This window comes from Urtica dioica, chromosome 7 (assembly GCF_054948205.1).
Source record: "Urtica dioica subsp. dioica isolate 48M chromosome 7, U.dioica_male_clone48M_v1_H2, whole genome shotgun sequence".
In the NCBI taxonomy this organism is placed as follows: Eukaryota; Viridiplantae; Streptophyta; class Magnoliopsida; order Rosales; family Urticaceae; genus Urtica; species Urtica dioica.
Genome location: NC_142762.1, coordinates 40,897,325 through 40,962,506, shown reverse-complemented (window position 1 = coordinate 40,962,506; position 65,182 = coordinate 40,897,325). Strand labels below are relative to the sequence as shown.

Genomic DNA, 65,182 nt, shown 5'->3' with positions numbered 1-65,182 from the left:
ATATTATATAGTTCTATAAAATATAGGTATTGTATATACAAAATCAATATATTCCCGAATTCAAAACTCGCTCGAATCAACTTAGAAACGATCGATCGTCTCAAAAAGAACGATTAAAGAATATTATATAGTTCTATAAAATATAGTGGTATTTGCATCTTATGTCACAAATTGGCAATCCAATTGCAAATAAGTCACACGCAAAAAATTTAGAAAATTTTAGAGGAAGATTAAGTGATTTTTAATGAGGTATTGTAAAAATTCAGAAGACATGGAGTAACTAATAAAAAGTTTAAATGATGAAAGAGAGTAATTTGAAATTTGCACATGTGACACGAATGTAAATTCGTGACACGAATGTAATTTTGACAACTTTGTTACACAAATGCAAAAACCCGACGAATTTGTGACATTGACGCTAATTTCCCTAAAATATAGGTATTGTATATACAAAATCAATATATTCCCGAATTCAAAACTCGCTCGAATCAACTTAGAAACGAACGATCGTCTCAAAACAGTGGAGTCCGTCGAACTCCGGCGCCGATCTGATCTTTATGTCTCTCGATTCCCTATTACCGTCGTTTCCCTGCTTTTCCGTCGCCTTTTCCTTACCCACCGAAGGATTCGCTGTCAGAGAAAACAAGGAATTTGGAACATTCATCGTCTTCCCAAAGCAAAACTCAGCACAGAGAGCGTCGAAGCTGCTGAACATCGAATTCATTGTGATGGTTTGAGAGAAACAGAAAGCTTTAGAGATACTTTATGTGGTCTGCTCTGTTGGGGATGATTTGAGAAGAATTAAATAGGGTTTTGGTTTGGTTTATATAGGAGACAGAGTTTGTGTGAAGAGTAGGAAAAGGAAAAGAGAATTGGGAAGTGAAACTACGCTGACTTGGAATCTTAGCGCGTACACGGTACGCGTTGCCTAACTTGACTTGAAGCGAAAGTATAACGTAAGTCAATAAATAGAGTTGGTCAGCTTGATGAAAAATGTCATTTCTCCATAATATATGACATTTTTGGTTTCAGTGTCTGCACGGAAGAGGAATTAGGGAAAGAATAAAATTAAAATGAAAAGAAAGAAAGGGTAGTTTTGTAAGAAAATATTTATCTCACCTCATTTAAGTAGTAAGCCCGTAGATTTTTTTTGTTGATTTTTGATAAATGACTCACCTATGATAAAATAATTTAGATTACGATTTTTTTTTTTTAAATAATGCCGTCACAGTTTCTAGGCGGCATTTGTGAAAAATTAGATGTTTATATTTCTTTAGATTCAAGAACTAGATTGTCCTCAATTTAAGCTTTTAAGACTCAAAATTGTGAAGATCTATGAAAATAAGGACTTCAAAGATACAAGCATCTCACTTGCGATAAGTTTTAAATAATAAATTGCTTTAATGTTTTTTTTTTTTCATTTTCTGAATGGTTACAATTAATTTAATATATCATGCTAAATAATTGATGAATATTTTTACAATTGATTTTAAATTTAAGTCTTCATTTTTTTTTATTGATTTTTAGGTTTTGAAAAGTTTAGAATATTTATAATATATATTATGTTTTGAAATTATTACTGAATAAATTCAATCAAAATAATTTTTAAAAAAATTAACTACAAAGAAAGAGAGAAATTTAAGAAATCTATAAGCACATCTCTTACAAATTTCAATTTCTAAATAGGCAACGCTTTATTAATTATAATTAATTGATCGCTAATTTTCGTCTTTCCGAGAGAGAATTATTTAGGCAAACTTGTTAATTAATTGTGTGTTAGTAGAATTAGTGGCTAATTAACTAAACGATAGTTATCATGCAAACCTAAGATTTCAGATTTTTATATGACTATATATAACTATAGAACCAAAATGAAATTCAAAGGCAAGTAACAAAACATACAATAACAAGATTTAAAAAATTAATAAAACAAGGAATTATTTAAACCAACCACGGTACATGGAATGGAAAGTAGAAGTAGAAGCTATACAACTTATATTATATATATATAAATCACATTATAGAACAAGCATGAGCATTGTCGTCGCTGAAAAGCACGGCGACTTGGTCATCGACAAGCGTGGAGTAGGGCCGGAGATCATCGTAGAGGGTAGAATCGGAAATGTGATCAGAAGTGAGATAGTTGTAGGACATAGCCGGAGCATCAAAGGCCGTGAATATTGTTGATGACGTGTCATGTTGGTGATAGTAGTGAAGGTCGCTGATTACGGCGGCGTTGTGTTGACTCTCAGCCGTGTAGGGCCACAAATCAGCCCTCCGTCCGGTTTTTCTGATCGTCTTCAAGATCTTCTCTTGCTCTGCCCATCCACTCACTGACACTTTTTGCATGTTAATATCCACCGCCACGTCATCCACTCCTGGTACGTAGTATATATACATATACATATCCATAAACATGCTTTAAGTTAATTATAAACCATAGTTTCTTGCTGTGATCATATTGAAAGTACGTAATATCGAAATATTCAATATACGACTAAAGAAAATGTGTATATATACAAAAAAAAAAAAAAAAATCTGGACAAAATATAATATTTTTAAGACGCTACAATTTCAGTTAATCTAATTCTTTTTTTTTTTTGGGTTTAACCATACCACTCTTACAAATTTTGATATAAAATATACCATGCAACTCTTACAAACTTTGATATAAAATATACCATGCAACTCTTACAAATATGAATTTTCAATTTCTTTTCAAATATTATAAGAAAAACAATATGATCGCTTTAAATCATGATGTATAACACACCATGACATTCCCTTTATTGATATTTACCTTTTAATTTTTGAAGTGCTTTCTTAATCTTGCTCTCGCACCCTGAGCAGTCCATGTGCACTATCAAGTCTATCATCTGCAAATATACAATAAATCAGAGTATTAATTACATAATGTATATTACGAATAACGAAATAAGATCGATCGATTATTACGAGTTCTCACCGTACTCATTTTTGGAGGCGTGTAGTATTTATCGAACTATAGGAAGCCCTTGGCTTGGTTCGTAATTCCTTTATAAAACTGACTTGAAGCGATATATATTTTGGTGTTTGATCTTATAATATATATAGAGAAACATCTTCTCTATCTCTCTGTCTTTCTCGCTGTTTTCTTTCAATTATGCTTGGAATGGAATTAATTGAAGCTGGATAAGATAGAATAATATTATATTTGCAAGCAGTCCCCCACTCAATTTCTATCACCGATCTGTATAAATATATATAATATGTGATCATTCATTATATATAGGTTATGGATATTACCAGCATATTTGCATATACGTACATAGAATATTTCTTTTGCTCAACTTGCTTTGAAGCGACAAATACCGGACCCGGTGACTTTTGGAAAGTGCATAGCGATTGCCTGAAGATTCAAAGGTAATATCTTTCGCGGGCCAACTGGAATATCGTAACTTTCATATCAAGATCATAATATATATATATATATATATATATATATATATATATATATATAGTATATACTATATACACATATATAAAGACCCGAATGCTTTGGTCAAGCATATTATATGACGTAAATGCCGTTTGTGTATTCATGATTGACTCACCACGTCGGACTAATTATATATTGTAATGAGTAAGTTACTTGGTTACACCTCAATATGTAACTGTGATCAATTTAAAATATATTTTTGTCACTATTGCCATAAAATCCAACAAGGACTCTCGTAAGATTACGTATAACGTATTCACTTCTAATTGCAACGTTACTTCTTGCCTGCGTTTTTTATGGCCCTATAGTTCTTTTTATATGAGTGTTTGAAACTTGGAACAGTCCATCTACTAATCAAATTGTTACAAGTTTATGATAACAATAAGTACGATTAAGTTATAATAGTATTTTTTTTAAAACACTTAATAATCCAATTTTGCGACAGATCGTTGAATAACAGCTACATAGTGTTAAATGAATATAGGTTTTGTAATTAATCTAACATAATCGATTTACACGCATGAAAATTGATCAACGAGAATCACCTATATATTTTTTAGATTTTTTTTTTCTTTTCCAATGACATATATACACAAACCTTAGACGGTCAAAGAGCTTGCTTTTGCTTTTGTCAAGCAAGCTCTTAAACCCACTAGGCAAATATAGAGAACAATAATTTTGTAGAGAAAAATTGGGAGCTAAGATTTTCACCGACTTAGTTATGTTTCTTAGTTCATGCTTTCAGTCCCTTCTCATACAAAAGTCATTCCCAATGCAAACCATCTGACAAATATCTTCCTCTCTCAAAAACTACGTATGAACGTAGCCAAGTGCTTACAAATCAACAATATAAGATGAAAAATAAAAATAAATTTTATGTTAATAAATACCAAAGTACAAGCTAAATATAGATCAGTACTCATACTTGAATGATAGTTTTATTCTTAGATCAACACATTGTTGTCAGTTGTCACAGGCTCACATCTCTGAATAAAAGCCTTTATGAACAAAATCGATTTCCCTTGTGAATTACATCACATGCTAAGATTTTAGCTAGAACATCTTGTGCACGCTAAAAAACAGGAACCATTGAGACAATTAAAGCAAGTAATAAAAAGAGTACAAAGCAAGAAAACATAGTATTGAATTTGATACAATTATATTGTTGCCAAAGCTATTGGAGAAGCTCTAGAAACATGTATGTATTGTCAAGGCTGAACATGAAAGTATGATACAAATTCAGAATCTTGGAGGCTCATCCTCTTTGGATTCTCCACCTAACTTGTCTCATGCACACTATGATGTCTTTATAAATAGCTCCAAATCTAAGCCCAATAAAAAGATTAAACATATTAGAAGAGAAGGAATTCATTGTAACACTTGATATTATATTTTATAGTTTTTTATTTTATTTTATTTTGAATTCATAGTAATATTTTTACATCAAGAGTATTTTTAACCTCTTATAATTTATTTCTTAATGAAGTCAACATGAAGTCTTAGAAGGGTCCCTCCCTAAAAAAAAAAGTCTTAGAAGGGTCATATCTGATTAAATTAATTTTTTTTAAGATACAAACGTACTATTAATAATAAAGTAAAGAACATCTATGAAAATCCAATGTAAAGTCAGCCGCATTTCGATTTCAATTAAGCACGTGAGCCTCTCATATATTCCCATCTTTCTTCTTTAGTATTACCATTGTGTATGTATATTCGTTCACTAAATTAATCATAGAAAAATGAGAAGAATTTAGCTACTTCTTCAGCAAAAAGAATCATAGATTTGAGACAGCTCCAAACTCGAAAGGGACAGCAAGTAACACATATAACCTCTCAAACCACCTACATAAATCACTATTTCACTTTAATCCGTGTAATGCAATGACAAGAATAGGTATATATCTACAAGACATACAATCCCATTAAGGCGTTGTAATGACCCGTCAAGATATCATCTTCCCTTACGCCGTGAAGAAGAAGAGCCTCCACAATCATGTCTTCCCAATCAATGTCTCCCTCGAATCTCCTCTTCTTCTTCTCGGACGGCCTCGCAGAGATCATCTCAATCCGCCTCTTCGCCGCCTCGATCCGCTCTCTCCTCTTCTCACAAGCCTCCCGGCCCGCCACGAGCGCCGGCGGCAAAACCTCCTCCTCCTCCGTCGCCTCCGGCGACAGAACCGCCAGCGCCGGCGAACACTCACTTCCGAGGACGTCAAAGTACCTCGATTCGCTGCTTCTGATCTCGCCATACCCGACGTCCTTCCTGAGGCAATCTCGAACCGCCTCGTCGAGTTCGAGGCCGAGGCTTTCGAGATCCGGCGCGCTGCCACGCGGGAGATCGGAGGAGCTCTTCTTCTTCTCCATGAAGTGGATGACGAGAGGCACGTTCTTCACGATGTTCTTGACCGTCACATTGCTCCCCCACGGGAGCTTCTGAGCGATTTTCACCAGAGCCTCGCAGAGCTCTCTGTATCTTTTCTTGCACGTGTGAAGATTCGCTCGGAGCTCGCTCGCCGCGGCTTCGATCCCGGCGCTCTCGATCCCGTTCGCCTCTCCGACCAACGCCAGCGCTGCCGCCACCACCGGAGCCGGCCTCCGTCCGGTGGTCAACCACCGTTTGACCATAAACTCGACGAGAAACACGCCCTGCTTCCTCATCCTCTCGGGATCTCTGCCGGAGAGGCTCGGAGAGTCTCTGAGCGCTCGCTCAAAGAGCGCGACCACGTCGAGCTCTGGGTAGCTCGAGGCTCGGAGGTCGAGGAATCGGACGACTCGCTCGACCATGCGGCCGAGCTCGTGGTCGTCGCAGCCCGCAACGGAGGAGGCTTCGGAGATGAGGAGCGGCTTCGACTCGGCCCTCATGACGACGTAGGCGCAGGCGGCGACGAAGATGGCGAACCAGCGGCCGGCGCCGAACTCGCCGTCGGTGATCTCCGACGCGGTGGCTCTGATCTGGGCGGACTTGGCGGCGGAGAGGCCGAGGCGGAGCGCCACGTCGTCGATGAGGGAGCGAGCGTCGAGAAGCTTCTTGGTGCGGTACGAGAGGACGGTTCCCGAGCCGGCGGTGCCAAGGCGGACGAAAGTGCCCTCGGGGGCGCCGCTGATTCCGCCGAAATGGGCTTCAAAGCTGTCGAATTCTTGGAGGAGACCGCACGCCGAGCACACTTGCTGACCGGTGTCGTCGTCGCGGATTAGCGCCTGTGAACGGCACTTCAAGCACGACATTCTCTCTCGGATCACTCGATTTTGATTTCGATTTTGATTTCGATTTCGATTTCAATCACGGCGCTGTATATATGGAATTCAACAAGAGCACAACAGTTAAAAAAATCCCCAACAGTCATATTCAAGTCTTCGAATACGCTACTAAAATCATCAACAATCATCAAATCCAACACAAACAGCACATGGACTTCGAAGATGCTTTCAGGCAATTCTAAATTCGAAAGCTCTAAATTCACAGATTGAACTCATACACAAAAGTGAGAAGAAAACCGGGAATAACCCAAACACGCGAACAAATTTCGATTCACCATTGAATTCCACCAAAACATCTTCATTTCATAGATTCAAAATAAAATATAAACCTAGCTTTTCTGAAACTCGAGTAGGCTAGAAAGAATTTTGAGACTTACCTTGAGCAATTAAGGTTCGACACCCAGATCGACTACCACCACAACCTTTTATACCCCAAGAAGAAAAAAAATCTCCCGCAAGTGGATCTCCTGAGAATTTAATAAATAGACATCAATTTGAATTTCCATTCTTTGAAAAATTTGACGGAAAGGAGTAAGAAGTTTAGGAAAAATGAAACCCATATCCAAATCTTATCACGTATTTAAATCCAAAAAGAAAAAAAATAAAACTCTAAACTTCGTTCTTCAAAAATCAAGAAAGGAAGAAAATCTTACCTTTCCAATTAACCGAAAGCAAACCTTAAGATTCAATCTTTTCGTAACAAAAATCAACATCCAATATTGACACATCTCCAATCAACGAACACCTATGAAAAATTCCCAAACTCAGAACCCATCGTCACTGCCGAAGAAACCCTAATTCGCGACTAAACAATACTAACCCAATCGCAATTCAAAGGCGAGCTAATTTAGGATAACGAAAATTCGATCAGACACTTAGAATCAGAATAACCATCACAATCCATCGATGAACCAACGAAAAAGAAAAAGAAAAAACTCGGGAAACGAAAAACAAATTGAAGAACACAAAAAAATCTAAATACCTCGAGCTTTTGCTCTGCGATTTCCTCAGACGCTCCGGTGATGCTCGTGAAGGTCTCAATCGCTTCATGATTGTGTCTCGCCATTGAAACCCTCGATGAATCAGAGCTCCACCGATTCTGTAAGAAAACAATATCTCGGACTCAGTTGGTTCTGTGATTTTCGGAGAAGAAAACCTAATCAGCGACATTGAGAGAGAGAAAGAGAGATTTTATGCGGTCTGTTGAAACCCTAAGAAAGAAAGGGAACTGAAAAATAAAACCTAATAGCGATATTGAGAGAGAGAGAGAGAGAGAGATTTATGCGATGAAACCCAAAGGAAATAAAGGCCGTTTGGCATCATAGTTTTGTTAAAAAAAAAAAAAAAAATTGCTTTTAGATTCAGTTTTTGGATGTTTGCTAAACTGTTTATAAAAGAGTTATTGTCGGTAACAAAAACTGATTTAGCGTTTGATCAAATAAATATTTTATAATAAAAAGACTAAAATAGACATATTCTTAATAATTAAATAATAATTATTAATATGCTTATTTATATACATTATATGAATAATATTTTGTACGAAGATATTATAGTAATTTATATACCGAACTTAAAAACACTTTTCTAAAAGCTAAGAATCCTAGTTTTTCCATCTCATATACAAAATCTAAAATCGCTTTTGAAGTTTTTTGTAAAAACAGTTTTGTCAAACACTAGATAAGAAGTTTAGTTTTTTCTAAAAACAAAAACAGGGCTTTTTAATCCGAACCAAACGCAGCCAAAGGAAACTATATGTATATAAGAGGGCTTTATAATTGGGCTTTTGTGTTTGGGCTTTCAATTTTCGTTTAATTTCATGAGTTAAAGTTATTTTGGGCTGATATTTCGGAATTTGTTTTATATTCTATCATTATTTACATAAATAATTTATTTCCACAGCAAAATGAAAAAGGAAAACGGCGACATTTTCAAACCCGTTTGGAGAGTATTTCTCAAGAAAACTCATCAACTCCAACTGAATCTATAAGTGAAGAAACATCTTTGATGAGGAATGTACGTATTAAACCGCACGTATTGCAAACAAGTTTTGATGACCAAGGGTTGACATATTATCCGTCCACGAAATTATCGACGGGCAATATTGAAATTTATGGTAACTACTACGCAAACTTTCTTTAAAAGTGTAATATCAAATTTGATTATAAATAATTTAACACATTTTTTTAATGAACAGATTCAGAGTTGTCTATTAAAGAATATTATCTTGACATCGGTGATAGCTCATATTCATACCATCATTGCGGTGCTCTATTCTTGACACTTGAATCCGTAGGTAAACAAAACGTATCAAAATTCAATCTATGCTGCAAAGATGGTAAGATCAAAATTCCTTTACAAAACGACCCTCCACAATTATTAAAAAATTTGTTTCAGTATGAGGACGGACCTGTAAGTACATTTTTCCGTCAAAACATAAGAATGTTCAATTCTATGTTTGCATTTACATCATTTGGAGGAAAAATAGATAATAACACCACAAACTCTAATGGTCCATATATTTTCAAAATTAGTGGTCAAGTATATCACTTAATTGGCTCACTTTTACCAATGGATAATAACTCTCACAAATTCGCTCTGTTATATATATACGATACTGATAATGAATTGCGGAATCGAGTTTCTGTTTTTGATCAAGATGATGATGACAAAAATATGGTGTCGATTATTACAGAACAACTCATGCAAATGTTTGATGAACACAATAAATTAGTTCAATTATTCCGTTCAATAAGAGACAAATACAAAATCGATGATATTTCATCAATGCAATTAAGACTTATTGGACAAAGATCAAATGACGGCCCAGAATATGAATTGCTAACGTCTAGGGACATATGTGGTCTAATAGTTGGAGATATTGGTGATAATGAGTATACTCGCGATATCATTATTGATTGTAAATCTAATGGTCTTCAAAGAGTATCTAAATTGCATCCATCTTATATGGCTTTGCAATATCCTATTCTTTTTCCGTATGGAGAAGATGGACACATATCAAATCGAAGACTACGTAATGAAAACATAAACTATCAATCAAAACGGACAAAAATTTCAATGAGAGAGTATTCTTGTTATCAGCTACAAGAGCGAACAAATGAAAAAAATTTAATATTAAGATCCGGAAGATTGTTTCAACAATACATTATTGATGCATATGCATGTGTTGAAGAAGAACGAATGGATTATATTAAGCGAAATAAAAAAAAATTAAGATAAGAAATATATCAAGGAATTGTTGATGCAATCACAAGAGGAAATACAGATGCACAAGGAATAGGAAAACGAATAATTTTACCATCCAGTCATACTGGAAGTCCAAGATACATGATTCAAAACTATCAAGATGCAATGGCAATATGTAGACATTATGGAAATCCTGATTTATTTATAACATCCACATGCAATCCAAAATGGCCTGAAATAAAACGAGCACTCAAAAAAATAAAAGGTCAACATTGACCTGATTTAATTAGTAGAATTTTTAAGATGAAATTAGAATAACTGCTAAGTTTTATTAAAAATGAGAAGATATTCCGCGTCGTTATAGCAGGTTAGTATTTGTTATTTAATTTGTTGTTTTTCTTATTATTAAATTATAAGATCTAATCTTTTATTAATTTAATCTTTATCGTTGCCGATTTATACGTTGTAGAATTCCAAAAAGGAGGCCTTCTACATGCCCATTTCTTATTTTGGTTAGATTCATCAAATAAATTTACTGAACCATCTAAAATTGATGAATTAATTTCTGTTGAAATACCTGATCCAACAAATAGTCCAATGGAGTATAATGTTGTTGCAGAATTTATGATGCATGGCCCATGTGGCATTACTAAACCAAATGCTCCATGTATGAAAACAGCAAATTGTTCAAAATATTTTTCCAAACAATTTAGAGTTGAAACAATAATTGAGGAGAATGGTTTTGTTCAATACAAACGAAGAGATACAAATATTACCGTTGAAAGACATAGAGTCAAATTAGATAAAGGTTTGTAGTACCTTATAATAAAGACTTATGTCTTAAATTTCAAGCTCATATAAATGTTGAGGTATGCTCTCAATCAATGCTAATTAAATATTTATTCAAATATTTAACTAAAGGCTCTGATAAAGTTCGAGCTGTAATTGAAGAAAATGTTGTTGTTGATAATACTGGAAGAATAAATTATCAAGAAGTTGATGAAGTAAGAGCATATTTAAATTGTCGATATATAACACCATATGAAGGTATTTGGAGATTATTTGAGTATCCAATACATCATCGAAATCCATCTGTCCAAAGATTAACTGTTCATTTACCGTCAATGCAAAATATTACATTCAAATCAAACACTAAACTTGAAAATATTATTAGCAGACCTGAAATTACGCAAACAATGTTCACTGAATGGATGGAAATGAATAAGCATGATCCAGATGCTAGAAGACTTAAATATTCCGAATTTCCAAAAAAATATGTCTGGAAGTCAGATTATAAAAAAATGGTATCCTCGATGTAAAGGGCACACTATTGGTCGGACTTTTTACGTACACCCAAGTGCTGGAGAACTATATTACCTAAAATTGTTATTAAATCATAAAAAAAGTGTTACTAGCTACGAGGAATTACATACCGTGAATAACATATTATATCCAACTAATCAAGCTGCATGTTATGCACTAGGAATATTAGGAGATGATAAAAAATGGGAAGAATCTATAATCCAAACTTCATTTTTTTTCTTCATCCTCTCAAATTCGAAACTTATTTGTCATCCTACTATTATTTTGCAATGTCAGAGATCCAAATTCTTTGTTTGAAAAATGTTGGAAACTAATGACAGATGATGTGGTGTACAAAGCAAGAAAACTGTTTCATAGTTCAAATTTTCAAATTCCTGAAACATAATTAAAAAATTTGTTCTATACGAACTAGAAAATCTTCTAAACGTGAATTCGTTGAGTTTATCACATTTCAATTTGACTCTTCCGACTGGATCATTAGTTAATGATTTAAACAATAGACTTTTAAGAGAGGAATTAAACCAAGATGTTAGTGCATTAAAAAAAGAAAATAAAGTGTTAGTACAAAGTTTGAATCCTCAACAAAAAAATATTTATGACGTAATTTTGAAAGCTTATCATGAAAAACGTAATAATACTTTTTTTATTTATGGACATGGAGGAACGGGGAAAACATATTTGTGGAATCCAATCATTACAAAAATAAGATCAATTAATGAAATTATTTTAACGGTTGCGTCTTCGGGAATAGCTTCAACAGCTCATTCAAGATTTCGAATACCTTTGTTGATAGATAAATTTTCTACATGTCACATTAAAAAAGGTACTCAATTATGTGCATTAATCGAAAAAAAAACCTTCAATTATTTTATGGGATGAAGCACCAATGACTAATAAATATTGTTTTGAAGCATTGGACAAAACATTACAAGATCTAAAAAATAAGAACGAACCTTTTGGAGGCATGACAATCGTGATCGGTGGTGATTTTAGACAAATATTACCAATTATAACAAATGGATCAAAAGAGGATATTATTGATGCAACACTTACTAATTCCCATTTATCGTCACATTTTCGTGTTTTACAATTATCAGAAAATATGAGATTAAAACGCAATGACATCACTAAAGTTGAAAAACAAAATATTGAATATTTTTCAAATTAGATATTAGATGTCGGTAATGGAACAATTGAATGACTTAACGATCAGGAAAATGAAGATGTTACATGGATTAAAATATCAGATCGATTTATAATTCCTTATGAATCAAATCCCATTGAATCATTCCCTCATTAATATATGATGACTTTTTAAATAATTACAATAATATAGATTATTTTAAAGAAAGAGCTATCATATGTCCAGCAAATAAATCAGTAGATAATATTAACAATCATATACTTTCTTTGGTCCCGCAACAACTTATAATTGGATTATTTTAAAGAAAGATCTAATTTGATTATATGTCTATCTCTCCCTTTGCAAAATAGTATACCGCATGTATATGTCTCACATAGTATATCGCGTGCATATGTGACACATAGTATTTCGCATACACATTGTCATAATTTTGGATTTTTTTAATTATTAAATAATTGGGTTAGAATTTTAAGGTAAAAGATCTAACATGGCCATGTGTCTATCTCCTTTGTAAAATAGTTAAAGTTTGCATATCAGTAAAACTGATTAGTTTTTTTAAAGTAGTAAATTGTTTATAAATTGTTACACCTGACAAAAAATGAACAGTAAAATTTTGATTATTCTACTAAAAATTTGAAATTTTAGCTCTTGTGTTAGTCAATTAATTTCAACGACTATTTTATACATTTTTTCTTTAATAAAAATATAACATATTATCGATGATAAAAACTCAATTGTCAAACTTTTAGGTAGTTATTTGGTTAATTAATTAGGTTATATATTTACTATTTATCTAAAATTTTAAGTAAAATATATGATGACTATTTTACAAATTCTAACTTTAAATTGGCATATTTAGCTATATAATAAAATATAATAAAGGAAAAAAATAATGGCTTGGTTTCTAAGCGCGTGTGAGCAGTGAGCCAACAAAATAGTCTCTTCCTCTCTCTAGGATCCGTAATGATCCAAACGAACAATGGCTTTATTACGTAACGATTATAACGAACCTTTATATACTTCACATCTCTCTTCCTTCTTTCTCGCACTGCCGTGGTCTTCGTCTCCGGATTCATGGCTTCCACGCTCGACTCCACCGTCCAGAACCTCTCCGAGCTCGCCATCAATGGCGATTTCGCTTCCTCCACGCCCAATCTCCGGAAAAATCTCCACCTTCTCTCTACCGAACAGGTATAGTTTCGCGTTTTTTTACCGCAATGGTGTTCGGTGTAGACCGTTGATTGTGCTTGCTCGAATTGGTCGCTGCGTTCTCAGATTGAGCTTGCGAAAGTTCTGATAGAGTTGGGACAGAGTCATCTGTTCGATCATTGGACCGAGCCTGGCGTTGAGGACGAGGAAAAAAAGGCTTTCTTTGATCAGGTTTCCTTTTTCTTTTTGGGTAGAACGGAGAGTGATTTAACTTTAGTGAATCTCGAACAAGTGATTTTTTGTTTTTTTTTTTGGGGGGAAAATTGTGAAGGACTGTGGATCGATGTCAGATTCAACGAAGCGACTCGAGTAGTTGCGTATGCTTTGACGTTTTCGTTTGAATTTCAGGTGAGTCGGCTTAATTCAGGCTATCCAGGTGGTTTAGCATCGTATATCAAAACCGCCAGAGAGCTCTTAGCCGATTCAAAAGCTGGAAAGAACCCGTTTGATGGCTTCACTCCTTCTGTGAGTATTTCCTTTCTTGTGTATATACACACTTCGAAATTTGATGTCTTTATACATTCGGAATTCATAGCGCCGCATCATTAACTGAACATCTGAAACCTTGATTACTAGCTAGTTTGTATTACTTTCGGCGTGCGACATTCGAATCAATATGGAGCCTCTTTTCTGTCTTTGTTAAAAGCAGCTCTTTTTTTTTAATAAATTTGGAAACAGTGATTTGTATATTGGTGTGCTCTTTTCTGTATATGCATTGTGTAGTTTTAGATGTTTGCAATGTTTTCAGAGCTTGTCAATACACGTGGTCGAGTTTTGAGGAAAAAAAAACTACATTGAACTGAATTTTTAGAACTATTTTACAGGTTCCTGCCGGTGATGTCTTGACATTTGCTGATGAAAGCTTCATCAAATTTGAGGAGAAAGGTATTAGGGAGGTTCAGAAAGCTGCATTTGTTCTTGTCGCCGGTGGACTCGGAGAGCGCTTGGGTTACAATGGAATCAAGGTATTTCATATCATCAAATCAGCCATCATTTTAACGGAATTTGATGCAAAAAAATTATAAAAAATAAAATAAGTATGCTATTTTTACATGTTACAGGTGGCTCTTCCAAGAGAGACTACCACAGGAACATGCTTTCTACAGCACTACATTGAATGTGTTTTGGCTCTTCAACACTCGAGCTGTAGCCTCACGCAAGGTCTGTGGCGCTTTTTCCCATGCAACAATATGATCATGAAAAGAGAATCAGGCATCAATATGTCATGATCATTGTGTGCAGTCACAAAAAAAAAAAAATAATAATAATAATACTTCTCTTTTCTCATATTGATCTTGCTATATATCTGTAGATGAGTGTCAAAAAAGGATCCCTTTTGTTATAATGACATCAGACGACACTCATTCGCGTACTAGGCAACTTTTAGAATCCAATTCTTATTTTGGAATGGAACCTTCGCAAGTTAAGCTCCTGAAGCAGGTACAGATATGAGTTTGGTATTGATGAAAGTTTTTAATCAATGTACTATCAGTTTTGATACTCAAGGTGTTTATTAATTACAGGAAAAAGTTGCATGCTTAGAGGATAATGACGCTAGGCTTGCTGTGGATCCGCATAACAAGTACATGATTCAGGTAGCATATCCATTACTCACTCACCTTCATACAAAAACCAGCCGAATAATGTTAGATTATACAATACTTGACTCAATATTTTCTAGTTTGTCTCTCAAGTAGGCAGCAGTTGTAATTCAGAAATATGACAAGAGAGAATATAAAGGGACGATATTTTCTTTTAAGAGAGAATTAACTTATTTTTTTGTGAAGCTGGATGAACGAGAATTCTGTAAAAAGAAAATATATACACATACTGCTGTGGCTAATTGAAAACGAGATTCGAAGAAAAAGAAATTTTCTTATTCCTGAAATACTGAATGTCTAATTGATGAGAACGAGAATTGACGACTAATCGCTGATGCCTGCCTTTTTCTTGTCTGATTGAATAAGGGAAATAAAGAATAGAAGTTAGATAATAAAGATGCGAATTTCCATAGTTTGTTGTCTGAATCAACCCTCTCTTTTTTTTTTTTTTTTTTTCCGGGTAGACTAAACCCCACGGTCATGGCGATGTGCATGCACTTCTTTATTCAAGCGGTCTACTGAATGTTTGGTTAGTAAGAAACTGTTACCTTATACATCAATTTTTTTTTTTCTGTTCTCAACTATCTTCACTTTGACCATCATGTGGATTTCACTTGTACTCTGTCCTGACTGTCTGCGTATTATTTTGAATTCCATATTTCAACAGGCGTGATGCTGGTTTGAGATGGGTTCTATTTTTCCAAGATACAAACGGACTCTTATTCAATGTGAGTGTTAAAAAAATTTCACAATAGTCAAATCCACAATTTTCCGCCTAAAGATTTACGTTGGTATGATCATGTTGATGATATAGGCCATTCCAGCAGCATTGGGAGTCAGTGCCATCAGAAACCATCACGTTAATTCCCTAGCTGTACCTCGCAAAGCAAAGGAAGCCATAGGAGGAATCACTCGTCTTACTCATGTTGATGGTACACTTCTGAGCTATTTATTTATGTTGCATAGCTTACCACCTTTTGTGTGCTAAAATAAAATTCATTTGATTACTTTCTTCCAAGTTTGCTAACGCTACTTCAGAAATGCTGGATTTCGTAGACTCATCCTCCAAAACACTTAATCCATCTTACTTAACAATCTTATGCCTCCATTTGAAACACGCGTGGGCTTAAAACCTACTTCAGGGAGGTCGATGGTGATAAATGTTGAATACAACCAGCTTGACCCTCTCCTCAGAGCCACTGGACATCCTGACGGAGATGCGAATAACGAAACTGGCTATTCACCTTTCCCTGGGAATATAAACCAGGTAAAATCTGACACATGGATATGTCTTATGCATAAGATTTTAGAGGATTGTGGACACCGAATGTCTTATTGAATCTCTTATGTTGAAGTGAAAACGATAAATATTTAGCAATTTGGGACTGATGTGAGGATATGTACCTCTGCAGTTAATATTGGAACTTGGACCGTACATTGAGGAGCTTGCAAAAACCAAAGGTGGTATAAAGGAATTTGTAAATCCAAAGTAAGCCATATGCCTATAACTCGTGACTTTTATTTGCAGATGTGATAAATTATAAAAATTAATATAATCATCAATTCTATGTTTCTTGCTTTCCAAACTTGGTTTAGGTATAAAGATGCTAGCAAGACTTCGTTTAAGTCTTCGACTCGGCTAGAGTGCATGATGCAAGATTATCCTAAGACTCTACCCCCAACAGCTAGGGTCGGATTCACGGTAATTTTTTTTAAGAACTAAGGGATGGGGTGATTGTAATAACTAGTAGGTAGTTAAGGGGTTAATAGAATAACTAGAAGTTATATGAGCTATAAACAGGGGAGATTATAAGGGGAACATCTACATTTGGTTGTATTAGTGGAGCCAAGGGTCTGTGAAATACCTAGACCTCCCGAAATATCCAATTCACAACTTAACATTTTTCTTCTCTCGTAATAGAGCTTTCTCTTGTGAGGCCTTGTGTATAGGATACTACATCAGTGCTTTTAAAGTAAATGTTTTGTGTCCTCTGTTGTTGCTTAGGTAATGGATGCATGGCTTGCTTATTCACCGGTAAAGAACAACCCCGAGGATGCTGCTAAGGTACTCATGATAACTATTTACAAATAGCCAAATTCAGAATTAAATATGTGCTTTTGTTACGCTTTAAAATCACTTGTTCTGCTCTTCTGTTGTCGTTTTGCTAATACGAAACTTCAAACTGTGGAATTCCGATTTCATTCCTGACTAATCATTCGAATTCAATGTGAAGGTACCAAAGGGAAATCCATATCACAGTGCTACGTCTGGAGAAACGGCCATCTATCGGGCTAACAGCCTTATTCTTAGAAAGGTGGGTGAAACCTATATGCAACAATAATCTGCCTGTATTTAATCGAGTCCCGAATCTGATCCTTAAACTCAAGTTCTTTGACATGTATTTATAAGAATTAAAAGCTAATTGTGAAGTTCTCAATTAATGGTCTTCACGATTGTTTGACTTTGGCCACGGGTTTCGTGTTTGGATTATGTATTAAAGGCCGGTTTCCAAGTAGCCGATCCAGTAGAGCAAGTCTTTAATGGACAGGAAGTCGAAGTGTGGCCTCGAATCACATGGAAGCCGAAATGGGCTCTCACGTTTTCAGATGTGAAGAGCAAAGTGGGTAAAAACTGCTCGATCACTCAAAGGTCAACTATGGCTATTAAGGGCCGTAATGTCTCTCTACAAGACCTGTCCGTGGATGGGGCTCTTCTCATCGATGCCGTCGACGAAGCTGAGGTATGAATCGTTAAAACAAAATACATTTTCGGCATTTAGAATAGTTAGCTTCTCTCTTTGACCATCTTTGAGATTCAATGATCGAATGTGTGCTTAATCGAACTCGAAAACAGGTCAAAGTGAAAGGCTCGGTTCAGAACAAGGGTTGGGTCCTTGAAAATGTTGATTATAAAGATACTTCGGCGCCAGAGGAAATCAGAACGAGAGGTTTCAGAATCAACAAAATCGAGCAAGTGGAAAAGAGCTTCACCGGGCCCGGCAAGTATTGCTTGAAACCTTGAAGCTGAGTAACAACACAGCCAGTTGCTTATTCTTTTAAATTTATACTCGTTATTTGCTCTAATTTCTAAAAACAAAGAGTGGTGAAATAATGTTCAGGTGTCTTTATTTGCTCTAATTTCTGAAAACAAAGAGTGGTGAAATAATGTTCAGGTGTGCTTCGTGCATGATTTTTTTTTTTTTTCCTTTTCCTTTTCCTTTTTAGTGTCAATAAATCCAAACATTTTGATGTATGGAATCCTGACGGTTCCAGTACGTTGGATCTAGATTCTCTTTCTTTTAGTCTTGTTTTATTTTTTTGGCTATACATAATAAATAAATTTCTTTTGCTACTTCTAGTCCTCGCTCGTATGTTCGTTGAACCACCCAACGAAGTGTTGGTAGTAATAATTGGAAGAAAACAAACAACAATTGCTCCATGAAAATAGCTTCAGAAATAATGTTTACACGTATTCATTAATCCTGTCATTTTATGAGCTGAGCTAGCCGGATTGAACCTCAAATAGTATATTGACTCGACAAACTCGTCTCCAAGCTGACACTCAAGGCCTACACTCATGAAAATAAGAAAAGCGAGAATAAATGAAAATGAACATAAAAAAAAAAAAAAAAAAAAAAAAAGAAGGAAGGTGGTGGTGGTGTAGAAGGAAGACATGAGAGAGGGTTGAAGATGGAGGCGGAGAGGTCAACACGCAACTCAAAGTCAACCATGTTCATGTTCTCTGTACACTTAATCATGGTCCCCGAACCGATGACAGAGTCTATTGAGCTCTCCCAAGTTCACTTCTTGAAGCCTTTGCCTTATCCTCTCCGACGCTAGTTACTCCTCTCTGCCACAGCTGTCGAATGATCGTGAGTTTCGACTCTGACACCATCACCATGAGTAATTTGCGATGGACAAGCTATGAGGATTTATGTCGTTGACGTCATTCTTCAAGTTCTCGAGATCATTCACTCCTCGAAATAATCGCACTGCCAATGTAACAACTCAGCGCATAATATTTTTAATATCCTCTTTTAAATTCATGACTAAAGAAAGAAAGAGATGAGATGAGCTGGGCATCACTACGTACCATAATTAAATTTAATGGAGTTCGATTATTGATGTGTTCTCATCAATCTTAAACATGAAGATAAATACATCTGGGAAAAAAGAATACAATAAATTACCTTTTGGTTCGAAAATGGATTTTCAATGTGATTATTATTGGACTTTTAGAAGTGAAAGAGAGAAATAAGGTAGATAAAAGAGATGGGATTATTCCTAAAGTATGATCTCCCCATTAATTTTGGACCAAAATCTATTAAGTCCAAATTAATCCAAATCTATGATCCTATAAATTGGGCAATTACATTTTTAACCATCTTTCTCTCTTTATCAAAAAAAAAAAAAACCAAATCAACAGGGGAATACCACCTCCAGGAAAAGCGTCGTTCTGTGCTCATCGGCGTCGGATCCAAACATATCAATCCACGACCCAATCGTCCTCTCCACCGCTCTGAAGATCCCCCGACGCTCGAGAATTTTGAAAACCACCTTCATTACTCGCCGGAGACTTCCTTCTCGGCCACGCTGCATCGCCGGAGTTCAGACGACGCTGAGAGTTCCGGCAGAAGACCTCAACGCCGATGCCAATGTCAATAAATCTTCAAATGAATTTTCCAGAATTATTGAAGATTTATTGACATTAATGTCAATAAAATGCATATTTATTGACATCAATGTCAATAAATCTTCAACGAAAACCCAGAAATTTTCAGAAACAGTTTCTTGATAAATATCTGAGTTTTCGTTGAAGATTTATTGACATTGATGTCAATAAATATGCATTTTTATTGACATTAATGTAAATAAATCTTCAATGATTCTGGAAAATTCCTTTGAAGATTGATTGACATTGGCCTCGGCGTTGAGGTCTTCTGCCGGAACTCTCAGCATCGTCTGAACTCCGGCGATGCAGCGCGGCCGAGAGGGAAGTCTCCGGCGAGTAATGAAGGTGGTTTCAAAATTCTCTAACGTCGGAGGATCTTCAGAGCGGCGGAGAGGACGATCGGGTCGTGGATTGAGATGCTTGGATCCGACACCGATGAGTCACAGAACGACGCTCTTCCTGGAGGTGGTATTCTTTTGTTGATTTGGGTTTCCGTTGATTTGGGTAAAGAGAGAAAAATGGTTAAAAATGTAATTGCCCAATTTATAGGGTCATAGATTTGGATTAATTTGGACTTAATGGATTTTGGTCTAAAATTAATGGGGAGATCATACTTTAGAAATAATCCCAAAAGAGATTAAGTAGAATTTAAGTTGAAAATGAATTTTTATTTTTATTTTTATTTTTTTTAGTTTTAGTCTAATTGCAAACTAGGTCTATTTTTACTACGTAAAAGAAATGTTAGCGAGTCTAGGTTTGAAATTTTAGCACATTAATTGCAAACTACCCGAGTAAAAAGAAATCTCTGGCGAAACTTCTTGCCACGTGTCCTGCTGGCCGAACTTTCTAGAGCTTGCGTCGCGGAGAGATTGATTGTACTATTTGTCTGGTAGGTTTGGCTTCTAGTTTCTCAACCACACACATATACTAGACGAAATTTGGCTCATTTTCAGACGCACGCTCTAAGATTTGGTCGGCGAAAGCGACTTAAGGGCAAGAAGGAAATTCAAAAAGAAATAGGGTTGTGCTCAGTAAATAAGAGCCAAATTAATGCCTTCCTTATTTTTTTTTTCTTTTCTTTTGTTGTACTGTTTTCTGAACATTTTTTACGATATAGCGAAAAATATATACTTTAAAAAATACTTTAGACGGCGCCCTTTAATAATATTTTGTCGGTTTTAGCAGCGCTGGATATACTTTTTACGGTGCTTTTTCCTTAAGTGCCGCGAAAAGTGTCTGCACCAAATCCTAGGTCGCTCTAACGTATCGTGTCTTTTGACAAAATAAAAAAGCACCGAAAAAATTTGTAAAAATCATATGTCATAGTGTGTGCGTTAAATTTATCACAAGTATCTAAAATTTTAAATGTATAAATTGGTGTTTTACAAGTTGTAAACATTCATTATTTTTTAAGTTTACAATCTTTATAAAAAAAAAATTATGAGCATGGTGTCCGAGTTAGACCCAATAAACTCAATTATTTGCGTCTAGTAAGAATAGAACATGGGACATACAAAATCTCAAAAATCGCCCGATATTTTTTTTTGGTATTATTTTAAGTTTTATTTAATTTTTTTATTATTATTTATAGTTTTATTTATTAGAACAATAATTCTAAATAGCTATTTAGAATTTGAAAAAAATATTTTAAAAAAATTTAAGACAATAATTTTTTAAAATTATTATACTTTAAAAACACTATTATTTTGGGATAATATTTTTTCCTTAAAAAAATTGTGACTTTTATTTTATTAGAAATAAAATCTGTATTTTAAATATTGTATCATTGAAATTACATACTAGGTAACAATTTAATGGTCAGGGGAAAGACGTTACTAAAAACTGATAATAATAATAAAAAACAAAAAAATACCATGTCTCTTAGAGATTTTGTATAGCCACGACGAATATATGACAAATCATTGAGTTGACTTGGCATATATAGCCCAAAATATATAATAGATGCACACAAAGCCTAAACTCGTTCGTAGAAGATAGTACTGTGGCCGTAGAAATTACTCTATATTTGATTCTTCATATTTATTTGTACAAAATTAAACCAAGAATAGTACGACGAAGCTTCTCGCAAAGTTCCCCCAAACCAAAATCTCAATAAGTCGCTATCTAGGCTATAGCCAACAATAGCGTAGAAGAAATTCCCGAAGAATGTAGATTTTTTATTTATTTATCTTTTCTATATATACCGCATATAGAAGCCAAATCATACATACCGCACTAAAATCAAAAGAAAAACAGAGAACTCAACATTTCAGACACAAAATATCACCCGATTCATTATTCCGATCTCTATCTTCTGAACTACATAGATATATATATATATATATATATATATATATATATATATAGAGAGAGAGAGAGAGAGTCGAGATACATATCAATCATTAAATTTGATCAATATGTCTCGTTTGAGCAGAGACGATTTGGAGAGAATCTTCTCGAAGCTGGACTCCAACAACGACGGCGTGGTGAGCTTGGACGAGCTGAACCGGCTCGTCGATGGCGTCGCCGGAATTCGGCTGAGCTTCGCCGATCTGGAGTGTCTCGCCGGAAAATCCACTGCCGGACTGGACCTCGACGAGTTCGTCTCCTTCTACGAGTCGATAACCTCGACGCCGTCATCGAGCCACATCGGCGGCGACGAGGAGGTTGTGCTGGTAAAGGCGTTCGAGGTGTTCGATCTGAATCACGACGGGTATATATCGAGCGACGAGCTTGAGAGCGTGCTCGCGAGGCTAGGCTTTCTCGCCGGCGCCGGAAAGGACTGCAAGGCCATGATCAGAGCGTTCGATGCGAATTCCGACGGGAAGCTCGATTTCGAGGAGTTCAAGGACATGATGTTGCTTACTACTTCTTCTTCTAATTCTTCTTGATTCGATTGATAGAGTAAAGTTAGGTCATTTTCATGTAATTAATTATAGTAGCTCCTTATTGTGATTAATTAGCCTTATTTAGCATGCATGTGAGAGATAGACCGTCGTACTTATTGTGCTACTTTTGTGTACATGTTCAGTTTTGCATATATAATATAGACGTACGTATTGGGTGGGTTTATTATTCAACATTTTTTCTTTTAACTAAGTTTGATTTAAACAAAAATGTGACATGCATACGCATCATTAGAACAAGAGAGGTTAACTCAGTTAGTAAACACCCTCGTCCCTCTATATCAGAACACCACAACAATAAAGATGGTTTAAAAATAAAAAAAATAAAAAAAAAAGTTCTGAAGTATTGGGTTCTATTGAGTATCCGTACTATGCCAAGTTCACTGTGGGTCTTGCTTCGCTTCGATGCCTCTTCGCTCACTCTAAGCATCTCTTTTCACTACTTGATGTAATTACTAAAGAATACTTATCGGAAATTGAATCTGAAGATATTTGAGTTTACCTTAAGGTACAATGTTATTATTCTTTTTTTTTTTTGAGGAAACGTGGTCGGAGCCACGGAATATCATAAAAGCCCTCACGTATGGCGGAGGAATACCGTGGTTACAAAGATAATAGTGAAACAAAACCAACGGAAAGAAACAGAAATAAACTCAAACAAAACAAGGCCCTAGGAGGCCGCGCGCGACCTCAACTCGCGATCATCGGCCTTAATGGCCTCTTCCGAACAAGGCGGGACTAAATCCAGCCAGGTCGAGGACGAGTGATGGTTAACCGCGTAGCGCGCTAGATTATGCGCAGCAACATTACAAAGACGAGAAATATGCATAATGCGAAAACCTTCAAGCTCCCTCACCTCTCTGAAGATGCGGTGCAAGATCGTCCCAAGCTCTGTCGCAAGCGTCACGCCCTCATCGATCATCCTCACCACCCCCAAGCAGTCAGACTGGATCTCCGCTCTCCTACCACCGACGCTGCGAACTAGCTCTATGCCCCGGAGGACAGCATACGCTTCTGCAAGCTGGGGGGAGAACCCCCTAGCCAGGAAAAGCGTCTGCGAGGTGATCACCTCTCCGGTGTGGTTTCGGACAATACATCCGACACCGAAGCCTCCACGGTCGCGAGCGAGTGCCGCGTCGACGTTAATCGAAAGGGTCCCGTCACCAGGGGGTCCATCTGGGGGTCGTAGTCACCCTCGTGCTCGTCGTAGTCTCCCCAACCGTAGCCGCTCTGTACTCCTCGAGGAAGCTCACCGTCCACTGGACTAGCTGAGGCTGGCTCCAAGCTGATCTCCCGGCCAAGACATTGTTCCTGTGGTTCCAAAGCTCCCAAATAATGGTAATGAAAAGCTCATGGAAACGAACCTCAAGGGTCTCCGTCGCTCTGAGGAAAGCGTCGAAAGCATCGCCGTCTCTGAAAGGCGGAAGAATGTGGCCGAAGACCACCTCTTTCCAGACTCTCTTGCTCCACCTGCAACCCCAAAAGGTGTGGAAAACAGTCTCACTCGCCTCCTGACAGACAGGACAGCTGTCGTCAGAGGTGATCATCTTCTTGGCTAAGACTGCTCTGGCCGGGATCTGGCCTAAACAGACTCGCCAACAGAAGAGTTTCACCTTAGGAGGAACTCTCAGTTGCCAGAACTTCGTCCACCACATCTCCATCACCGTCGGGTCTGAAGAGCTGGCGACCGGAGTACTGGCTCTCTCCATCGCGACGCGGAAGCCACTTTTGACGGAGTACTCTCCGTTCTCAGTGAAATGCCAGCGTCGCACGTCAGGGATGCCCTCACCCCCACACGGAATGCTCAGGATCGCCGAAGCGTCCTCCTCCCCGAACATCGCTGTGATAAGATCAACGTCCCAGCTACCGTCTAGTCTCATAAGCTCAGTAACCCGCATATCGGGGGGAATCCAAGGGGGGTCAATCCAGGTGGCCGGTCTGTCCCTCGGAACCCAACTGTCGCCCATGACCAACACAGACTCCCCGTCCCCGATCCTCCATCTCGAACCAGACTGAATGATCTCACGTCCCCAAAGAAGACTGCGCCATATGGAAGAGCTACACGAACCAGTGAGAGCCGTCATAATATCACCGTCGGGGAAGTAGCTCTGTCTAAAGACTCGACCTACCAGGCTATCCGGTCTCCTGAGAAGCCTCCAGACACTCTTAGCCAGAAGGGCCTGGTTGGACTTCTCCAGATCTCTGAAGCCCATCCCGCCCTCTGACTTGTGTCGCGTGAGGTCCTCCCATTTACACCAGTGGATCTTCTTCGTCGCCGTTCCACCCCCCCACCAGAATCTGGCGATCGCCGAGTGGATGTCTCTAATCAAACGCAGCGGGATCTTGTGGCACGAGGCTACGTAACTGGGGATCGACTGAAGGACGGATTTAATGAGGACCTCTCTGCCAGCCTGTGAGAGGGAGAGGCCATTCCAACACTTAATCTTAGTTATTATTCTAGTGAAACAAAAGAAAGACCAGTAATATTTTTCCTATTATCCAATACAAGTCATTTATTCGACTTTTATAAATTGAGTGAAGGAGAGAGAAATAATAGGAATAAAATACCCTTATTTAAAATTATATTATTTTAATCTTTTTCCTCTTTTTCATTAATGATCATCATTGTTGCACTCTATATGAAACTTGTCCCTCATCAAAAGATATCATCGGAGACCCACTTTCCAACCTAATATGAGGCTGAGACCCAAATACTAATTGCTTAACGTACATGGTTCATTCGCTTGTGTTTTTGGGTGATGGTTGGAATTTCAAATTTCAAACGTACGTTGACCGAGATCTAGCATCATCAATGTGGAAATCTTCAATGTTGTTGTACTTTTGTGATCAGTTCAGAATTAATAATTAATAGGGAGGTTTCTTTGCAGAGCTAATATGACTTTTAATAAGGAGTAATATGGGAAGGTCGTCCCATGTGATTTAAATAACCTTAAATAGTTCATATTAAAATCAAATGTTATTGTACTTTTGTGATCAGTTCAGAATTAATAATAGGGAGGTTTCTTTGCAGCCACCGGTAAATTCATTTTGAATATAACTGATTAGCGTATGAACTATTTAACCTTAAATAGTTCATATTAAAATCAAATATAACTAAGTGTATTAAAATTCCATCGGACCTTTCCATAGTCTTCCTAGCTCTGCAAATAACTTTTTTCTACAAAGCACGATTTTCTCTTGCGATTGACTTGTCAATAAGAGTGCAATTTAAATAACAAATGACTCGCTTGTAAGATTGAACAAGAATATCGAATATTTCAACTTCCATTGCATCCACGACATTACTTTAACTCCTTTTTTTCCCTTTCTTTTTCTTGCACGATAACTAAATCACTTTACACTATTCACGTGCTAATGAGTTTGTAAAAATTATGGCGAAAATAGCAAAATAATTTGTTTATTTAGCAAAACATTATTTTTATTTTCACTTAATCCTTTTATATAATTTGTCATCTTCCAATTTTATTTTTTTCATACACTATAATACAATTCAAAAGTAATGTTGAAAGTCAACGATAATTGATAGGGACTGTCTTAAGTTGACGGACTGTACTATATATGTAACTATTATCTTACGCCAAAGCCGTTTAAAATAAAATATAGGTTATGTAGATGGATCATTGAAATTCTTTATTTCAACTTAGATTACTACGAGAAATACGAACTAGTGAAGATACGGCCAAATAAGTAATGTATCATATTGTGGAAAACTATACCACGACTTTGATTGAACACGTCAGCACTGTAAGTTAACAAATACCACCGGGACTAAATGTGAATAATTTAAATGAGGAAGCTATTAAGGTAGATAACTAACTAGATATTCACAAGTGGTGGAGCAATTTAAGGATTTGCTCATTGCACTTTGGTTTTTTATTTTAATTTTGGTATTTAAGCCAAACACGATCATTTGAACGGATTGGAAAAATCTGCAACTGAAAAAATAAATTCCGCAAATTTGGAGGAAACTGTACGTCTGGAATAAATAAATAAAAAACTAGAAATCATTTTTTTAATTATTTTAAAGAGAAATAAAGGGAGTTTTGTAAGGTTTTTCAAGCACGGCCTCTATTGTAAACTAATAAATAAACACAATTAATCGTATTGAATTATTAAAATTAAAATAGCTAAAATGCAAAAGGGAAATATTAATTTGAAAAATACAAAATGGAAACAACAATGTCCGGCTCCGTTAGATATGTACAATCATAGTATAATTAAGTATAGTTTTAAGATACATAAGTATATATATTTATATCGTTTCTTATCTTAGTTAATAAAAACAAAATTCTTCCAAACAACCGAGTTCAGATTAACCGAGTCCAGAACTAATTATTATTCAAATAATTAGTTAGTTTTCAAATTGGCTTTTTTTTAAAACTAGAGACTTAACCCATCTGCTTAGGCAAAAGTCCATTTTTATGTTGTTTAATTAATTGATCAATGTTTTAGTAGATAGTATAGCAACCGCCGCAGGCATTACTAATACTAGTATATAATAATAATAATAAAAACTTAGCATTCAATATAAGGAGAGCTAAGGGAAAAACTCATAGTCTCTCTTTGAAGCTTTTGTCACTTCTCTCTTGGGAGACGGGCGTTGGTCGGTTCCGACCCGGGAGGGAGGATTGAAGGATCTCTCGTGCTATTTATTGAAGCTCTCTTTTTTCATCTTCGCCTCCATGGGATTCCGACGTCAGTTCTGGAGTTTGCCAGCTTGCTTCGACTTTGTCGGATGTGCTATACCGGAGACGCTTGATCTCTTTCATCGTTGGTGATATTGGAGTCTTGGAGACGACGGATTTTCCAAGGTTGCTCAGTTGACGACTAGATCTGAATTTTCTGACGTAGTTATGGGTCCTACTCGATCTTCGGCGGATCTGATTCTCGTTGACGGAGCAGCTGCTGTTTGTTCTATCACTCCCGCCGTCCACGAGGTCAAGCCCTGACGTGCCAAGATCTACGGTGTGAGTTTTGTTGTTGTGTGGGTTGGAATTTGGTGTTTCTGCATTAGGTATGAGAGAGATCTCATCAACTTACTTTATAACTTTGAGTCTGGGTTTTTTATTTTCTTGTTTTGGATGTTGAATGTACTTTTTTTATTTTGGTGTTTGTCTTAATTTTTTTTTATTAGAAATATGGATTAGCCATTTTCCACCGGCCCAGTTTGGGCTTCCTGTTAGAGCTTTGTCTATACAGGCTGAAGAATTATCTTCTGCATGGTCATCAGACCACGGTTGGTTGGACCTCTCCATCAACCATTGTGGGTTTATTGAAAGAGTCAAATGAGTGCTCGAATTTTAACGTGCTTCATATTACTCCTCTTGACGGAAGTGTGCATAAGATGAGCGAACACATGTACTTAGTGTTAGTTTCTTTCCCACCTAAGTTCGAGTTGTGTTTAAGATATTATTCTCCTGTATCAATGGGTATTTTACCTGTTTTCTAATAAAAGCTTTGTGCAATTATTCAAAAAAAAAAAATATATATATATATATATATAAACTCAAAATTGAGTGATTCCAAATATATGATCTTAAATGTTTAAATTCGTCATTTTTTCTCTCTTTTAGGTTTTAAATTCGTCACTTTCTCTCTCTTACTTTTTTCAAACATTTGTTTTTCATCAAAACTTCAAAAATCCATATTTATCTCATATAAACTCAAAATTGAGTGATTCCAAATCCTACGGATTCGTGGCTCTGAGATATTCAAAAATAGACTCATTGTGTTGGATGAAAAATAACTTTTAATATCATAGATGTAGAAAAATTATGTTACTGCCTTAGATATGAAAATAATTGAAAATTTTCATAATTCATCTGGAAATAAATGGAAATTTATAGAATATTTATGAAAAATTCACTACAAACACACATAAACATGATGCATTAAATATGATTTTTCATCAAACACGATGGATCTATTTTTGAAGATCTCATCGCCACGAATTCGTAGGATTTGGAATCACTCAATTTCGAGTTCATATGAGATAGATATGTATTTTTGAAGTTTTGATAAAAAAAAAAATGTTTGAAAAAATGTAGGAAAGAGAAAGTGACAAAAAAAAATAACGAATTTAAACAATTAAGGTCATAAAAATAATTTTTATTAATTATCACTTATACAATTTATGCTGTTTGACTATTTTTTAAAAATATGCAAATATTGATTATATCCTAAATATTTTTGTTGGCTATTAAACTACATGTCTTTTTTCAATGTTCAAACCGTTTATTTTAGAAAATACTCTGTGGTTTTCGTTTGGAGAAAGCAACCTGAAGTGTTGTCTAAGTTGTCGATTATAACAACAACAAAAACAAAATAAAAATAAAAATTAAAAAGAACTATTATCGATCTCAGAAATTGTTTGAACACCGCATCTTTTGAACACTCGTGCACAACGACTAGGAGGTTTGTGAAAATTCCACACGCTAAGCCGTCAGGTTAACTTTCTAGGCAATTACTTCACAATACTTTCTTTTGTAGCAAATTTTGTGTAATTGTTTTATAATTAAGTCAAATCTTTACAATATGAAATGTGCGACGTCTATTTTTCATACTCCTCTTCTTATAAACTTAGGCGAGTTTTTTTAAATACCCAAGATTATTAGGTTATTTGGCTAACTCTCCTTAATTATTACATAAACAAATAGTTAGGGAAGAAAGGGAATACAAAATAAAGTTTAATTTTTATTTCGTAAAAAACTTAATGAAAAATAAACCATACAGTGCATTTATAATAATACATAAAATTTAACTATCACAAAATATATAACTTTATTTATTGTTTTCATAGTTGTCGAATTTATAAACTAATAGCCCCTGTCAAGAAAAGTTTGTCTTAGGTGTGACTCAAACCTACTCCATTAAATTAGATGTGCATGGATCTGGTCACTATCTTAATCCGATTAATGAATAAGCCATGCAACATTTGTTAACAAACAAAAATAAAAATAACGATTTTCTCGCGATAAACAGTGTCGAGCTTAATAAATATCCAGGCGAGATTGTCTCTTCATATAGATGAATTCAGTAAAGAGATGAGAAATAAGTTGTTAATAGGGAGAGTGAACCTACTAGCCCAATCAACTCACCAATATTAGGATAATAGTCCAAGTTTGAATAAATTAAGTGAATAGTCCAATTAATATTTCACTACCTAAATTACCCTCGTATATAAGAGCAAAACTCAATTTTCCCAAAACCTAAACCTAATCTCGTTCTCATCTTCGTCCATTTCACGCCACCGATCTACTTCACGCCGCCGATCACCATCGATCTATTTCACGCTACCGCGTCATCGCCAATCGTCGTCCATCCTCGTTGCTGATCGCTAACGTCGCCGGCGAGATCCGCCATAGATGCCGTCAAGATCCGCCATAGACGGCATCGATTCCGTCGAGCTCCGGCGGCGCGATGCTCGGAGAATTGACGGCTCAGATTGACTCGAAAATCGGCGGGGGGAGAGGAATCGGCGGCGGAGAGGAAATCGGCGACGATGGAGGGGATTGAGGAGAGGTACTTTGTAAATTCGCGAATCGGTTAATTTAATTAACATACTGGAGTGAGTTAGGTTAATTAATTAACAGGTTCGTGAAGGATTTGAAATTCACAAATTTTTTTACAAATATAATAACTTAAGTCAATTGATATTCAAAGTATTCAATTAATTAACCTAATTTCAAATTCAATCATTTAATAAATTAACTTTACTCACAAAAAAATAAGAACCTAAACTAATATTTCAGTCAATAAGTTAATTAATTAACCTAATTCACTCCAGTAGGTTAATTAAATTAACATATTCGCGAATTTACTAAGGGCATTATGGTCTGAGCCGAAAATATGGGCTATTTGCTTAATAAAATGAAACTTGGGCTATTCTCCCAATAAGAATGACAAACTTGGCTAGTTACAACAAATTTCACTTGTTAATATTCATGTGTGATAGGAAAGACGAAAAAGGGTGTGTAGTGTACGAGCATTTTTCTATTCATCCGCCTTTTATAGTGGTTGGTTCTATGGGTCTAATCGAGCTTACGATATGATAATTATTTTCATAACCGCTCTTTGTTGTGCGTTAATGAGTGGCTATTCTAGTGTAACAATCGATGATAAATATACGCTTTGTGTGTGGTAATTTTTTTATTTTTTTTAAGTGATATTATTAATCAAGATTACATGATATATTAGCAGCGCAAACGCATGTGACCCTATTGATCAAGATTCTTTAGATTATCCGCAAAGGTTTAGATAAGACTGCATTATGATAAGATTACATGATTTAATTAAGAGAAAATAGCCGTAAAAATACATAAAGTTTTACGCTGGATACACTTGATTGTCTATTCTTTTTTTTCGGCCGATAAAATACCTATTGTTTATTTTTAGTTACACCGTTACTACTAAGGTGTTAAAGTTAATGGAATGTCATGTGTCACGATCGGAGAGGTTTTTTATATGTAACAAAATACAATTTATATTCGTTTTAAAAGCAAAGAAAACTTGGTTTTCATTTTAAATTAAGAATTTTATTACTCTTATTTACTAATAACTTATAAGAAAATACTATGTGAATGTTTTAGAAAACTAATTATAAGTTTTTTAAAATACTATTTATATTATGATAAAAAAAATTGTATTTGAGGGTTTTTTTATTTATTTATAAAATACCATTTATATTATGATAAAAAAAAATTAACATTTATATTTGTTTTTAAATAAATAAAAAACTTGATTTTGATTTTAAAATAAAAAATTTACTACTCTTATTTACTTCTATATAGCTTATAAGAAAATACGCTCTGGATGTTTTAGAAAACTAATTATAAATTTTCAAAATTTAATTTTTAGCCCAATTATTTATTTATTTTTATTGCTTTTATACCTTGGGAATGTTTACAATTTTTTTTAAAATCAAAATCAATTTTTTTTTTTGTTTTAACAACAAATACAAATGGTATTTTTTATAAGAATGAAAATGGTATTTTGTTAAAAATAAAAAATACAATAAAAATCTCACTCATAGCATGACATATGGTATTCCGTTAATTTTAACACATTAGTAGTAACGGTGGAACTAAAAGTAAACAATAGGTATTTTACCCGCCGAAATAAAATGAGTAACTAAGTGTATCTAGCGTAAAATTTTAAGTTTTTTGCCACTATTTCCTCATTAATTAATACATGAGCATTAAGCTGAAAGAGAATAAATCATCCACCTGCAATCCTTCACCTATAAAGGGGCATGCATTTTAGCAGTCCATGAGGCTCAAACTCATGAACTCTCAACCGAAGTTTATGTGGGATTACTACTAGACCAACAACATCCACTTATTTTGTGTGGTAATCACTGAGTATGTAACCTCCTACAATTAATTATTGAGTAAAATTTTATATTAGGGACTTTGTAATCTAGTTTTATCTTACATAACACCCTATTTCTTTCATTTATTTATTTGAAAAAGAAATACGCTATTTTCAGGACTCTCTAGATATATAGTCATATGAAAACTCAAATTTTACCACATAGTCAATTTTCGGTAAATTTTAAATAAATAGCCATACAATTTGATTAACAAAGCCAACAAAATATAATTTTAATAATTGTAAATAATCATCATACTCTAACAGCATAAATGAAATGTTACAAACGTTCAAATAATATCACGTCACCATAATAACTATTTATTTAAAATTTATAAAAAAAAAAACTTCGAGTAGTGAGTGAGTAAAATTATATATTAGGGACTCTAAAAATATAATGTCGTCTTACCTAACACCCTATATCTTTCATATATTTATTTGAAGAAAAGTACTCTTTTTTTTATAAGAAAAAGACTTCAAGTGGTACTTTTCCTCAACCAAAAAAAAAAAAGGACTTCAAGTAGTTAAGAGTACTGAAACATATGTTGAGTTTTGAAGTTTCAAAAAAATAAATAAATATATGTCGAGCCAATTTACTGTACGAATAACGATCCCTGGATCGGTTTTATAAGGACAGAAAATATATAAAGAAAAATTAAACTTGAAATGTTAATATTGTAATTTATCAACATTTTATTTAATTTTTAAATGTAGTCATAAATGATAACGTAACTTTATTAGTCATTTAACAAATTACTATATTAATTTTTAATAAAATCGACTGAAAAAAATATATAGCCAATGTTTTGATCACAGTCAAATAATGCAGTTTTAATACACATTAACTTGATTTATTCCATAATATATTTTTTCGTTTTTTGTAGTTCAATTTGTTGCGATATTAAGTTTTTTGGGCTAATTTCTGTTTATTTGATTTCTATAATTTATGTTACATAAGTATATTTATGATATTTTCTACTTATTTATTTATGTAAACAATTAGATTACAAAATTTATCAAATATTGACTATATTCTTAAAATCATGTTTGCAATTTGACTACGTTGCTGGATTATCCATATATAAATATAATATTTTCTTTCTAGCTCATCAGTCCACTCTTTAAGATATTGACCGTTCTTAGTAGCTGTATTTTATTATTAAGAACAATATCGCATCATATGATCTCTAATCTGAAGACATTAATTAAGCTTGTTTTTACTACACGCATCCAAAAAGACGAAACAATATTATATTTTTCAAAAAGTAATAAAACCAAATCGTATATATATATAACGATTGATAAATAATTATGCGACAAGGGATTAAATGAACACCCATTTAGCTCTACACATACATAAATTTACTGATATAAATAACTGCTCATTATACAATTTAACCAACAATCTTATTAGCAAACTCTAGTTAAAATAAAGTGTAGTTGAAACTTCAATATGCAAAGTAGTTCATATTCGTTATATGTTGTAAAATAGTCATATATTTAAACAAATAGGATAAATTTAAGTGAAATTTGTTGTCACTAGTCCACTTTACATTTCTTATTGGGGGAATAGCCCAAGTTTCATTTAATTAAGGAAATAGCTCATTTTTTCTCAGCTGACAATTATACCCTTCATTATATACATTCGCTCAATCAAACAAACAAGCTCAATCGATCGAATTCACGCTCAAACAAACAAGCTTGTGCGTTCTCTCTCCAGAATCCAATCATCAAACCAAGGTTTTCCGATCATCATCATCATCACAAGATCATTTGTCCTGGTAACGAACGATCTTCTCTGAATTTCCTGATTCTTTGTTCACGCTCAAACAATCTGAATTTCCCGATTCTTTGTTCACGCTCAAGCAAGCTTTGGCGTTCTCTGAATTTTTGTTTTTTGCTTTCTGTGGTTTTCGATCAAACAGGCTTTTGTCTCCGAGATTTTCACAATCAAACAAGCGTTTGTCCTGGTAACGAACGATCTTCTCTGAATTGCAACAGCGTTTATCCTGGTAAGTCGCTGTTTTTTTTTTTTGTGGTTTTGTATTTGATTCATCAATTACGAACAATTCTCTATTGGTGTTCGTTTATTCATTTTCGGTGTGCTCTGTCAATCCTATTTGTTGATTCATCATCGTTCTTAGACAAATCATTCACTTATTTTATTTTAGGGACGATACGTTTATTAATTAACCGGATGAGTTAATTTAATTTACTGATTTCTGATTTGTGTCTTATGTTCGTTTAGTATTTGTTTGTATATTTATGTTTATTAAATCTTCAGTGTTCATATTTTACAGTACACTAACGTTAATGGCATCACAATCTCATTCTCGAAGTGCATCGGATGAATTACAAGGTTTTCATTTAATTTTATTAATCGTTTGAGTAAATTTGATTAACTATAACCATATAGGTTTCTTTGTAGTTGTTTAACTATTTTTTTTGTTCCAATTTTTGCTTAGAAAATGCGGCTGGGTTAATTCTTTATGATTCTTCCGGCAGTGGATCTTCAATTGATACCGTTGATATCGGAAAACAGGTTTCGATCATTGATGATATCGACTTTGACAACTTCTCTACGTCATTTGATATCAAAGAAAATTATATTTTCTTGTCTAAGGAGTATATGATTAAGGTCATGCAATTATATGCTATTACACATCATTTCGAGTACAAAGTCCTTAGATCTTCAAGTACTCGTTTCAATTTGATATGTTGTGCACCTTCTTGCCCATGGATGATGAACGCGGTGTCTTCCAAGAATTGTCATTTTTGGACTGTACGCAAGTACACTAGTCTGCACTCTATGGATCATAGGATGGAAGTCTTTTCTAATCGTCATGTTCAAGCTACCTCTTCCTTGGTCAGTCAATGCATCAAAACAGAGTTGTTAAATAGGAGTGCTAGTCATGTTACACCGAAAGATGTGATTTCAACCATGTTGGTTAAGGGAAAAGTCGAAATTTCTTATTACAAGGCATGGAAATCTCGACAACTTGCTCTTAAAGAAATAAGAGGCTGTCCTGAGGAGTCATATTCTTTGCATCCTCTTGTTGCAAAGATGATGAAGGAAAGGAATCCAGGTAAACCATTTGACATCAATCAGGCTCAGTTAATTAATTAACCTACTGTTCTTCATTAGTTAATTAATTAACTGAAACAACAATGCTAAACATAAACTGTTTTCTCTTTTTGTTAACACAGGAACATTTACTGATTTACAGATCAAACCAAGCGGAGAGTTTTTGTACTTCTTCATTTCTTTTGGTGCATCCATAGCCGGCTGGAAGTATTGTCGTCCCGTTTTTTCCATAGATGACTCATTTCTTAAAAGTAAATTTGGAGGTCAAATGCTTCTTGCTTCTGCCTTGGATGGCGATAATTACATATTCCCACTTGGATTAGGTATCGTTAATTCGGAGAACGATTCATCATGGGAGTGGTTTCTTTCTAAGCTCAAATAGTGTATGGGTGATCGTGACGACTTGGTAATCATATCCGATCGTCACATTAGCATTCCTAAGGCAGTTTCAAATGTCTTTCCATCAGCCAAACATGCCATATGCATGCAACATTTATGCAACAATTTGAAGACTAGGTTCCATCACGGCGCCATTGAGCCATTCTTCAAAACATGTGCAAAGGCTTACAAAACTCAAGAGTTTGAAAAGTTTATGACTTTGTTGGAAAGAATTGATCCGGGCATCAAAAAGTACCTAGAAGATGCTGACCCCTTACGATGGTCGCGTGCACTTTTCCCGGGAAAGCATTACAACATCATGACAACGAATATATCGGAATCGATGAATGCACTGTTGCTCGAGGTAAGGGGATTGCCGGTTTCGCAGTTAGTAATTGAGTATCGCAACATTCTTCAGGGATGGTTTTTTGATCGGTTACTCTCGGGCCAATCGATGAATTCGTCATTGACAACTTGGGCCTCGTTGAATATGTCTCATGAAAATGAGGAAAAAGCACGATCAATGTTGGTGAGTAACTCTAAATACTTTTAATTTACTTATCAATGGATTAATTATGTACTATTTACATAATTGATGTTGAATTTTATTATGTCTTTTCTAAAATATTTGTAGTTGATACGTGAAATGTATTTTCCTGAATGAGTTAATTTAATTAACTTACTAAGTTAATTAAATTTACTGTCTGATTGCAGGTCAATCCTATTAATGTTGATGAATTCCAAGTTCAAGATAATGGAGTGAACGAAGTTGTCAACATCAACAAACGAACGTGCACGTGTAATTATTGGCAAATGAACGATTTTCCGTGCTCACACGCTATGGCTACGATGTGGAAAAACAGGCTACAAGTGGGTCCGTTCATTTCACGGTATTATACAAAAGATTTTTATATTGCCACCTATTCCGCTAGTTTGTACCCGATTGATGATATGTCGAGTTGGGATATTCCATCGGAGTTGCTTAAGGCAATTAAAGCCCCCATTGTGGTAGCAAAGGCGGGAAGGCCAAAGTTGAAGAGGTATGCATCATTTTCGATTGCTGCGGAGAAGATGAATTGCTCGAATTGTGGAGCAATGAGACACAACAAGAGATCCTGTCTTAAGAAGCATTAGAGTTTTAGTTTCAAGATTTTGGAATTTTGTCTTATTCTTTTATTGAACTATTTTTCATGTTAGAAATTTTCACTTTGTTACCTTTTCTATACTAAAATGGCTTGATTTTATAGGCTAATTGATTGTTGAATTATGTTTTTTTATTGTGCAATCAATTAACAGTTTGCTTATATTAAGTTAATTAATTAACAGACTTATTGGGAGTCTTTATACTTTAATAAGCACTTGTGTGTTTTTGTTGCATAAAGTGATTGGTGTTTTTCGTCACTTTGGCACATATTTAGCTCATCACATGTATTATAACATGTTACATCAATTGACAAAGCAACACAAAAAGTATCATATCTGATTATGTATCATAACTAATTTACTCTATATAGTTGATGAAACTAATCTGTTTTTCACCACAAAAGGAATTTCAAAATGAAATCCAACTACAACCATTATCTAAACCTGCCCTTCCTTCTCATTTTTACACCAAAATCCCAAAATACTCTAATTAACCATACAACCTGTCTATTTTTTGTTCTTTCTTTTATACACCAGACTTTTTTTGGAATTCCTGGGCTTCTTCGCTCTTTTGTCATCGAACTGCGAAAGATTAAGACTAAATGACGGAGAATCACTGTCTTCAATTGTAGCCTTACTTTTCTCTAATGCTGATCCAAACTCCGTTGTGTAAGGACTTCATATCATCACTGCTGGTTGCTTGGGTCTTCTAGGACCTCTCTGTCCTAGTACATTTTCTTCAAAGGCTTCATTCAAGCTCAATAGGCGTGGAGACCTACGTGGCTGTGGTTTTGGCTGGTCGTTTGCTTCCGCTGCTTTTGTCGGGGTTTTCTCTTTATCACCCTCTTGATTGTCCTTCAAAAATCAAGTTAAACTAACTCAACAACATGTGTTTCTATAATGTAAAATATGCCTATATTCTATATTTACCTCACATAATTTCCGCTTCATTGAAGCTGCTACTTCCTGGCTTTTTGTACTTGTGTTATCATCACTTCCAAACACATCGACAACATCATTCAAATTGGCATCGACAGCCGACTAGACATTGAGATGTACAGTTAATTAACATAGGTTAGAATATATTTCAGTTAATTAATTAACTTTATAAACTTACATTGAGATGTAAGTAAACTTATTGTTACTTACATTTTCATTTGCCGGGTTTGGTGCAATTTCAATTTGAATTTCTGGGATATTGTTAAATGCATCCATCTCAATTTCAGCTTGCTGTTAAAGAAAGCAAGTTAACATGTTTTAGTAAATTTAATTAACTTAGGCCATGAATCAATTAACTTAGTACGTAAATCAAATTTACTTTACATTATATTTCTTACCACATTTGAGTAATTATCAGCAGCCCTTCTGCTCTCCGATGACGGAGAAACTTGTTCCTTCAAAGCAGATGATTCTTCACTGCTTCCCTCCTTGTTAGAAGTCTCACGATTACTCTGTTATTCAAAGAAACATTGATGCAGATATTCAATTAACTGGTTTCTATGTTAAATTAACTTTTTTTTTTACTTGTACAGCTACCTCATTTCCTTCCTCTTCAGCATGCGTCTTTGTGCCTTGTCCTTCATAACCTTGTGATCGTTTTTCATCGTCCTGGTAAGAAACATCATTTTTTAGGTATTTAGTTCATAAATTTACCAATAACTTGAACTTAACAAATACTCTTACCTCTTCGGGATTTGATTCATTTGTTACAGTTCTGTTGACACTGTTGTTTTGTAGGTCAACTCCACCTTTTCCGTAAACTATCTTCATTACTTTAATGATTCCATCAAGTTTCGTAGTCACTATTTCGTGATTTTCCTGTATCGCTTTCTTCATCTTTTGCTGTTCTTTCTTCATCACTGCTTGCTGTTTCGCAATCTTGCTCACAATTTGAAACAGCGACGAACTATCCCATGCTTCCCCGACATCTATTTCTTGAACTGAATCTTCCTCATCCTCCCTCGCCTCCTCTTCTTCCTCCTCGTCTTCCTCTTCCTCCTCTGCCTCTGCCTCCTCTTCCTCATCCTCATCTGCTTCTGTTCCCTCTGACTCCTCCTCATTTTCAGCATCAGACTGATCCTCATCGTTTTCTTTAAGAAGATCAATCATGTAATAAGCGTTTGTCTCTTCTTCGCTCAATTTAATTAAACCTACATGTACCTTCCAGCCCGACAACATAATAATGTCAACCATTCATAATTCCTAATCCCAACATTCAACATTCAGTTAATTAATTAACCTAAATCTATTTTCAATCTGTAAATAAATTAACATAACAGACATAACTTGAGCAAATACCTAATTCAAGCATTCAATACATTCAGTATTGGTTATGAATGTCACTTCTATAGATGACTGAAAAATTTAATCAAGCATGGAAAGTTATTTAATTAACTAAACCAGTAAATTAAAAATTATCTCTTTGTTGTTAAAGACATTATTGTACATCTGTGTGGCAACATTTTTGTTCGGATAGTAGACGTAATTCCATCGCAGTATTTGTGGCAAGAGATCAACATTTCTGATTTGTCCATAGCCGTGATCTAAAAGTGATGGAAGAATATCGTATGCCCATGCAACCAAGGCGTGTGAAAACCTTTCCAAACCGTACGCATTAACATTGTTACAGATCGAGTTTGATGCACTATTAATTGAATTGCAAAGTGCTTCGTAACTCAGCCATCCCCACGGAAACTCATTCACTCGCTTCTCATCACCTGCTATGCATACACGACTCATGTCGATGCCTATGTTTGGCTGTTTCGGAAATAGGATCAACTCAATAATGCATGCATTTGCTAGCATAATCAGCAATTCGTCAGGGGTCTCATCGGATTTAACTTCTTTATACTTTTGGAGAAGGTCTGCCTTTGTAACTCGTCGTGTGTTGGCGAAGAATGTCTTGTAAAAGACGGAATTCTCATCCACCTGTTTCAATTATAAATACTACATTAGAATACTTATCAAGATACAATGCATAACTTAATGTCTTGTAAATTGAGTTATGTAGTTAGGTTAATTACCTTTCGTGATTTAAGATAATCCAGTTCCTCTTGTGTGGGTTTTTGACAGTTTAAGCCTGTCATGAGAGCATAATCTTTGATGCCAAAACGTCTCACTTTTCTATTGATTTTGAAGGTGAGCTCATTTTCGTTGCTGCCTTGACATAGCCTCAGGACTAGATGATTGATGATTCTTGAAGGGAATCTCATGACTTTACTTGACAATGCTTCAGCATGATGGAGCGGTAACAACGAGCCAAAGGCAGATCTTCTAAACAGTTGTCGCTGCGGTTCATTAAGCTTTGAGATGATCTGATCAAAGTGCTCCAACTTTGTGTGTGTATTTATTCTTGCATTAATGAGCCATTTACTTGAATGGCATTTATATTTGGACTGCAAAATGATAATAAAATACATGAGTACACTATATTCATGTATAAAAAAATACACTCTTTGGGTTACTACATCAGTTGCTTACCCCATTTTCCTTCAGATTTATGCAGGCAGATGCATAAACGCTATGGCCAGATTCATCAGTTGAATACCTAATGAATAATAAATCAGTTCAGAAATTAATAAGCATTCAGTAAATTAATTAACCTAATGCCTTAATGCAAGCATTACATTAAACAAAGCAATTCCATAACTCATTAACCTATTTAGTGTATTCATTAACCTACATTAAGCAAAGCAATTCCATATAACTCAAGCAATGCAATTACATAACTCATTAACCTACATTAAGCAATTCCATATTACTCAAACGAAGCAAAGCAATTACATATACAGTTAATTAATTAACCTAATGCGAACAATTCAAAACTCAACCGAAGCAAAACAATTCCATAACTCATTAACCAATTCAGTGAATTCATTAACATATACAGTTAATTAATTAACCTAATGCGAACAATTCAAAACTCAACCGAAGCAAAGCAATTCCATAACTCATTAACCAATTCAGTGCATTCATTAACATATACAGTTAATTAATTAACCTAATGCGAACAATTCAAAACTCAACCGAAGCGAAGCAATTCCATAACTCAACCAATTCAGTGCATTCATTAACATATACAGTTAATTAATTAACCTAATGCGAACAATTCAAAACTCAACCGAAGCGAACAATAAACTTAACTTGTACAGTTTATTGTTGCCGATCTGACCTTCGCAAAATGTGTCAGCATTGGAGTACCACCGTTGCCGAGAGAGAGACGCTGGTTGGATGGACGACGATCGGCGACGACGCGGCGGCGATCGGCGGAGATTGGTCTCGTGGAGGCGTGAAATAGGACCGGACGAGTTTAGGTTTCGACGCGGCGGCGTGGAATGGATCGGCGGCGATCGGCGGAGATTGGTCTCGTGGAGGCGTGAAATTGGTCCGGACGAGTTTAGGTTTTAGGGTTGCGCTGGTCTCGTGGAGGCGTGAATTGAACGAGGACAAAAGGTTTAGGCGAGTTAGGTGTAGGGTATCGCTGGTTGTTGCGTAAATTTATTGAGGGGTATTTTGGGTAGTGAATTGTTAATTGGGCTATTCCCTTAATTTACTCAAACTTGAGCTATTCTGCTAATATCAGTGGGTTGATTGGGCTAGTATGCTCATTCTCCCTAAATTTAATAGAATTAATATCAACTAAAAATTTATATAAAAAAAATAAAATAAATTACCTATTCAACCTCCAAAATTAAAAAATAATGCACAAATCATACAAAATCACTTTTATACGAAAATAAATTAAATCAACTAACAAAAAAATTATTCAAACTTCAAACCTGAAGTGCTAACATCTGTTTATAACAATTTATAAATATATATATGTATATATATATATATATATATATATTTGTCGATATCAATTACGAAAATAAAAAGAATAAAATCATAATGTAATTGTTAAATTAATTATCACATCATCTAAATTATCTCATTTGTTTAAAAATCTTGAAAGAAGTTTGTTTACCATTTTAATCCAAAGTGTCTTAGGTATAAATACTCATCTGATTATATGGTACGTAGTAATATAACTCAATTATATTGATGCAATTAGTTTTTTTTTTTTTGTTATAAAAGAAGGTTGGATTATAGATTTCAATTAAGTGCGGCTTAGCAAGCGAACGAAATGAACGTGATCAATTCATATTCACCGCCAAAAAAAACCCTGCACGTGAGGCTGACGCATAACACATTTTCCCATGAAAAAAAATAATCTAGACATTCTACATTCTTACAAAGAAAACAACAATTTCAGCATTTAAAAAAAATATATAAAAAAATTATCCCCGATTTTGTGTCACGAACTCACGATCATATGATAGATATTGCTTTCAGTCACTTCGTCCTTCTATTGAGTTTTGTCTTCACTTCAAATATATCCACTGATTCTCACTCACACCAAAAAGAGTAATTAATACTTCTATTGTTTTTTCCTATTACGCATTAACTCTTTATGTTTTCCTTCTTTTTTGGCCGATCTTGAATTTTCCCGGGAAATCAGAGATCGCGCAAATTTTCTTGCCGGCGAACCATGAAATCCTCCGCCACCGACATTGTCAAGACGCCGTGGCTCGTGAAGCTCATCGCCATTGTGTTCTTCTCAATCTCCGTCTTCTTCCTTGCCAATCACTTTTACTCCTCCGATTCCCATTATCCCCTCGCATTCTCTCTCCTCACCGCGCCTTCCTCCTCCACCATCGCCGCCGATCCTCCCACGCCGTATCCGGCGGATCTTCTCTCTCCTCCGCCGATCCCTCCGCCACCGGTGGTGAAGAAGATTACGGGAATTATTGACGACAGCGGCACGATGGCGGAGGGGTTCGAGGTCGGAGACTACGATCCGGAGATGATCGCCGATCTGAGGAATTCGAGCTCCGGCGAGGTTGAGACTAGAGAGACGAAGAAGCTGGATGGGATTGGGGAGGTTAGGGCTTTTGAGAAGAAGTTCGAGACTTGCGATCAGAGCAAGATAGATTATATTCCTTGTTTGGACAATGTGGAGGAGATAAAGAAGCTGAATTCCACCAAGAAAGGAGAGAAGTTCGAGCGTCACTGTCCCGGTCAAGACCGGGCTTTGAATTGCGTGATTCCGAGGCCGAAGGACTACCGGGATCGAATCCCTTGGCCTCAGAGCCGAGACGAGGTAATTTCTGGTTACACAGGTGTTGATTAGTTTTGTGACTGAATTGCCATGAATCAGTGCGTAGAATAAGAAATATTTATTAAAAAAATTTCAGGTGTGGTTCAGTAATGTGCCACATACACGTTTGGTTGAAGATAAAGGTGGCCAGAATTGGATATCCGTAAAAGGAGACAAATTCGTTTTCCCGGGAGGTGGTACCCAATTCATTCACGGGGCTGACAAGTATTTGGATCAAATTTCAGAGGTTTGGCAAGAATTCCATGATCTCCGTTAGCTATTGCGTTCGTGTATGTTGTCAATGTGGGCGATGATTGTTTAACTTTAACCTGGGCTAAATTTACAACGGCAGATGGTTCCCGAGATTGCATTTGGCCACAATACTCGGGTTGCGTTGGACATTGGTTGCGGTGTGGCAAGTTTCGGCGCGTTCCTGATGAAGCGTAATGTGACCACTCTGTCCATAGCACCAAAAGATGTTCACGAGAACCAGATTCAGTTCGCACTCGAGCGCGGCGTGCCGGCTATGGTCGCTGCATTTGCTACTCGCCGACTGCTGTATCCAAGCCAGGCTTTCGACTTGATACACTGTTCAAGATGTCGAGTCAATTGGACCCGAGATGGTACACCCTTTTGCTTTAATTAATATTTGATATGGAGTCTTTAGCCTGTTAGCAATAGTATCCTAAGTTTCCCAACTAAAAGATCCTAGTATAAACTTGAGATATTTGATAGTAAGATATAACATGAGTGTCTTTTTTGGGTTCTTGTGATGCAGATGGGATTCTGCTCCTAGAGGTCGATAGGTTATTAAGAGCCGGAGGATACTTTGTTTGGGCAGCACAACCTGTTTATAAACACGAAGAAGGTCTGCAACAACAATGGAAAGGTACTTTTCGCTGCATATTGAGTTTGTTTTCATATATTTTGCATGTCAGCATTATGGTCAGAGTACAAAATCGCAGAAATTTACTTCATATATTCGTCTATTTTCCACGACCTTGCTTGTGTATCTGATGTAAAAAATAAAAAATAGCATTGTTATGATCATTTATGCATTTCATTTGTGCACAGAAATGGAAGACTTGACCACCCGCATCTGTTGGAATCTTGTGAAGAAGGAAGGGTATATTGCTATATGGCAAAAACCGACGAACAACGACTGCTATGCTAATCGCAATGCTGAAGTACAACCTCCAATTTGTGAGCGTACTGATGATCCCGATAGTGTTTGGTATGTCCTCCCACTTGTCTTATTCATCATACCAAATTTAAGTTGTGTTCTTTGTGGCAGGATGTCTTACAGGAACCACTGATGACTTAGAAAGACTTATAAATTGTCTTTATCATATACTTATTTTTGACAGGTATGTCGATATGAAGAAGTGCATCACTCGCTTGCCTGAAGATGGTTTTGGATCAAACCTTACAGCATGGCCTGCACGGCTTCGAACTCCACCGGACAGGCTTCAGAGCATCGCGATGGATGCCTATATCTCACGAAAGGAATTATTTGTGGCAGAATTAAAATACTGGGTGGAGATACTAGAGGCTTACATACGCGCTTACCATTGGAGAGAATCAAAGTTCAGAAATGTGCTCGACATGAGAGCTGGGTTCGGAGGGTAAATAATATATACGTGTATAAACAAATTCACCATCTCGGTGATGCTTTTTGTTTGGATCTTCTCTAATTTAAATCATGTTGAACTTGTTAGGTTTGCAGCAGCTCTCCATGAGCACCAGTATGATTGTTGGGTTATGAACATCGTTCCAGTTAGCGGGTTCAACACCTTGCCTGTTATATATGATCGCGGACTTATCGGGGTTATGCATGACTGGTAAGGGCAACGGGACAGTGTTCGAAGTCTGCAAATAAAATAAATGACATCACTGTAACAACTGTTCTCTTATTTGGCAGGTGCGAACCTTTCGACACCTATCCAAGGACTTACGACTTAATTCACGCGGCTGGTCTCTTTTCTATCGAGCAAAAGAGGTACAAACCAAACTAAATTACTTTCACTTACTCACGAAATACGTTTGAAATCAGTCTTAAAAACAAAGGCCCTTCTTCGTTGCCGCAGATGTAACATAACAACCATCATGATCGAGATGGACCGGATGCTAAGGCCCGGAGGCCGCGTCTACATACGCGACTCAGTGTCCGTCATAAACAAGCTCAACAAAATCGGAAAAGCCATCGGCTGGGTGACCGCACTACACGAAACGAGCGAAGGCCCTTTCGCAAGCTGGAAGTTCCTAGTCGGCGACAAGCGACTGTGACCCCTCAAAAGTCAAAACACACTCTTTTCTTACTAATTGTACACACGAATATTACAAACACGAACGAGTCGGAAAGAAACGAATAGTGTTTTTTTTGTCATTATTGGGTGGTGTTGGGAGAGGCGGCGGCGGCGGTGTTGACCTGTTTGGAGAGGTAGGCCTCGTAGATGTCGACGACGAGGCGGGGGTCGGTGGCCTTGAGGTGGTGGTAGTCGGGGGAGAGGGAGAGGGTGTCGATGTTGTCGGTGATGTGGGAGAGGGCGGCGCGCAGGAGGAGGTGGGCGTTGTGGCGGTGGGCGAAGGCGTAGGTGGAGAGGGAGTTGTCTCGGGTGAGGTTGGACACGAGAAAGGACTGGCAGTGGGCCTTGAGCTGCCCCACCTCGTACTTGTCCGCCAGCACCAGCAGCTCCCACGCCATCGCCTCCTCCATCTCCTCCGCCGTCTCCGCCCTGTACATGTATTCCACAAACGCCCTCAGCGCCTCCTCCCCTGCGTCCTCCACTTTTATCGTCCCGCTCCGCCCCTCCTCCATCTCGCTCTCCAGCATCGCCCGCAAAACCCGCGACCGGCTCGCCTATTCACACCCCCCCCCACATTAATAAATAATCTATCCCACTTTTTTTTATCTCAAATATAACAATTTTTTTAACTAATTTTTTTTCTAATCGGGGGGTAGTATTCTATAAACACGTTAAGATCCCATGTCAAAAAGATTTAAGGGCATGATGAACCTGAGTGACGCTAACTGAGTTTAGAGTAATATTCTAGAAACTGAAATGAGTGGTGGATTAGAGAGGGGAAAGTGGGGTTCGGACCAGGACGGCCTTGTGGGCGGGGATGGGTTTGGAGGGCGGGGCGGCGATGAGGACGACGTCGGAGAAGGGGAGTTGGTGGTGGTGGGTGAGGCGGAGGAAGGAGAGAGTCGAGTTCAGGAGCTCGATCTGCCTCTTCAGCTCCTCCTCGGTGTCGTTGGCCTCCTCGTAGCACTCCTTGCACGTGCCCACCTCACGTGCCCCGTACCTCTCCTGGCACGACACGCACCGCTGAGGAGATTCCGATCTCTCCGACGACGTCGAGCCTTCGTCTTCCGACTCGTACCTCGGCGCCTCTCGTCTCCGTTGCATCGCGCTCCCTCTCTCTCTCTCTCTCTCTCTCTCTCTCTCTCTCCTCTTTCCTTGTGGCCGATGCTTCTGTTCTCTTTTTTTAATCCAGCTGCTTGTCGTTCCTTTCGCATTCTTAAGAGTTTTGTTGTCGTTTTTGTTTAAAATGCCTTGAAGTAAATGGGATATGCCATTTTTTTCTCCGCTGTCTTTGATTAAATTATACCCCAACAGTAACAAAAACACGAAAACAGTTATCTAAATTAATAATCCGGCTTTCAAAAATGATAATCTAGTATAAAAAACACACGATCAAACAAAATTCAATCAACCGTTCAAAAAATTTCGAGCGAGGCTTCCCATATAAAGTTTGAAATTCAACAACCTCGACATCAAGATACTTGTTGTGGATATCATACGGAGACGGTAATGGAACGTTAGGACCTGCAACTCAAAATACGTAATAAATAAACTGAATATGATAAATTTGAAATTAAATATGACAAAATTCAAATTTACTTACCAAACTCCTGAGCGGACTGTATCATGTTTCGAAAATGATGTGAGTCTGCCTTAGATGCTGGAATTTGTTCGTGAACAAAGAACTTACATATGTTTCTTCCGAGTTTCATTGCATATGTTGGTATGGACATCACATCAACCCTTTGCTGCCGAGAACTGGGGGATTTGTATAAAGAAGAAGCCAATGGTCGCGTTCGTTGCAAACGGGGTTCCGCTGAAGATCCACCGGGTCCCTCTCGTTCTTCCCTCCACTGCTCAACTGCTTCTTGCTGTCTCACCCTCTTCATAGTTGATCGGACTAAGACCTCTTCGTCTTCGTCCTCTTCATCTGACTCATATCTACGAAGTCCTTTCGTGGTTTTGGATTGAAGATACGCTCCAAAACTACTTTTTGACTTCTTCTTATCAGATACGGTCAAAAGACACTCTCTCATCTCCTCTCTTACTTCCGGAGGACACTTATCACACACCGTAGTACTTCTTCGATTATCTGCAGCGGCAAGGTGATTCTTCACCCTAGTAACACCTCCGCCTTTCATCTCATGGCCACAAAAGTTGCACACAAAAGCGTTCGTCTTTCCCGCAATGGGCGTACAATATTTTCGGGCCGGATCTGAGCTCATTCTTCAAGTAGTAAATCTAGAGCAAGAGATCAAGTATCAAAACATGTCAACATCAACAATAATGAACAACTAACAATTACGAATAATCAAGAATTAAATAAAACAAGCAAACAGTAATCAATAATAATTAAATTACTACCATTTAAAAAAAAAACACATTTCACAACAACATCAACATCAACATTAACAACAACATTTAATTAAATAAATTACTACCTAAATTCGGATATAAAAAAAAAAAAAAAAAACCATTTCAAAATCAAAACGACTTCAAGATTAACAACATATAATTCAAATTACCAACTAAGTTCGGAATAAAATAAAACTCATCACAATCAACATTAACAACATCATCAAATTATTCAAAATTACTACATACATTCGGATTATAATAACTTCATATCAATAATCCATTAAAAAAATACTCAACAATCCAATCAAAAAATCATTCAAAATTAAAAAAAAAAAAAAAAAAAAATCAGTTTCGAACCTTACCGCGCGAGATCGGGGGTACACGGCGAGATTTGAGCACTTTTACACCTCCAGCGCGCGAGATTCGGGGGTACGCTGCGAGATCCGGCGAGATCTACGCAGATCCGGTCTTCAGCTTCGCGAGATCCGGAGGTGCTCTTTTTCTTCTTCTTCTGCGGAATACATGCAGAAATGGGGGAAATTTTTGCAAAAAATAACTTCGGGCGGGCGAGATTCGGGGATATTAAAGACGCGAGATAGGGCGCGAGATTTCGCGAGATTTGACCAAACTCGCGAGATATACTCGTATCCCTCTCGCACCCCTCCCAAACGCGAGATCTCGCGCGAGATACCCCCATCTCGCGCGAGATTTCAAACCTTGATATAAACACATGCTGCCCATAACCCCCCACAATTTGTGCCAAAACCAGAACTCTCAACCGTAAATCCGAATATGTATAGTTTCCACAAAACGGAAGGCTACAAACAACTCAGCTAACAATAAATAGTGGATTAAATATTTGGATACACGGATTAATATTTTTTAAATCCTGAGAAAACTAACTCATGAACAGATTTGAAATTCGATTGATAAACAAATTTATGAAATCAAAGAAGACAAATTCATATTATAATTAATGCAAACAAATTCAAAATCGATTAATGGACTCATAACCCCCCATAATTCGCATCAAAACCAGAACCCCCAATCCCAAACCCTCATCCACGATTAAAGCCCTTTTGAGACCTCTGATCAATGATGCCTATTCGATTTTGGGACAATTTTAGCGAGAGGCTCGATGGAGACGACGTGGTAGAGCCATCCGCAAATAATCTGCCGACGATTGCAGAGGACATAGGGTTTAAGCCCATATGGGGTTTGCAAGGATAGATACATGGAAGTGGGATTTCAAATAGGATTTTTGGTACAATTAAGAATAAAAATGAGCTTTTTGAGTTTACAGAATGTGAGAGTCTGATATGAATGTGATCGTGTATTTGGGGTGAATGAAAAAAGGTATTTTAATGACTTTTAATATTTTTGGTTAATTTGTCTAAACTATGAAAACTTGAACTATTTTACTAAACCTAAAATTTGAATTAGCTATATAGCCGAATCGCCAATAGAAAAATTGATATTTTGTATACATTTTTAAAAAATCGTTATTCTTGGAATGAGCATAAAAAATCAATATCAACTGAATTTTACCGTATGTCTTTTTGTGTATTTTATAGTTAAAGAATTCCAATTCCAAGACAGACGAGAGAATTCTGAATTGTGTAATTATATATATATATATATATATATATATATATATATATATATGCATGAAACCAATAAGGAGGTCGGAGGGGGTTATAGCGCTCTTAAAAAAATTGCACTTTTTGAATTTTTTATCTTAAAAATTTACAAATCAGCTCATCCTCAATTTTTTTCGCATGTAAATGCCCATAATTTGAATTTTTGGCTTCGTCCCTATATATACATATATGTGTGTGCCCCGCACACATGTGTGTTGATAGGGAAACATAGAAGATTTTTAATAAAGAAATCGATCATTTTTTTTTTAGATTTGTTAACAAGTAGCCAAATCTATAAGGAGAAGTTAAAATCATAGGTAAACTATTAATATATTTAACATAATGGCCAGTATTAAATTGAATTCCAAAAAAATCTCCAATTGAACCTCAATTTCGATCGGTTAGATTTTCTTTTTCTTCTTCATTTCTGATTTCATTGTAATTTTGTTCGCTCTGATTAGGTCACCATTGCTGACGGTGGAGTCTTGCTAACATTAGGTCAAGCTAAGGCTGTCGTTTGAAACTCTGATGACAACTCGGATTCCGGTGCTGGAGACGACGGAGGTGACCGTTAATAAGATTAACTGTTGTTCTTGGTTCAGTAAATAAAATTTAATGTTTTTTTTGTAACAGTTAATAAAATTTATTATTGTTTGTATAACCGTTAATAAGATTAATTGTTCTTTTTGTTACCGTTATTGAGATTTATTATTTTCCTTGTCACGGTTAATATTATTTTACTCCGACAATTAATAATATTGATTTTTAAGAGTATTATTAGAATATTGAATTGATATATTAACAAATTAGTTGTGGTACCTAGGATAGTATAGTGGTAATTCCACACCACCTCCTGTGTGGAGGTCGTGAGTTCAATCTCCACTGCAGCAAAAAGTTCCCTTAAAAAAAAAACAAATTAGCTACTTTCTTAAATATCTTAATAATTGGAATAATCGCTTATACTAAACTAATATTTGATGAAGAGACTTATGTTATTCATACACGTTCCTTAAGCAAAAATTGTTCGTTTGGATAATACTCTTGGTATTGAAAGTAATAGTACTTGGGGGAAAAAAGTAGGATAATAAACCTACATGCTTTTTATATTTTTTAAGAAAATAAAATTGATTATTAGTCGTCTCGTGTTTGTGTGAATAGATTAATAGAAATAGTTAGGTTAATTAAGAAATAAATTTTTAAAAATAAGCAATGAAATAAATAAAAATTAAGACGGGACCAACCCAAAGTCACATGCCCGTAGCCGAACCTGTTTTCAAAATTCGAAGGAAGTTATATATTAGTCCGGTTTTATTCTTTTTTTTTTCACCTCAAGGATAAGGGGAGCCAAAAAAGTCCCAGTTTTTCAGTTAGCCTACGGTGGTTTCAGAGCCCAAACCCTCTCTCTCTCTCTCCACCGAAAGTTTCTTCTCCGAGGTTAGTCTCTCTCTCTCTCTCTCTCTCTCTCTCTCTCTCTCGCTTATTTAGATCTTGCTTCGTTTTTATCAGTTCGGTTCCCGAGAAAAGTAATGCACCGGTAAAAATTGGTTGAGAATCGTATTTTCTTTCGGTTTAAGAATTCGTATTCATTATTCTTTTATTTTAATCAGACTGCGAAATGTATTCACGCTTCGTTCTGGTCGAATTTTCTTTGTAGAATCTAAGCAATGGAATGAATTCGGTTCTTGGAAATAAATACATTTTTTTTTTCTGCACCGTTCGCTTCCGCGGATAATGAATTAGGAAATTTCGTTGTAGAACAATTAAGATTAGGTTTTTTATTTCACTTTTCCTATGTTGTTTTGGTGTTGATTCACAGTTTTTCTGAATTTGGGTGTGCGTAGGTACAACCCTCTGTCTCTCTCTGAGGATTCGGGGAAATTAGGGTTTCTTTGATAAAATGGGTGTCGAAGATGGAACGAGCAATGGCGGTGGTACGGAATGCGTCGAGGGTCTCAATTGCTTGAAAAGCGATGGGATTGGTGATAGGGTTAGATTTGGGGTTGGTAAGAGTAGCGATGTTGCTAGTTTGAGTTCGGGTCAAATGGAGGGTCTTCGAACTTACAAGCGGAGAAAGCATGCAAAATCCAGTGCCGACAGCAAATCGGAAGACACAGGAAGAGCTTTTGCAAAAGAGGATTGTCAAGCGGTTCAGCAGGTTTGTGTTCTTTCCGTGAATGAAATGTTAACACAAATAGTTTGTCTATATGTCGTAACTTGGCTTATACAAAACGTGTGGCATATGAATTTCTGTGATTAAACTGAAGAGTACTAGAATTCTTATATGTGAAGGAATATTCTGTATATAAATTGTTTCTTGATGATGTCTTGGTTTAGGGAAACTGATCTTAGAAGTTCCTTTTTTCTCTGTTTTCTTCTTTTGTGTGTTTGGGTATATAATGATTTCTTCAGCCTCAGAAGGTAGCCCAAGGCGTGGTTCTTGAAATTAACTCCCGTGAGAAAATTCATCACCCGATGAACTGTCCAGATGGTTGTTCGGAGAGGTCGTGGAAAATTGTTCTGGAACACATGTACCAGTCTTTGAGCGATGATGAAGGTGGTATGCAAAGATGCATTCGTGATGTGCTTCAATGCGGTCCTGAAACGGGAACCAATGCTAAGGTTTGTGCGGTAACAATCTCTCCGTGTTGTTTGAATGAGTTCATGGTGTAAAAGTTAGTATGAAAAAATTTGTATAGTGTAATTCATGTTTATCATTCAAGAGGTTATCCCTTTTCTTTTCTTTTATTACAGAAACATGATCAGCCAGATGTGAGCAGGAAAATGTGTGATTCACCTGCGCAGAATGGATTTCAGGAAGAAACTGGTGGACATCCAGAAGTTTTACCCAATCGACGGTCAAATAGAAAAAGTTTGCATACAACCACTGAGATGTGTCGTCATGTTTGGTTTCACATTCTAATATCAGACAAGTTCACCTCACTTTGCAAGCTACTTTCGGAAAATTTTCAAGGTATCAAGACTGAATGTTTTTTTGACCTTAAGCTCATAAACTCACGGATGAAAGATGGAGCTTATGACCATTCACCGATGCTTTTCCTTACGGATATACAGCAGGCAAGTTGTGGATATTACTAATTGAAATTTTGTCCACTGAGATTGATATTCCACCCTGTGCTTTATGATGGATTTGATCATTTGATGACGTCTAAAATGTAGGAGAAAATGCTTCACATAATAAACTGTACTTATTTTTTAGTTTAGCAATTTATTTGTTCATATTATTGCCACGCGAATAGAACAGTGAAACATAGTTTAGTCCTCGCCTTGGATGATATCTATTGGAATCTGGATGGTCTCAATTATTGTATAGTCTTCTAGTGGATGGTCTTTAATTATGGTTAGTGTTTCCCCTTTTGACATGATGTCTATGTGGATATAGCACCCACCAATCAACCCAGATGCTGCTTATACAGTCTCTTTGAAAGTTGGTTACTTTGTTTTCTAAGATGTTTTTTTGAGTTTTGAGGTAGGTGTGAATTTTCATATGACTCTAATCAGCTTCTAAGTAATATTAAAATTTCAACGCTACAGTTTGCAAATGTATAAAAAATGAGTATTTTGTTTCAGCGCGGGAATTTAGTTGGCATGCCATGTTCTTTTCTGATACTTGTATTTGACCTACAATTTGTGCTAACAGGTATGGGATAAGATTCAGGGAATCGGTGCTGCGATGATTGCTCTTTCAAAAGACCTCTCTGATATGTCCAAATCGTGCTATGATAAACAGGTAATGCAAACTAATTGAAAGTACTATTGTGACTTCTAGTACACTACAATTATTATTCGCATTGCCTCTAGAAGTTTTAATCTTTTATGTTTCTGTCGCTAGAATGAACATTTCTCTTGCTGTGTCTAAAACCATTGTGTTTGCTTTGGTTGGAGTCTTGGAGATATAGATTATAAACATTCGCAGATGTAGATATGAAGAGCAATATCATTAATTTATTCCATGCGGTTGTTTTTATTAGACGTTTACAGAAGTAATTGTTATGTATCTGTACTAGGAGTGAATAAAATATTTAATGCTTAGGGAGTGTAATATTGTTTTTCTTCTGAACTATCATTAATGAAGCGGAGAAATAAATATTTATTGCTTAGCTTTGGAGTAATTGCCTGCAAGTTTAAGTGTAAGCGAACTCACCTTTTTCCATGCATTTAAAAAGAAATATATGCCAGCCTTCCTTCATCTCTGAACCCACTTAAATTTTATGTTGTACCTGATTTTTATGTTCGTCATTGCATCTCTAAGTTAGCTTGTTCATGAATCTAAGTACGTCTTGTGATGGGATTATCTTACTGAAACTTTGTATGACCTACTTAGTATAAGTTATAGTTGTGTTGGAAGTTTTGATTGCTCGTCTATACAGCTAGTGATGTTATGTTTATAAATTCATCAACTCTTTTTTATGTATGTTATCTTGATAGAAAATTGAACTGTGTTTCATGGGTGCAATAAATTTTGTTCTGCTGACAGTTCTACACCTTGGAATCTGACTATTGCACCAAACCGGAGCAAGCAGAGGCTAATAATGAATTCAGAGTTTGCACGTGCCAGCGATGTGGTGAGAAGGCAGATGGGAGAGACTATCTAGTTTGCGATTCGTGTGAAGAAATGTACCACGTGTCATGCATCGAACCACCAGTTGAAGAGATCCCCCTGAAAAGTTGGTATTGTTCTAGTTGCACTACCAGTGGGAGTCGTTCGCCACACGAGAACTGTGTAGTCTGCGAGAAGTTGATGGTTCCGAAAACTTCTGTGGGAGTCGGTAACGATAGCCCTTGCGCAGATGATGAAATGCTCAACGAACCTGTTGAGGATTCTAAGTGTGCCACAGAACTTTCTACCAGGAGCAACAGCTTGGGTGTGTGTAAAATCTGCGAAAGACAGATTCAAGACGGCGAAAAGTCGAGGATATGCGGTCACAATCTCTGTGCTAGCAATTCTTATCACGTTCGGTGTCTGAAAAAAAGAGAGCTCAGATCTTACGGTCCTTGTTGGTATTGCCCGTCTTGTCTGTGCCGATCGTGCCTCGTGGATAAGGACGACGATCAGATCGTTCTGTGCGATGGGTGCGACCACGGCTACCACATTTACTGCACGCTACCGAAACTGAGCACGATTCCAACGGGAAACTGGTATTGCAGATCGTGCGATGCGAAGCAGAAGCACGTAAAAAGGGCCAGAGAGGCCTACGAGAAGTACGAGGAGAAGCAGAAAATGAAAGTCAGCGAAGGAATCAGGGCTTTCGGAGTTCTTACCAAGAATTGGAATAGTAAAAGCTGCATGGAACATGACAAAGGTGGAGGAATGGAGATGCTTTTGACTGCGGTGAATACTCTTAATTACGAAGAGAAATGTGGTCGGTTTTAGATGCAAAGCATCCGTCATCGTCGGTAAAAGAATTTTTTGGGTTTCGTTATCTTTTTAGAGTAAAAATTTTCTCACTTTAGTAGGAGATATCACAAATGCTAACTAGTTTTCCCCTTGGCCAATCTCTCACCAGTACCATATTTCGGTAGGTTTTTAATCTGAGTTGGATTTGCCAGACTTTTCGATGTGCTCTCTTTCTTGTAAAGGCGTATACATACCTAATTTTAGAATCATTGTTGGTAGAAGAGTTCCCAATTATGTGCTTAATATGCCCTCTTTTGTTGTAGCACACGAGTACATAACGTTTCAGACTATTGACTGCTTTTGTTTGAAAGGAAAAAGTATAGTTTTCCTAGCTCATTTATTGATCAATCTGACCAAATTGAACCTAAAATCTCCCTTCATTTCTTTATTTCTAGTTGCTAGGAATTAAGAATGGAATCAAAAGTTTGCAATGCAGTAAAGATCAAGACTAGTGTATTATTATTATTTTTTATTTTTTATTTTTTTGTGGATAACAAAAAGAAAAGAAGAAAAAATAAAGTACATATCATTTTGTCCCACTATCGAGCTATAAAAGAAGTATAAGATTCGATTCATCTCTGAATGTTGCAAGTTGTGTACATACCAAAAAGAGAATATAACGGTCGTCTACTATTTACAACTTCTGCACAACAAAGAGAACAAAAACTCGGCTAGGATTTTTTTTTTTTTTTTTTTTTACTTATGGCATGAATAGAAACACAGAGAACACAGAATATTTATGTTTATTTTAATTACTTCTTTCGCTGCAGTATGTTCTTCTAGTGTATTTACAAGCAGAGAGGTTAAAAAGGCAAGGCCAAGGCTGTTCTCAGGAGCTGGCTTGTTCTGACTTGTCGCAAACTGCGTAGCGATTCATTGAAGTACTCATTCCCGTCGAGTGTAGTGTCTTCCTTCTCTTCACAAGATGCAACGCCGTACGTCTATCCTCTTGAGCCTCGCTCGAGTCCGGCTGAGTTCACCCACCCAGTCAACTCGCTTGTAATAAACACACACATAATCGAGATTATGGGAAATGTTACCTTAATGGCTAATGCTCTATCAAAGCTTTCCATGGCACTATCAGGCTCCCCGAAATTCAGCTGGGCTCTCCCCAGAGTCATCCATGCCTGCAACATCAAAACTTTCTCTATCTCACTCTCTCTTCGTTCCTTTTATCAATAAACAATCATATACATACGTGAGTAAAAATGGTTTTGTAGTTTACCTCGGCCCATGAAGGTTCCAATTCAGTAGCTCCTGGGTATCCAGAATAAGGCGTATTTAGTCAAAATGAAATGAAGCTAAGAAAGAGAGAGGACGTACTCGTGGCAGCTTTGAGGGCATTCCAAGCGTCTCCGATTTCGAGCAAGACTTGGGCTTTCTGTTCTTGCAATATCCCACTCTCCGGCATCAATGTCAGAGCTGTCTCCCATTTTCCCAACGCTTCCCGATACTTTCCCTCCTATAACAAAATATGTTCTGTCAGAAATTCTTCTGAGAAACTTTTCGTCGAACACTTGGCGAGCATCTTCGCAGTAACAAACAATTCTCTCTTCCCGATCAAAACTCCGATGTGATCAGCAAAAGAGCTCATTGAAAAAGTTTCAGTATTTTTTTACCTCGGCGAGCTTGGTTCCCTGGGACTGAAAAGTCTCGGCGAGTCGCTTGGCGTCCGAAGGAGATTCCGGCGAGGGGTCATAGGAGGATTCGGTGTTCGTTTCTTCCTTGGTCGTGGAATTGGATTCGTTTTCATGGTCGAAAGGAAGGTCTTTGAAGATTGTTAGAGGACGCTTCTTCTTGTTGTCGTTCTGCTTCTTCTTCCATGTCACTTTCATCTCTCTCTCTCTCTCTCCTCTCTGCTTCGTCTCTTTCATTTTACACCGCCGTGAGATAATTAGGATGGGCTCAAATGCTTAACAGTTATTTGGGCTAGGAAGATTTTTGGCCCAGCGTTAATAGCCATACGACATCCATTACGTTACGTCCCAAAGTAGTAAAACGGGTTTTCACTGGTCGACTTTTTAATGATGTCTACAAAAAATATTACCAAAATTTTGTTTGGAGAACTCTGTCACCATCGTATAACGATATTTTTTAGTATTGAATTTCTGATGTTATGGTCGTAAATTAAATTATGTACATCCTATGTTTATATTATACAAGCGCGTTGTTTCGAATAATTAATATATTTTAGTCTTAAATAAGAAATATATAAATATATGTCCAAAAATATTTAAGTTTAAAAAAAATATATTTAAAATTTTTTTTGAAAAAAATCAGTACGTACGAATGAACATTAATCGTGTTCAATGTCCAATCTCTTATTTTTTCTTTTAAATAATAATAATAATAATTCACGAAACATTGTTCAATGAACAGTGTTTCGTGAGAGGGAGAGTCTCATCTCCTTTATATATATAATATTATATTATAAAGTAAAGTTTCATGATTTCGCTTGTAATTCAACAGTTAGTAGCTATTACACTTTCTATTATAAATTTGATTACCTAGTCTTACTTCTTTGTCTACACTCGTTAATAAACTTATATTCAGTATTAATAAAATAAATATTCAGTACAAAGATCTTCTATATCTTTGCATGTTGCGTCCAAGTAATAAGGAAAACACCGTGAGAAGGATCTCCCCTGCTTGTAAACCACATAATAATTCACAAGATCATGTCATGTGTCATAAATAAAACAAATGTTAATTTAATGGTGTAAATATGAGTAAATCAATTGAGATAACCAACCGAGATAGATAACACGCCACGACTTGACACATGTTTCCAACCATATATAGTTGAATTACTTGTACAATACTACAACTTATTGACAAGAACGTGTATGAAAAACCTATATTCTTGACGAGATAAAAGCAAATAACGATGGAGAAGGAGGGAGTATTGGAAAGCATGGAAGCAATATAAGCAAATGTGGTGTTTTTTTTGCTCGAAAGCAAATGTGGTGTTATTCCATGTAAGAGAAGGCTCGTAAAGACTAGGTGTGTTAGATCCGAATATCATGGGTGAAATGCATCACCTAATTCCATGACCGAATCATGTTGAACATTGGAGAATCATAAACTAAATAGCGGAAGCGTACCTGATGAATCCATGACGGTTGGTCTTCCAGATCAACACGTATTTCTCTGAGAGTCTCTTTAGTTCTCTCTGGCTCACTCTGACGACGGGATATCAGAAATGACAAGAATGTTACGTGTGGCCTGGGGGACCAACCGTATTTATAGAGAAATCCTAGGTTACCCTAGTGGGCTTCCTATTTCAACTCATCACTGAAATAGAAGCCCATAATAAGTCTACACATTAAAGGCCCATAACATGTTAGATACATTAAAGCCCAATAATCGTATACCAAATTAGATCACTTTTAACTGACCATCTTTATTGACAGTTCACAAAAAAAAATATTAACACACAATTAAATAGAACAACACACTTATATGTCATGAAACAATTACACACACACAAGTAAATGACTTTGCATTTCAGTCCCTTCAATTAAAAACACCACAAATAAAATAATATTAAAGAATATTAAATTTAAATAAAAATATATATTTAATTTGTTTTTTATGGGAAGAGAATTCTCATTTAAGATAAGAGAATTTCTCTTACTTTTTGTAAGAGAAGAGAAGAGAATTTCTCTTCCCTTTTGTAAGGGAATTATTTCTCTTCTCTTACTGTAGAGAATTGTCCACCAAAGAAGAAGAGAACGACTCTTCTTTCCCTTTGGTCCTGTTTACTAATAACTGGTTGATCTCGAGTAAAACTGAACAAAAACTATTATGGTAGAGAAAATATCGAAATTTACGCCACATCAGAACGGAACACACCATTCCAATTAGCTCCGGTGCTATTAATAAATAAAAATAAATAATAAAAAATTCTAAACTAAAATCTACTCTAATATTCATAAATAAATAAATAAACATAAATACAACACAATACCGATACCGTACTAAAATTTTCAGTTCGGTGAACAATACCATACCAGAAGAGAAGAGAATTATAATACCGCTTTTTAGACGGTCAATTAATCTTGAGCCCATTTGTTTCCTTATAATCAGAGCAAACAAAAATTGTTTCCTTACAGTAGATAGTTTATTTTTAGCAGTCTTCGTACGGGAAATGAATTATTCTGTCCATCATTTGTGCACTTATTATCAAATGCAATAAAAACAAAATATTTGTTCCGTGAAAAAAATCATTCGGAGCGGTACTACTGAGTACCAACTCTTGTCCATTTCTGTTCGTCCAAAAATGAATGAATTCTTTTTACACAGTACTACAAAAATGATGAGCCTAAATAAACATATATTTTTAGAGGTAAGCGCTAACCAACCCTGCAATTCCAGCTGAACTGGTAGTAACCCCAGAAGAAGAAATGGGAAACCAAAATGACTACAAAATACGAAAATTAATAAAAAAAATAAAAAAAAAATAAGTTTGGCTCATTCTGTCTTTATACCCCCTCATATATTCACAGATCCCACAAAGCTCATAAAAAAAATAGTGCTTCTCAATTTACAAACGTGATAAACGATAAATTTCCTTTCGGCCCAGTCCTCTTTTCCCTTTCAGTTCATTCGATTCACGCAGCGAATGAACCGAGATCGAGATACAATCAAACTCGATCCGGCATTTTATTTTATTCAATCAGTGGCCTGAGGAAGGGACTACAGAGACGGCGGAGTTAGAGAGTCTGAGAGTGCCTCCGAGGTCAACTGGGACAAGTGGGATGAGAGAGTGAAGAACGTCCGTTATGAGTGGTCGATAGCTCGCCTCTGGTTGCACACACAGCACCGCCACCGCAGCCACCTATACACATATACATACACACACGCACCCATATCGCAACACTTACACACAAATTCATCCGAGAGAGACCTAAAAAGTTTATTTGTTACTCTTCTCATTGTCAATTGGTTTTCGAGCAGGACAGGCCTCAGGCAAGATAAGTCGTCTCTTTGAGACTCAAGAGTTTAGAAGGCCCGAGTTTAGTTATGCTTAGGCCTTTTTTTTATCATTCTAAAAAAAAAGTATTTTTTATTTCTGGACCAAGGCCTTGATATTGGGTCGGCTGTGATTTTGAAATGGAAACCTGGCATATTTAACATGGTATCGTAGCCCAACTGAACTATGAAATCACGAGTTTTCGAGAGAGGTTTGTTCTCTCTCCCTCACCCCAAAGTATTTTCACACAAAATCTTGCTTTTCTGCTCACTTCACTCTTCTCCCATTCATACTAATAAGTTTGTTTGACTAATGACAAATTATTTAACAATACAAAAATCTTGATACTCGGATACAAATCGAAGAGAAAAGTGGTTTGCGAACCTGATACAAGTGCTTTAAGTCCATCGTGTCTTTGATCACGGGATCGACGATGTTCGGTAGCTTTGACCTGTCCGTGAGTTGTGGCATGGCCTGCATTGTTGTCGACCAATTCAGTTTTTCGGGTTCATTGGAAAAAAAAAATGGGCTATAGATACATACCCATGTGACTATAGATTGGCATTGAGCCGGGGCTAGTTTCTCAACTGGCCTTTTGCCCAACAGAAGCTCCAAAAGAACGACCCCAAACGCGTAAACATCACTCTTATCCGTCAACTTGCCTAAGAAAGATTAAAACAAGCTTTGTATTAATAATGTTAAACCAAAAATGTAAAAATTATGTTCTTGTGAAAGGCAAGTCCCAAGGCATTCAAATGCACAAAGGCCATAACTCTGTGTGTGAGAGAGAAAAAGAGAGAGAGACACACACACATTATTATTCAATTAATTAATTAATATATTATGCCCCTACATGGCAGTGTGATCATGTGCTCATACACTAATATATAAACACACACATTAAACACAGCCATCATCGAGCTCAATGATTTAGAGGTTTGTCAGCGATCCAGAGAACAAATACATAATTGCATTAGTTGTTGGGAGAGTAAAGGTTATTAATGACTTATAACACAAGCTATCATGACCAAAATGATTCATCTAAATAGAAAACTTCATACGCACACTCTTCACTTATTATTCTTGCTGTTAAATAACAATTAAATTTGATAAATTAAAATAACACAGAGGGCGTTATTACCGTCTAAAAGATACTCCGGGGCGACATAGCCCAACGTTCCCGAGAGCTTTATGTTCTTGTTGTGGGCCCCATCAGCTACAGCCAGGCCGAAATCCGATAGCTGAAAGATACTTAAAATAATTAATTAATTATATCATTAATAATTATTTAGCAATAAAGATAATAATGTTTGGTGACTGACTTTGGCGTTAAAGTTGGCATCCAAAAGGATATTAGAAGATTTCAGATCTCTATGGATGACTTGAGGGTTCGAGTGCTCATGAAGATATTCTAATCCTCTGTGGTCAAATAAAAACTCACCAATATGTTATTACTAATTACTATTAAAAAAACAGGAAAATAATATAATTAATCAAATGGGAATATGATCTCAAACCTTGCTGTATCAAGAGCAATTTTCATCCTCATATGCCACGTTAGAGCAGAGCCATGAGACGGTCCTACTCACACACACACATATATAATTCAATTAATTAAGCACTAAAAAACAAACCCATTTTCGGTTTGATGTGAATTTAATTAAAAGGTATGGGACGAGACGATAGACTAGATATTATAAAATTATTAAGATGTAATTCTTCTTACCATGCAATTGCATCTCAAGAGACCCATTTTCCATCAACTCATACACAATGAACCTCGAATCCCCTTGGCTACTACACCCCAGAAGAGAGATTATATTCGGGTGTTGAATTTTACGCAACAAATCCACTTCATTCTGAAAAAAAAAAAAAAAAATCACATCTTTACTCAAATGAGAATTGAAAATAAATAAATAAATTGTGGTACCTGGAATTCTCTCTCGGCGTCTTGAGTGGCACAGTCAAGCATTTTGACGGCGACGATGACGTCATCTTCAAACTGGGCTTTGTAGACTCTCCCAAACCCTCCTTCACCCAAAACATTAGACTCCCTGAAATTGTCCGTGGCTTTCTCTATGAGCCTGTACTCTATCAGAGCCAAAGACCCTTTCTTTGCGACCATGCTCGTGTGAAATTGGGCCAGAAATGGATTCAATCTCACCCCTTTCTCCGCTACTCTCGAGGAAATTAAAAAAAAAAATCAGTAAAGATAAGATCTTTCTCTGGGATTGGGAAGTGAGAATTTGTACCTGATGAGGCGTGAGAGCTTCTCTTGTGGGGTTTGTGTGAGTTCTTGCAGCGATAAACCCAGAGGAATATCAACGAGAATATTATCAACCCAAGAGCCGTACAAGCCACAATGAGAGCTATGAGAATCCTCTTGTGAAATTCCATTTGGTGCTTTGGGTTACTCACTTCTGCGATTCCTGTTTAGTGTTAGAGAAATTAACATTTTTTTAGAGAGAGATAGAGAGCTAAGCTTTGGACTCAATTTGTCCATGGGTACTAAAAAGGAAGAAAAAAAGATTAGAGAGGTTCTCTATCTCTCTCTTTCTTGCTTTCATTTTCAACGAGTACGACTGAATTAAATCCGAATGGAAAAACAATGCAAGAAACAAAATACAAATGAGCGCATATTGGTCACAAGTAAAAAAAAATTCAAATCTCTTATAAATTTATCATTAAATGCTCTTAATTTTGGATGTCAATTTTTTGAAATTTGAAACATAAATTTGTTTGGTGACAAGATGATTGTAAGTCTATTACGGCAAAATAGACATGAAGTGAACTTATAAAAAAAAAAAACAACAAAAAACCTGGAGAATTTGAAGCCATTGTTGTTGTGGCCGAGATTTGAGAAGTGGCGGGTGAGATTGCCGGAGAATAAATTACAGTGTCCGACGTGGCAGCGGCGGAAATGAGAGACGATTTGTGAAGAAGATGAGCGGATAGAGAAAGGGAAACCAGAAGAAGAAGCTTCATCGTTTCCTTTTTTTAATTTTAATTTCCTTTGTTTTCTGTTTTAAGCTGTTGAGAAGAAGAGAACATGAAGACACGAAAATGTTGGGTTTTTGGATCAGAGAGAGAGAGAGAGAGAGATTGTGAACTTAAAATATGATTCTGAGTTTTGGACCGTATTATGAGAATTCTAAAACGCAGTCTTTTTGTTTTGTCTTTTTTATTTTCTTTTGAATTTCTCACTTTTAATTCTGATTATTTGGCTATTATTATAAGGGAGAGGGCAAAAGTAGAGCATAAAAATAAATCTTTTTACATGGAAAAGGGATATTATTTTCACTTTCCGATAAAAAAAAAGGGGGGGGATATTTTAAAAAGAAAAGAAAAAAAAAAGCGAGTGTGAGGACAAGTGCACAACACTCACGTGGCTCGTGGGGCAGTTAGGAAATTTTGAAACGAATCTCTCTCTCTCTCTCTCTCTCTCTCTCTCTCTCTCTATATATATATATTATATATTTATATAATATTTAGGTGGTTTGTTTTTTTAATCCCAAAATGAAATAGAAGAGTGTACGATGTGAATCAATTTTCTTATATTTATTTTTTTTAGAATGGGAAATTATTATAATCAATCATATAAAAATAAATGTATACAATAATATAAATACGGACCTGAACAAATATAAAAATTTATTATATTATTATATAAACACATTTTAAAATTAAATAAATATGAACAATATTATCCGTGAAATTCGATCTCACGTCTTACTCATAAGAGGAGAAGCGGTATTATCACTTGCCTCAAACTAGCTTCGATAATGTTCTTATACTTATTTTTTAGGAATTAGATCGGTTTATTCATATATTAGTTTGTACAAATTACGGATTACACATGTTCATGGTAATTTAGAGAAATTTAACTTTGAATATCGTTGTTCTTTTGTGACATTTAATTACAGCTTGTATATATAGTTAGAAACCAAGATTTTGTAGTTCACTTTTATTTTTTTCTTACCCAAATAAAAAATAAATTGTAGTAGCTTGATCTTTTAGGTAAAGTAAATGCTCTTTGTTTATTTATAGCTGCGTCACAAATTGAGAAAATTGGAACTATATATGCACTGATATATTCAATGCGATTTACATCTGTTTATTATTGCGAATAATTAATTACAATTACAAATGCCGATTGTAATTTTCTTCCTCTTCAAGTGTTGAAAAAGATTGATCTAGAAAAAAGTGTTGAAAAAGAGCTTCTTCTCTAGTGAGCCTGACATTGTTTTAAAACGATAGCAATATTCTTACGGCAATTAAAATGTTGAATTTTTGTGTGTGATATTTATCACAAGCCTAAGTGAATTAACTGTTATCGTTGAATTTTGACAGCAATGGTTGGTAAAAAACCAAACAGAGTCACTGCGCTCTATCTAGATCATAGCACAAATCATCACTGGATAATTGTAAAAATGCTCGTATGAGATTGAATGTGTAAAATTTGACATGTTGGAAAAAGTAGATTTGGAATAAACAAATTTTTTGCTATTATCATTAGGACAAAAATAAGCTTTTTAAAACCGATAAAAATCAAGTCGCGTCGTATATCTCTCTTCATGTCCTAAGATACATATTATAACAAGGTAGACTACAGACATATTAAAAAAAGTCATAATTTCTAAGAGAATAATTTGTACGGCATGGTAATTGTCGAGCTAATGTGCATTCAATTAATTTTAGTTTAAGGATATTTTAGGAACAAAAACAATTTCAAACAATCTAAAATTGATTTTTTGAAGATGCTAAACCAAGGTTTGGTTTGTTATGGAGTTGGATTAGCCGCGTCCACTATCTCGGTGTGAATTTTCTGTTAGATTTTGATCTATCCAAGTTGAAAAGTCATTTTTTTCGTGCTCATCGGATCGAGTTTTTTTGGATTTATCCATCATTTATCATAGGTTTATTGAAAGAGCCTTATGCCTGCTCGAATTTTATTGTGCTCGTTGTTCTTCCTTTTGTTGGAAATATGCACTAAACGTGCAATCATCGGAACTTGGTGTTAGATTCACTTCAGGTTAAGTCTGTGGTAATAATAGAGTAGATTAAACATATCAACTTTAATTAATTATTTCACGAACATTGAAGTTAACGATTGACCTTAATTATAATTTGCCCTCGTCGGTAAACTCAACCATTAATAATAGTCAAATAAATTATTTTACTTCTTTTATGTGATGGGAGTCATCTTGGCTTCTCGGTACGGAAGCACACGGAAGGAAGGCCTTCTGTATGGTACGTGTGCCTCACGGTACAGGCGAGTACCGCGTGAGGATGAGGCGGAAATTTCCGTGCCGACATGTGGCGGAATATGGCAGGGCAGGGGTATACGCGTGTCAGGGGTTATTACCGTGAGGCATTAAGCTGTTTGTAATGCAAGTGGGCTTTTTATTTATTTTTTATTTTTTTTAAAGTCTGCAACGTTAGATCTGAAATGATTTGGATCTGACAACCGAAAATAAGACCAAAATAGTGATTATATTTGTATAGATTTTCTTATTGGAAGTTAATGGAAATATGGATTTCCATTAAGTTTAAC

General features: G+C 36.1%; 10 protein-coding genes across 16 annotated transcripts; 5 read left to right on the top strand and 5 right to left on the bottom strand.

The window, feature by feature from the left end:
* Positions 1 to 1,892: 1,892 nt before the first annotated feature.
* On the bottom strand, positions 1,893 to 3,019 carry LOC149391643 (heavy metal-associated isoprenylated plant protein 28-like). Its single transcript, XM_089621085.1, has 3 exons — positions 2,966 to 3,019; positions 2,801 to 2,876; positions 1,893 to 2,378 (listed from the first exon to the last, which is right to left on the bottom strand). Exons 1-3 carry the CDS (start codon positions 2,972 to 2,974, stop codon positions 2,014 to 2,016), a joined length of 450 nt encoding a protein of 149 aa, XP_089477211.1. The 5' UTR covers positions 2,975 to 3,019; the 3' UTR covers positions 1,893 to 2,013.
* Positions 3,020 to 4,548: 1,529 nt separating this feature from the next.
* LOC149391642 (plant-specific TFIIB-related protein PTF2-like) lies at positions 4,549 to 8,006 on the bottom strand. Of its 3 annotated transcripts, none has more exons than XR_016300308.1 (4): positions 7,719 to 8,006; positions 7,390 to 7,481; positions 7,114 to 7,203; positions 4,549 to 4,803 (listed from the first exon to the last, which is right to left on the bottom strand). XR_016300308.1 is itself a non-coding variant. In XM_089621070.1 (4 exons), the coding sequence occupies exon 4, from the start codon at positions 6,701 to 6,703 to the stop codon at positions 5,381 to 5,383; it is 1,323 nt and encodes a 440-aa protein (XP_089477196.1). In that variant the 5' UTR covers positions 6,704 to 6,766; positions 7,114 to 7,203; positions 7,390 to 7,481; positions 7,719 to 8,006; the 3' UTR covers positions 5,305 to 5,380. The 3 variants fall into 3 exon arrangements, 2 of the variants coding, with proteins under 2 accessions (XP_089477196.1, XP_089477198.1); XM_089621070.1 differs by lacking the exon at positions 4,549 to 4,803 and adding an exon at positions 5,305 to 6,766; XM_089621072.1 differs by lacking the exons at positions 4,549 to 4,803; positions 7,390 to 7,481 and adding an exon at positions 5,305 to 6,766.
* Positions 8,007 to 13,387: 5,381 nt separating this feature from the next.
* On the top strand, positions 13,388 to 18,572 carry USP (UDP-sugar pyrophosphorylase). Its single transcript, XM_089620821.1, has 17 exons — positions 13,388 to 13,601; positions 13,686 to 13,790; positions 13,968 to 14,084; positions 14,444 to 14,584; positions 14,681 to 14,780; positions 14,932 to 15,059; positions 15,143 to 15,214; positions 15,685 to 15,749; positions 15,888 to 15,948; positions 16,035 to 16,152; positions 16,363 to 16,487; positions 16,633 to 16,709; positions 16,817 to 16,922; positions 17,226 to 17,285; positions 17,455 to 17,535; positions 17,722 to 17,961; positions 18,075 to 18,572. Exons 1-17 carry the CDS (start codon positions 13,485 to 13,487, stop codon positions 18,240 to 18,242), a joined length of 1,881 nt encoding a protein of 626 aa, XP_089476947.1. The 5' UTR covers positions 13,388 to 13,484; the 3' UTR covers positions 18,243 to 18,572.
* Positions 18,573 to 22,008: 3,436 nt separating this feature from the next.
* On the top strand, positions 22,009 to 23,263 carry LOC149391640 (Calcium-binding EF-hand family protein). The gene has a single exon (XM_089620828.1). It carries the CDS (start codon positions 22,310 to 22,312, stop codon positions 22,781 to 22,783), a length of 474 nt encoding a protein of 157 aa, XP_089476954.1. The 5' UTR covers positions 22,009 to 22,309; the 3' UTR covers positions 22,784 to 23,263.
* Positions 23,264 to 35,865: 12,602 nt separating this feature from the next.
* LOC149391639 (uncharacterized) lies at positions 35,866 to 36,785 on the top strand. The gene is made up of 2 exons (XM_089620029.1): positions 35,866 to 36,180; positions 36,366 to 36,785. Exons 1-2 carry the CDS (start codon positions 35,866 to 35,868, stop codon positions 36,783 to 36,785), a joined length of 735 nt encoding a protein of 244 aa, XP_089476155.1.
* Positions 36,786 to 42,086: 5,301 nt separating this feature from the next.
* LOC149391638 (S-adenosyl-L-methionine-dependent methyltransferases superfamily protein) lies at positions 42,087 to 45,625 on the top strand. The gene is made up of 9 exons (XM_089619034.1): positions 42,087 to 42,936; positions 43,031 to 43,180; positions 43,286 to 43,556; positions 43,712 to 43,822; positions 44,008 to 44,167; positions 44,301 to 44,558; positions 44,652 to 44,774; positions 44,855 to 44,932; positions 45,021 to 45,625. The coding sequence occupies exons 1-9, from the start codon at positions 42,325 to 42,327 to the stop codon at positions 45,217 to 45,219; spliced, it is 1,962 nt and encodes a 653-aa protein (XP_089475160.1). The 5' UTR covers positions 42,087 to 42,324; the 3' UTR covers positions 45,220 to 45,625.
* Positions 44,921 to 46,451, bottom strand: LOC149391637 (BTB/POZ domain-containing protein). Its single transcript, XM_089619035.1, has 2 exons — positions 46,035 to 46,451; positions 44,921 to 45,793 (listed from the first exon to the last, which is right to left on the bottom strand). The coding sequence occupies exons 1-2, from the start codon at positions 46,341 to 46,343 to the stop codon at positions 45,320 to 45,322; spliced, it is 783 nt and encodes a 260-aa protein (XP_089475161.1). The 5' UTR covers positions 46,344 to 46,451; the 3' UTR covers positions 44,921 to 45,319.
* Positions 46,452 to 50,547: 4,096 nt separating this feature from the next.
* Positions 50,548 to 55,553, top strand: LOC149391636 (RING/FYVE/PHD-type zinc finger family protein). Of its 4 annotated transcripts, XM_089619480.1 has the most exons (7): positions 50,548 to 50,671; positions 51,079 to 51,392; positions 51,647 to 51,856; positions 51,989 to 52,312; positions 52,896 to 52,985; positions 53,733 to 54,652; positions 55,424 to 55,553. In XM_089619480.1, the coding sequence occupies exons 2-6, from the start codon at positions 51,135 to 51,137 to the stop codon at positions 54,627 to 54,629; spliced, it is 1,779 nt and encodes a 592-aa protein (XP_089475606.1). In that variant the 5' UTR covers positions 50,548 to 50,671; positions 51,079 to 51,134; the 3' UTR covers positions 54,630 to 54,652; positions 55,424 to 55,553. The 4 variants fall into 4 exon arrangements, with proteins under 4 accessions (XP_089475606.1, XP_089475608.1, XP_089475607.1 ...); XM_089619482.1 differs by lacking the exon at positions 55,424 to 55,553 and having other exon boundaries at positions 51,656 to 51,856; positions 53,733 to 54,987; XM_089619481.1 differs by lacking the exon at positions 55,424 to 55,553 and having other exon boundaries at positions 51,653 to 51,856; positions 53,733 to 54,987.
* LOC149391635 (Tetratricopeptide repeat (TPR)-like superfamily protein) lies at positions 55,159 to 56,539 on the bottom strand. 2 transcript variants are annotated; one of them, XM_089619484.1, is made up of 6 exons: positions 56,273 to 56,539; positions 55,977 to 56,115; positions 55,879 to 55,910; positions 55,694 to 55,780; positions 55,454 to 55,623; positions 55,159 to 55,337 (listed from the first exon to the last, which is right to left on the bottom strand). In XM_089619484.1, the coding sequence occupies exons 1-5, from the start codon at positions 56,525 to 56,527 to the stop codon at positions 55,483 to 55,485; spliced, it is 654 nt and encodes a 217-aa protein (XP_089475610.1). In that variant the 5' UTR covers positions 56,528 to 56,539; the 3' UTR covers positions 55,159 to 55,337; positions 55,454 to 55,482. The 2 variants fall into 2 exon arrangements, with proteins under 2 accessions (XP_089475610.1, XP_089475609.1); XM_089619483.1 differs by having other exon boundaries at positions 55,331 to 55,623.
* Positions 56,540 to 58,972: 2,433 nt separating this feature from the next.
* Positions 58,973 to 62,755, bottom strand: LOC149391634 (Protein kinase superfamily protein). The gene is made up of 10 exons (XM_089620481.1): positions 62,448 to 62,755; positions 61,881 to 62,057; positions 61,559 to 61,803; positions 61,355 to 61,487; positions 61,146 to 61,209; positions 60,951 to 61,047; positions 60,770 to 60,869; positions 60,172 to 60,290; positions 60,013 to 60,102; positions 58,973 to 59,493 (listed from the first exon to the last, which is right to left on the bottom strand). The coding sequence occupies exons 1-10, from the start codon at positions 62,611 to 62,613 to the stop codon at positions 59,332 to 59,334; spliced, it is 1,353 nt and encodes a 450-aa protein (XP_089476607.1). The 5' UTR covers positions 62,614 to 62,755; the 3' UTR covers positions 58,973 to 59,331.
* Between the last annotated feature and the right edge of the window lie 2,427 nt (positions 62,756 to 65,182).

Coding starts and splice junctions, on each gene's coding strand:
- LOC149391643 (XM_089621085.1), bottom strand. Junction 2,379..2,800: donor AGCACTTCAAAAATTAAAAG/GTAAATATCAAT, acceptor ACTACGTACCAG/GAGTGGATGACGTGGCGGTG.
- LOC149391642 (XM_089621070.1), bottom strand. CDS start 6,703: ATGTCGTGCTTGAAGTGCCGTTCACAGGCGCTAATCCGCGACGACGAC.
- USP (XM_089620821.1), top strand. CDS start 13,485: ATGGCTTCCACGCTCGACTCCACCGTCCAGAACCTCTCCGAGCTCGCC. Junction 14,585..14,680: donor TGGGTTACAATGGAATCAAG/GTATTTCATATC, acceptor TACATGTTACAG/GTGGCTCTTCCAAGAGAGAC. Junction 16,488..16,632: donor TCCCTGGGAATATAAACCAG/GTAAAATCTGAC, acceptor GTACCTCTGCAG/TTAATATTGGAACTTGGACC.
- LOC149391640 (XM_089620828.1), top strand. CDS start 22,310: ATGTCTCGTTTGAGCAGAGACGATTTGGAGAGAATCTTCTCGAAGCTG.
- LOC149391639 (XM_089620029.1), top strand. CDS start 35,866: ATGACTTTGTTGGAAAGAATTGATCCGGGCATCAAAAAGTACCTAGAA. Junction 36,181..36,365: donor AAAAAGCACGATCAATGTTG/GTGAGTAACTCT, acceptor GTCTGATTGCAG/GTCAATCCTATTAATGTTGA.
- LOC149391638 (XM_089619034.1), top strand. CDS start 42,325: ATGAAATCCTCCGCCACCGACATTGTCAAGACGCCGTGGCTCGTGAAG. Junction 43,181..43,285: donor ATTTGGATCAAATTTCAGAG/GTTTGGCAAGAA, acceptor TTACAACGGCAG/ATGGTTCCCGAGATTGCATT. Junction 43,823..44,007: donor TCTGCAACAACAATGGAAAG/GTACTTTTCGCT, acceptor ATTTGTGCACAG/AAATGGAAGACTTGACCACC.
- LOC149391637 (XM_089619035.1), bottom strand. CDS start 46,343: ATGCAACGGAGACGAGAGGCGCCGAGGTACGAGTCGGAAGACGAAGGC. Junction 45,794..46,034: donor CCGCCCACAAGGCCGTCCTG/GTCCGAACCCCA, acceptor GGGTGTGAATAG/GCGAGCCGGTCGCGGGTTTT.
- LOC149391636 (XM_089619480.1), top strand. CDS start 51,135: ATGGGTGTCGAAGATGGAACGAGCAATGGCGGTGGTACGGAATGCGTC. Junction 51,857..51,988: donor AAACGGGAACCAATGCTAAG/GTTTGTGCGGTA, acceptor CTTTTATTACAG/AAACATGATCAGCCAGATGT. Junction 52,986..53,732: donor AATCGTGCTATGATAAACAG/GTAATGCAAACT, acceptor TTCTGCTGACAG/TTCTACACCTTGGAATCTGA.
- LOC149391635 (XM_089619484.1), bottom strand. CDS start 56,527: ATGAAAGAGACGAAGCAGAGAGGAGAGAGAGAGAGAGAGATGAAAGTG. Junction 56,116..56,272: donor AGGGAACCAAGCTCGCCGAG/GTAAAAAAATAC, acceptor ATTTTGTTATAG/GAGGGAAAGTATCGGGAAGC. Junction 55,781..55,878: donor TGGAACCTTCATGGGCCGAG/GTAAACTACAAA, acceptor TTGATGTTGCAG/GCATGGATGACTCTGGGGAG.
- LOC149391634 (XM_089620481.1), bottom strand. CDS start 62,613: ATGAAGCTTCTTCTTCTGGTTTCCCTTTCTCTATCCGCTCATCTTCTT. Junction 61,488..61,558: donor ACGCCGAGAGAGAATTCCAG/GTACCACAATTT, acceptor TTTTTTTTTCAG/AATGAAGTGGATTTGTTGCG. Junction 60,291..60,769: donor CCCGGAGTATCTTTTAGACG/GTAATAACGCCC, acceptor AATCTTTCTTAG/GCAAGTTGACGGATAAGAGT.